Source organism: Toxotes jaculatrix, chromosome 5, assembly GCF_017976425.1.
Source record: "Toxotes jaculatrix isolate fToxJac2 chromosome 5, fToxJac2.pri, whole genome shotgun sequence".
NCBI classification, from domain to species: Eukaryota; Metazoa; Chordata; class Actinopteri; family Toxotidae; genus Toxotes; species Toxotes jaculatrix.
The window spans coordinates 12,010,222-12,079,279 of NC_054398.1; the positions used below are offsets into that span (position 1 = coordinate 12,010,222).

Sequence of the window (69,058 nt, forward strand, 5' to 3'; positions counted from 1 at the left end):
CCAATACGGACCCAGGGGTTAATTCTACCCCGGCATCCCCACCCTTCCCCCTCTTTTCTCATGGAAATGTTCTCTCTAGGTGGCAGGGAAGAGGCCCGGGTGCCTGAAGAAGGTGGCCCAACAGTTCCTGCTGATGTGGTCGTGTTTCGGTACCAGAGTCATCCGGGATATGACCCTCCACAGCGCGCCCAGCTTTGGTGAGCTGCTGATACTTGGTCATCATTCTTTCATGCAACAGATAGGAAGTACACAACCTTGCCTTATTTACAAGGAACAATTTGTACTGAGGATGTTTATCTGACTCTTACTGGAAAAAAAACTGTAACCTGTTTTGAAAAAGCTTTAAAAATTAATAAAATCATACAAAACATTTATTTCACATTCCTAATCCAGGGATGTCCATATGAAAAGGCCCAGGTACTCAGACAACTGTCATATTTATGTCTGGTGTTTGTAGGTTCTCATCCCATATCAACACTGATGACCAAAACTGGTTTAAACTCAGAAATGATCTATGTAAGGGCTCAGTGCAACCAGATAAACATTTCAAGATTCCTCTATGATTCTCAAATAAAAAGAGAGGAGGAACAAGTAAAGTATCTGTTGTTTTAATAGCTTGTTGTGCACGACCAAGGTTTGCAATAAGTGAAGAGCTGTGAAAATGAAAGAAAAGAAAATGACTTCTCTTTCCTGTACTTGTGTCCTTTGACCCTGTCTGTGAATATCAAAGACACAGCTGGTTGCAGTGTTTTGATAAAGCAGGTCTCTGTGCACAAACAGCTAATTAACAAAAGCCACCCCTCCCCTCTCCCGATGTGTTTGCCCGTCTTTTCCCATTTTATGACCAGTCAGTATTACAGCCCCGATCCCCTGAATAGCCACAAGTGTTTATTATGCGCACGGCAGCAGCGGTGATCGACACAATGACACAATTGTGACGCTCCCTCACATGGCTCATCTTCCGTGCGACCCCGGGGTCAGCTGACATATTTCTGGCACTGAGTCGGTACACGGAAACAAGCGCGCTCGCTTCTTTTGAATAACTGCAGCCGTCCTGCCGGTCTGCAGGATGTGATGTCATCAAACAGATGCTTTTAGAGATGCTTCAGTCTTAATGGTCATCATCATTTTTATGTCTTTCCCTGAACAGGCATCTTTTTTTTTTCTTACACAACTGAGCCTCACGTCATCAAGTCATTGTTTAACTCAGTTAAATTCCATATAACTTCATAGGTTTTTGGTGGAAATAACACTCATTTCTCCTGTGTGTTTGTGTGCAGGATCCTTCCACCTGATCCACCTCATGTTTGATGATTATGTGCTTTACCTGCTGGAGTCCCTGCACTGCCAGGAGAGGGCCAACGACCTCATGAGGGCCATGAAGGGCGAGGGCAGCACAGGTGAGGCCACTACCTGTAGGTCTAATCGATAACTAATTACAGTACATCTGCAAAAATGTCTTGTGTAGTAGTTACTACTTCTTTATCAAGAAGTTAACTTGCCTGATTATGTATGAAATTTTCCAGGTGTACTGATTTTTATTTGGATCTTAAAAGTAATTATTTATGTGAAAATCTCAAACATTCTGGTTCCAACTGTGGGACGATAAACTTAAACACTTTGGATGTGGACTGCTGGTCAGACAAAACAAGCAATTTGAGGACATCACCTTGGGCTTAAGGAAATTATGAATTATGAGGGAACTTCAATTATGTATTCTCTATCAGGCAGATAATATTATTCTTCCTTTGTATAAAATTGTCTAATGGTCTGTCATCTCTTCACACCTTCAGCAGAGAGAGAGGAGGAATTCACGCTGACAGAAACCACTCCCACCTCCCCGTCCCCCGGTTCCTACTCTCCTGCCCGGTCAGTCCACTCCGTGGGCGTCTCGTCGGCCAGCTCCCCCACAGCTGCTGTGTCCCCAGAGTACACTGGAGTCACCACCACCACAGGTGAGACAGGCCTCACAGTCACACACTCATGCAAATCTTATATAAGCAGGGTTTAATAGCTTTTAGCACACATAGTTTCTCTGCGCCAACACATTTGTCTCTGTGTCTATATATGTGTCTACCAGGCGCTGTTCAGTCATATACCTGGTCCCTTACATACACAGTGACAACAGCAGGCGGCTCCGGTCCAGAGGCCGGACAGCAGCTGTCTTGTATGAGGAGCAGCGCTCCAGTCCCGCCTCCATCCTCCGCACACCGGATGCCGGTCTACACCCACAGAGAGGAGCATGGGTAATTATGATTTTTACAATTACATACGTTTTCAAGGCATTTTGGAAACATTTAAATTTTGTTCAATCATTTATTTAATTTTCTACTGCGTTGTAGGTATACTGGTAGTTACAACTATGGCAGCTACGCCAACCAGCATCCTCACTCGATCCAGAGCCAGTACCCGAGTCTGGCCCATGAGCCAGCGCTCCCAGCCCCCCTCCACTACTCTGCCTACCACCGCTCATCTGCACAGGTCAGTCTCGCACACCCAAAAGACAGGTTCAGTGGCATTTTAAAGAATAGAAGTATTATGAATATTATGTTGTAAATAAGGGAAACTCAAAAATTTACATTCAGGAAACTAATCTTTGAAAACATACAAGATTTGCTGCTGTATTTGGATAAATAACCTGTGTATATGTAACTCTTTAATAATAAGAAAAGAAATATAAGAATAAAAATAATAATATATAAGAAAATAATCATTATTATTGTTTAACGTTAACATATGAGCTACATTTTGACGTTGCAGCCAGTCCAGGTGGAGCTAATTTTATCTGCTTTACATACTACTGCATGGTTTATCTATAACAGTTTATCATATTTCATTAGATCTTAGTGGAATATTAATCTGCAGAGTAACTGTAGTAGTTAGGTAAGTGTAGGAGATATTCCCTAGAGTACAAATACCTCAAAACTCTACTTAAATACAGTACTTGAGTAAAGGTATGGAGACACTTTCGTCTGGCGAGAGTTTATAGTCAAAGCTGCAGATTATGCTGATGACTGTAGGAAGGGATGAAACACATGATGAGTCACATTATTCAGAAAGCACAAACATGCATTCATATGATGTTTGCAGTAACGTGAATGTTCTAAGCTGTAACTGATGAGTAAACATTAGGCAGCCACAGTACAGAGCTATGCTATGCTATCCTGGGTTATGTCGGCTGTTGAGATTGCAAGAGGAAAACAAATAGCATAAGTGCATAAATATACCCTGAAACACGGCAGTATGTATAAAAATATATAAATTGTAATAAACAATCCGTGGGAAATCTTGAAGTTCTTTTTTGCACACCAGCAGCTCATGTGCTGATGATTTTTGGGTAAGAATATCCTCAGACCAGCGTCACAAACTCTGAACTGCCCTGTAAAGACAGAACATTTATATTTATGAAAGGGGGTTATTCTGATGAGATGGACTTGCTGATGTTACAGCTAATGTAGCGACTGGTGTGAGTTTACTCTTTTAATGGTAATTTCCTGTCAAGGGTCCTCCAACCTCCACTGGCTTTACAGTGGGAGGAGATCAGCTGGGCCTCAGCGCTCACAGTGTTTCCCCGAATCACGCTCCCCACACAGCGGAAGCAGACAGTGAAAGGTGGCTCAGCCAGGGCCAAGAGGGGCCCTGGCCTGTTACTCCTCTTTCCAGCTCTCAATGGTCTCTTCATCTGTTTGAGCCAGTAGCCACAGAGGAGGGCAAGGGGGCGTTTATTAAAATATTGTTATTCAATGGTCTCTTTTCTGCTTGTGAACAAGAGGCAGCTGAGCCGTCTGTTCTGCTCTCTGACCTGCACTGACTGTCTTTTTCCATGCCATGATCCCTCATAATGGAATCAACTGTCGTGTTTATATTTAGTGAGAAAAGGGAAAAGGGTCCTACTTCCACTTTTTTTTTTTTTTTTTACGCCTGTCTGAGCTTAAATCGGGCACAATGCCGGAGCTTTGTATGTGTGAGAGGTCGGAGATGGAGCTGAAGCGAGCAGAAAACTGTGCCGGATCCACATCTGTCCATAATATTTTCATCAACAGGCAGATTTCATCAGTGCTGTTTGGGGTCAGTCACCATAGGCAACAAAAATAACACAGGAAAACCACTTTTTCAGCTAATGTCTAATTTTCTTAAGTGGCTCCATTTTCTATTTTGACCAGTGTGATGCAACTTGTGAAGCAATTTCCCCTGACAGGAAATTACCGTTGGCAGGGTCACTTCGCACCCAATGCTATATGGTTAACACAGCAATAAATATGATATCAGGAGGGCTGAAGCTACATCTGAGGACACTGAGGTCATGTCCTTGAGGGTTTCAGCAAAATGGGGGGGAGTTTATATGCTACAGTTAAAAATTACACATGGTGAGTTTTGTAGTCTGATTCAGACCTGTGCTTTGTGAACAAAATTTTGGACACAGTATGTTGAAATTTGGCTGCTTTAAGACAGATGAAGGAATAAACAATTCAGTATTTTTCCACCAGTTTATTCCTGGTAATCATGGAAACCTTCATTAAAGGAACAATTCAACTGTTAGCTTAGCGTAAAGACTGCAAAGGGCGGGGGTGTTAATGATTTATTGAGACAATAATCAGCAGATTCATTGAAAATAGATGGTAGATACTCTCCTCTCAAGAGATGACTTTACTGCATCACTAAATTCTCTCCTCTTCATGTCCCCTTCAGTACCAGCTCAATGGCCAGATGTCTCGGATGGAGCCTTGCTTGATGGGCAGCACTCCTCGGTTGCACCCTGCACCTGTTGCCCCCCGGTGGCCAGATGTGTCACCGGCTAACAGCTGTTACACCAGCCCACCTATGCATTCATCCCGGTATGCCACCTCCGGGGATATGTACTCTCCCCTGGGCCCACGCAGGAACTCAGAGTACGAACACTCACAGCATTTTCCGGGCTTTGCCTACATCAACGGAGAGGCCACCACAGGCTGGGCGAAATAGCCTTTAAACACGGATTTGGAAAGCCATGTACAAGCTCCAGGCCTGCCAAACTGATGGATGCAAAGTCTCTGAACACTTCCAATCAAGTACATCAAATAAGGAGGAGCAGAGAGAGGAGAGTACCAGTGCAAGGTAGTAAGAATCATTGTATGGACGTACTGACAATTTGAAAAAGACTCATTACATCAATCAGTGCGATGATTGTGGTGTAATTTGTTAAAAAGTTCTTCAACAATTGATGGAAGAAAAAATATTAAATCATGCAGATTGTCGAAACTTGCAGCAAAATCATTTTAAGAGTGCAATGCTGCTGCCAAGCTGTGCCTTTGTTTTTAGGAATGTACACCTCTGCCAGTTTCCCTCGTCAGTCTCACAAGTCAGCGCACACATCATCCCACCAGCCGTCAGGTGGTAATGTGAGTGTCTGATGGATCAGTGTGTTGTAAGCTGTTACTGGCACCAGTACAATCTCAGTGACACCACCGTCTCCTCTTGTTGCTCAGCACTGTGCAGCATTGTGTCGTGAGCTCGCTGCAGCAGATGAAACTTTGTCTGCTGCAGGATGATGATGAACTGTACTGCCTTAACGTTCTCCTGGGACACCAATTACACACAGTGGCACAGAGCCAAAACATCATAAATGACAGATGTGAACACACACACACAAAAAACCTTGATCAGTGTGTTAAGGTTTCTTCATCTTGGATAGTTTTTTTTAATGATTGAATGCTGTGACTCAAAAACAACTGTGCGAGTGTATTCTGTCGCAAGCTTTTCTGCTGTTTTCCTGTGACAATATATATATATAGTATGTATTTTCTGTAACTTTGTAACATGGTGTATCCTTTATTTTCTATGTTACAATTGGTACTTTGTTCTCTGTTTTGTATGGTTAGTAAAGGACGCATTAACCTAGGGTTGTGTGTTTTATAATGCACTCAAAGCTACTGAGGACCTATTACCCTATGGGTATTTATAAAAAGGGAAAATATCAAAGTGTACAGTAACATGAAGTCTAGTCACTTTTCTGTAAATAAAAGCACTGGAAACCGTTTGTGGTGACTGTTAAACTATCACGGTTGAAACTGATGTGTATGTGGGAAAAATGTTGCCACATAAATAATTTCACAATCTAAAACAAATTGTATTTCTTTCTCTACTCTGTCTGTGCTGTTCTGTCTTTCTTTATACTGTCTGTGGAAAAATGCACCAAATGATGCACAAAAATGTCCAAATGTTAAAAAAAAAGGTGAACACATTATTGTGTCTTTTTAATAATCGCAATCAGCGTCGGCACTGGAGCAAAGTCTTGAATTACACTGATCTTTTAAGTGCTGCTCTGTTTTCATTTTCCATGCTTGAATATAAGATGGCTGTGATTGGTAAAATGATTTTAATAGAGTTATTTCAGGTACATTTCACTAATTTGTCAAATATGTTGACTTTATAACTTCTGACATGTGTTGACCTTTGAAAAGTCATCATTTCATTTGAGCCTTCCTTCAGAATCCCAATACACATTATAATGTTGAGAAGGAAAAAACATGTTCTCAAGTCCTCTGGGCTGATTTTTACTTCTGTCCATGCACCCCATTGACAACACAGTGGGGGGTAGGGCCAGTAGCACAGGGGCCACACCGCAGAAAGAATTACATTTCAATAGAGAGAATGTCCCGCTGTGCTGGGGTTATTGTACCTCAGTCCCGTAACCTTTGACCTCTGACCCCCTCAGACCACTCGGCCAAGGTTTGTATTTATTGGAACATAGATCCTCTGGGTTATGTCTCTCTGAAATCCTGCGGGATTCACAACTGAGATTCTGAATACAGAAAACTTGTTCACAGCAAAAAAAAAAGAAAAAAGAAACACAAAACAAAAAAGGCCGCCTTCATTGTGATTTAATCACCTGACCTGGGTGTCAATATCAATATCCGGAGGATTTCAGAAGAAGATTGGTGAGTGTGGGTGTGCACAAGGACAGAGTGCTGCCAGACTAGTGGGTTTCATCTCTGACGTCACCAAAACACTGTTTCTACAGTGGTTTTAACAAATGCCTCTATATTTATTTTTAAACATAGTCTATGCACAGCATATTGATTTAGAATATGTTGTTAAAAAACTTTTCTGTTTTCTTTAAAAGTAAGACATGAATGTGAAAGTGTAAGATTACAACTGCAGAAAAAATCTCATTTTGGATTTCAAACTGGGTTAATATTTTAAACTTACAGTATTTATACATGAATGGTGTGTAATTTCTATCAGTCGTATGCAATAGGTCAATGTCCATTATAAAATATTTCTATTCAGGGCCATGCAGGGAGACTGCAGCCTGTGCCACCATCTATTAGGAGGACAGCAGACACATCCACACTCACACTTAGTCTCCAATTCACTTTGTGTGTCATTGGGCTGATGGAGGAAGATGCACGCTCTGCATGGAAACAACAGAGGTTCAAACCCAGAAGTGTGAGGCAGCTGTAGCCAGCATACAGTATATCCTGATTTCATTTAATGATATGATGCAAAAGTGGCACTGGTAAAAGTATTGTATCTTATGGACCCCCTTGGTTCTTGCTACAAAATTTAAATGTTCATTGTTCGTAAGACTCTGTTCTGCATTTGTCACGTCTGCTGTCAACAAGGAAACTCCCCCGTCTCCATCACCTACAGAGCCGTCCTGCTCTCCACTGGATTTATCCTCTGTGGTACAAATATACAGTACCTGTACACTCACTTATTCCAATCAGCTACTGCACAAAGTACAAGATATCTAATCTGTAACTCTCACACTAACATGCTTATAACTTTTACCGAGTGAGGCCTATGGTCCCTATGTTATTTAAAAAAATCAAATAAAGTAATGAATCCGTGTGCAGGCGTATAAATATGTATTGTATGTATATGTACTGTTCTGCATTTTCCTATACTCCCCTCCTATGCAAGAGGGGAGTGAAAATAAGGATAGAAGGGAAAAAGTACTTCAACATTTCCTTGATTTATTTTATTTTATGGCTAATTGTGAGTTTATGCCTATTTATATTTTTGCTCCCTTGAATGAGTATTTGTATGTTTTGTATGTCTGGAAAGCATATATACAAGATGTAAAGTGCTGATGAGATAATGCTGTCTGGAATTACTTTTTAAAAAAAAAGGGGGAAAAACAAAATATATATTTAAAAACATAAAAATATAAATAATATAAATATATAAAAATTTTAGACACCGAAAGTGATAATGAGAACATAAACCTCTGACAGGACATATTATAACATTCTGTATAAGATTAACTGGCTTCATTTTCTGATTACATAACATGAGCCAGTAAAAATTAATTTCATAGTTCTTATATTCATGTGTTATTTTACATGTGTTCTCCACATTTCCCCACTGTTCCTACTTATTTTTTACTATATTTTACTTATAAAGCTGACCGGTGTACATATTTATACGCCTGCACACGGATTCATTACTTTATTTGATTTTTTTAAATAACATAGGGACCATAGGCCTCACTCGGTAAAAGTTATAAGCATGTTAGTGTGAGAGTTACAGATTAGATATCTTGTACTTTGTGCAGTAGCTGATTGGAATAAGTGAGTGTACAGGTACTGTATATTTGTACCACAGAGGATAAATCCAGTGGAGAGCAGGACGGCTCTGTAGGTGATGGAGACGGGGGAGTTTCCTTGTTGACAGCAGACGTGACACACACACATACACACTAAGCTAGCCTGTCAGCTAGCTCGCTAGCTGCACAACACTCATTGGTAACGTCAAAACCCAGCTGCCTGTTCGCTTCTTTTAGATGTCCGCTATGGATTTGAATAATATCTTATCGCAGCTTGAAACTGTCAATGAAGAGGAAACCGAGAAGCTTCTGCAGCAGTATAATCGACAGGTGAGGCGCGGCTCTGCTTTTTTTTTCTACGTCAACCAAAACAAACGGCAGCGCTAACGTTAGCCAGTTAGCCGATCAGCTATGCTAGCTTTGAGTTAGCTAAACGTTTTGATAGCCGACTAAGCTGATGTTAGCACTGTCGTATGATATCTATTGTGGGATAGTTTAACATACCGTCAGCAAAACTACGAATGAGCCAACTAGGACCTTGAGACTTTGTTTATAACACCCCCGTAGTACTGATGATGCTAATGCTGCCTGCTCTCAAACCAGGCTTCTGCACGTAGTGTTAAACAGCAGTGTTAGCAAACTTGAGCTATTTCTTCTTAAGTATCTTGGAGACATTTATGTGCGTTTACAATAGGTTGGGTATTATGTGGACAAATATGTGTGGGTTGTCCTATGAGAAAATAAAACCACACCAAACAACCACTGTATTAACGCATTTTAATGTGTGTCAACAATGAGCATCATTTCTGTTTCAGAACAGTCACACCTTCGCTTTTGACCAAAATGAAGAAGCCCTGCGGAGTGTAAGTACTATTAATCTGAGCAGGTTGCTATTAAATGATGAACTGTCCTGTTTTGCTGTAACAAATGTTCTTCTCTCTGTGGCATTTCAGAAATTGTGTCAGGGTGTGTTGTCAGTACTTGGGAGGCAGGTGCAGCCGAGCTGTCAGAGGACATGTCTGGAGACACTCCGCATCCTGTCCAGAGACAAGCGTGTCCTCGCACCTGTAGCCACCAAGGAAGGCATGTTGACCCTGGGTGGGAAGGCGAGGCTGCACACTGGAGAGGAAGGAGATGACAACCAGATAAACTCTCAGGAAGACACACAGTCAGATGAGGAGGAGAGGGTGGTGATTGAGGCCTTGAAGTGCCTTTGCAATGTGGTGTACAACAGTCCTGCAGCTCAGCAGGTTAGTGTGGATCTGCAGATGGCTCATGGCCTATGTGCCACCCTGCGTACTGCCCGCACATGGCACCATGAGGTGGGCCTGTTCACATTGCGCCTTCTCTTCCTGCTGTCTGCCCTCCGCCCTGATGTTAGAGGGGTTTTGAGGAGAGAATGGCATGCGGTGAGACTGCTGACAGAGGTCCTGGAGCACACCCTGGATGTGCGTTGGGTAGGCCCTTATGAAGTTGCCCGTCCAGATCCACAGGCCCTGCCCTTGCCTGCAGAGGACAATGAGCGAGCAATGGAAGCACTCAAGGCCTTGTTCAACCTCACACTGTCTGATGCTGGTGGTGAGGTGAGTGTGTTGTGGTTATGTGTCGTAAGGCTACAAGAGTGTGTAATGTTACAGTAAAGGTGTTGTTCTCTGACTTTGTGCTATAAGTATGTATGGAGGGGTTAGGAGTAGATTAGTTGTGCAAATGTAAATGTTTCTGGCTTAGTAATTTGCTCAGTTATTGATTAGGCTGTCTTGGAGCACAAAAATCATACATCTGATCCCCACAACAACCATATGAACCATTTGTCCTGTTTACATCTCTGACCTCTCTCATTCTAATTCACTGTCAGTGACTCTTTGTAAGCCCATCACATCAGCTGAATCCCTGAAATGTAAGTGTCACATAAAATGTGGAGCAGCTGGATTAAAACATTACAATTCAAGATAACATTCAGTTCATACACAAAATGTGTACAGTGTTAAGCTGTGACCAGTGTGGCGCTAAAAGGGCCAGGGCAGCCATGACAATTAGTGGTGAAATTAATCTCAGGTGTGTGGGGCAGATCTTATGAATAGTTTGAGGTGTAAATGGTGCACAGCCGTCTTTAATGTTATTAGTTGCACCCACGCTCTTTCATCCACAGCAACTCAAAATGTCTACAAAGAGAATTTAAGGTGAATTTAAGAAGCACTGATAAGAAGCACCAGCTCCGTACATGACAAACTCACGCTTTCTTTCACAGGTTACAAACACAGACCAACATGTTGGGAATGTAATAAAGTTGTGATTGGTATAATTATTAAGTCAGTATCAAACTTAGCAGTCTTGTCTAAGAAGATATTTCAAACATGCTCGTCATATTTCATGCAATTTGCTTCGAAAAGGGACACACAACCCCAAAGGCAGCCCTCTAACACAGTGTAAGTCTTAATGACTTAGTGTAATTTTGCTTCTTAGGCTCATGTATGACCCTGCTCCCCTCTTTGATGTTTTAGAAATCCAAACTTCCTCCTCCTCCTCCTTTTTTGAATCCCAGGAAAAACCTTTAACCTCAGACTGTCTCTGTGCTCTGCTCTTAATCTTTCTTTAGACTGATTGTGATGCCTCTTTCAGTATTCAAGTTCCTATTTTTGCAGTTAGGGCCTTTGCTTCCAGGCTCCTGTCCTTGTAGTTTTACCTCATTGTTTTGACTTTTCTCTGAACAATGAAAGTTTGCTTGGAATTAATTTTTTTGTACATCTTTGATTTGATAGGATGACCACCAATTCCGGCTAATCGCTGCCATCCTGCGTCATCTGTTGATGCTGAAGACTGAGACAGAGGAGAAAACAGAGGAAGCACACAGGTGGGAAAGCATCACATTGAGCGTTGAATGAAGGCGCTCTGCACTTTGTGACCTGTGCAAGGGCACAAAACAAACTCAGTCCCATAATGTTTTGTAGCTTAGAGTATGTAAATGCATGTCCTCACCTCTTCAGGCATTTGAAACCGATTTGCATAGAAAAACACTCAGATCGACAAAGTACTTCCAGCACTCAGCAAAATAACTAGATCCACGTACGGCTCTGGAAAATCACCTGCTGTGATTTGCATGTAAACACCCACTCTGGACGAGCACTGAGTGTCCACCAAGCAGCTGTGAGTTAGCAGCTCCCTACTAATTAAGACTGATAGCTGACGGTGGCAGACTGCAGTGTCGTGGGAAAATAACACTTCAGACAAAACAAAAATGTTTCTTTGGAGCCTTGTCGGTGTTTCATCTGCTAAATGCGTTTAGCTGCGGTAATACTGCAGCAGTATCTTATTCTCATGGTAATTTAATGCAGGAATTCCAAGAATCTGTGGCCACAGACTGAAATTTAAACAGTGTCATGTAAAAGTGACTGATGTTCCTCTTGACCTGTCAAACTGGTGGCTGAACTGGTCATGGGAGTTTGGCCCACTGACCAACAAAGCATAGTTGTAGTTTGTATAAATGAGAGAATGTGACAGAACCTGTTTAAGTGTAAAAAGGGACTGTGAAGGGAGAAAGCGGTTTTTATTTGGTGACATTAATATCTTGCGTTAATTAGGATTCTTTATTTAGGCTGTTTTGATTTTTTTTTTCCTGGCATCACTCTAGTACACAGTATTATCAGTTGTCTCCTGTTATGACTAATGTGGGCTTTCATAAACAGTAATAAAATATCCCCCAAAAAAGAGAAAAGAAAAATATAAGTTTCAGATTGTCTCAGCGGTCTTGATGAATTTGCCAGCAGTTAGGGAGGTAAACATTTTCTATTATTTTACTACTCTGATTTTCTGTTTTATTCACTGATTTCCCTCTTGTTCAGCGTGTACCAACCATATCAGCTATGGATTGTGTATGTAGCACAAGTGGTCATCAAATCTAATCTAATCTAATCTAATCTAATCTAATCTAATCTAATCTAATCTAATCAATACCAATATAAAACTTTATTTCCCTTTAGTTGCTGTCTGGACAACATAGGGATTGTGTAGATTTAGCAGTGTGGCACAAATGTGTGTTAGAAAAGTTATGTGTGAAAGTCCTTTTTACCCCACACGAGCCAGATCCCACCCTGAGGTCACCTGGCAGCTCCCCATCAGCTGTTCCAAAATGTAGATTAAAAGCAAGAGGTGACTGGTCCTTTGCCATCAGGGGCTCTTGACTTTGGAACAACTCTTCTCAGGCAAACTGCTCCAAAGCTTTCATCTTTTCAAAGGCTGTTGTTCCAAAGCTTTCATCTATTAATCATCCCCTTTACTACTTAAACCTTATTTTTTTAGACTTTGACTTCTTCAACCCCTCCAGACCCTTTGGCAGCTCCATCTCAGAAACCAATGATTTTTATCCTGTGAAGTACTTTAAAAGGTTTACATAATTTAAAAAAACTACTTTTTTTTTCATTCCCAGCCATGCTGTCAACTTGCTTAACAACCTGCCTGGGCCCTGCCTGGATGTATTAATCAACGTGCCTGTCCAGGGAGGACTGGAGAAATATGGTGGGAAAAACATGGATGCAGTCCAGGTGTTACTAGACTTCATGGAGAAAAGGATCGACAAGGTAGAGTTCATCCTCTGCAGCGAATACAGAGAGGAATGAGTAGTTCACACACTGAAAGATTACTGATTACTTGTCCAAGAAGTGTTGATGTGATGTTGGTAGTTTATTGAAAACTCTTAAAAAAAAAAAACTTAACTAGGGCCATCACAGTGACATACAAATGTGTCTTAGACAGCTGGTATGTCAATATACACTTCACAGCAGAGCAGAATCTTACTGCACATCATTCAGTTTCTCATCTACCCATCCTTGTGGTCTGTGTCACTCCAAGCAGGGCTCCAACTACAAAGAGGGGCTCACTCCTGTGCTCAGCCTTTTGACTGAAGTATCCAGACACCACAGAGATATACGCAGATACATCAAAGCTCAGGTACGGTAACTGGCATCACATTTAAACAGAGATAATAATAAACTATGTGGCATTTCTCGTGCCAGGATGTTAATAGTTGACTGAGTTCTATCTTCTAATCTATCTTCAGGTACTTCCCCCACTGAAAGATGTGAAGATCAGGCCAGAGATTGGCACCACCATCAGAAACAAGTTGGTTCGCCTTATGACTCACGTCGACACAGGGGTGAAGCAGATGGCTGAAGAGTTTCTCTTTGTCCTCTGCAAGGAGAGTGGTAAGAGAGAGGGGCAGGCAGTGGTTGGGTCAAGCGAGGAACAAGGGTTATAGCACATCAGATGAGAGAATAAGAGAATGAGAGAACAGGAGTAATGTGTGTAGTTGATTAAATAGTTCATTGCCAGATTTATGACTCGTGTATAAATATAAATATAAATATAACTACAGCTTGGCTGTTTACATTTATATGTAACCTTACACCCTTGTGTATTTGTGGTTTCATCCTTTAGTGAACAACCTGTTGAAGTACACAGGATATGGAAATGCAGCAGGACTCCTGGCGGCTCGAGGACTTCTTGCAGGACAGACAGGACAGAGAGGAGAGACTCAGTACTCCGAAGACGAAGACTCAGACACAGAGGAATACAAGTCTGCCAAACCCTTGTGAGTAATCAGGCCAGGGCTCAGAATAAAGCACTGACAATGTGATGTTATTATTGTATTTGCATTGATAATGTATGAATTTGCTCACAGCTGTGCATTAAGCTTGCTCATCTGTGTGTTTCAGCATCAACCCCATCACTGGTCATGTGGAGGAGCCGATGCCCAACCCTATTGAAGAGATGACAGAAGAGCAGAAGGAGTACGAAGCCCAGAAACTGGTCAATATGTTTGACAAGTTGTCAAGGTAAAAATACCTCTGCTAGTGGCTGCAGAATCTTAATCAACACTTATACAAGCATGAGCTTATTGTATTAGATTATTTATACTTAAGGTACTGAGCATTCTGGCCAAAAACAGCACTATGTGTTTAAAACAAAACTCAAGAGGATGTTTTGGTTAGGGCACAAAGCTCAGAAATGTTTTCCAGGTGCAGATTTTTCTGGGGCTCATGGGCAGATGCTACACAAATTTTCACAGAAGGTTGTTGACAGGTTTTTGAGATTTTTGGTACTGTATGTAACAGGAGACCAAAGTATGAGAAAAATGGCAGGAAGCAGAGGTTGCCATGTCTGCTGTTGATGATTTGTTGATATGTGGTGGTAGAAAGCATCTGTGTGTAATGGAATAGAACAATTGATTTGAAAAAGGTTTTTTCAGGAATCCTGCCAAGAAACAAACGGGAGAAACACAGAAGTCTTTGACAAATAATCAATTATGTTTCCTTTGCAAAGCCTCGACTAACATGATTAACTTCTTCTCTTTGAACAACTGTTGCTTCCCCTGCTCAAATTATTCATCTTATTTATTGTTTCCTCTGCAAAGGGCCCTTCTGTATTTATGTTGACCTTTCTTTAGCGAGCTGAGGCTAACGTTAGTCAAGCGCGATGCCTGTACAAAAGTAACAGTGAAGTCGCTCCCTGCCAACCGATTCATCAAAGGAAGAATCTCTTGCCGTTGGCTGCGGCTTCAATTAGGCCTGGACTTCCAGCACGCCGCAGCATTCAGCTGGAGTAAATGGAAGCTGACGGCAAGCCACTGCAGCATCATTACCACCGCTCCGTTAATTATCACCTAATTGGGACACAGAGTCGTCTTGTCGGTCCTGGTTCCTTTATGTGCCGCATTCAGGTTTTTAATAACACGTGTGTCCTGACTTTATTCTTCTCATTCTGAGGAGCCGATCATTGGCCATACAGGGAGTGGACCGAGACAGAGGTACAACGAGACAAAGCAATTTGGGTGGAACGTGGACGAAGAGGAAGGGACTCGGGTGAACAAATGTGCAGACATAAGAAAGCTGACCTTGTCATTGTTGAGCCAAAGAGGGGGTTGAGCTGTAATGAGGCACGTGCAGCCATAAGAGGAAGATTCCTTTCTGAGGCTGCATCCTCTTTCTTCTCTTCCTCAGTGAAGGAGATGTGGTGGTGACCAAAAGGTGCTTCCTCACTACACTCGCTGCTCTAAGGAGATCGGTCAGAGCCCTGCAAGAATGTGCTCCCCTAACTGCTTAACTGATCCTCCAATTAGCACATATTCTGCACCACCACCCACCACCAGCCCCCCTTACATCTGCCCCCCAAGTCCTCTGTCACTGATGAGGAGGAAAGGACAGGGTTTTTTTTTTCTTGCTCTAATTGGCAGAGATGATGCTACATGTTTTTGTTTGTTTTGTCTTGTTAGTACCTGCTGACATCGAGCATTGATAGGAGGCTGTGGGCAGGTGGTGCCCCTCTGCAGGTTTCATCAGTGTCAAACCGGTGCTACAATATTCTCAAGATTCAACTAGTGCTGCACGATTAATCTAATCGCAATCGCGATGTCACGCTGTGCGATTACGTAACCGCATAAAAGACTGCGATTTGCGATTTAATGTAAACCAATGTGGAGTAATTGACGCCACATCCACACGCCGTGGGCAGCCGCAGGTATGGTCACGTGACTACCTTGCTTTCAGCAAAGAGCAGTGACCGACACGGACGCTGAGGAGGAGCACGAGGGACAAGCAGAGTTGGTGGCGAAAATAAAAATGCTACTTCTGTTGTATGGCGATACTTTGGATTCAGATATGACGACCCTGAACAGCGAGACGTGCTGTGTAAAACCTGCAAAGCTAAAGTCTCTACGTCCCGAGGTAATACACCAATCTCTATCTACATTTGAGACAACACAGAGAAAAGTTCGACGAGTGCCTGCAAATAAAAGCCCAACTAAGTAACGTGAAAGATAAAACTGAAAACCGCCTAAAAGAACCATAACGTACAATTACGAATACATTTTGAAAATATCTATATTTTCAAACTTTTATTTATTTTTATTTATTTTTTATTTATTTATTTTATATTACGTTATTTGGAACAAACTGTAATCTTCAGGTTTTGTGTTTTTTTGTGTGTCATGTGTATGTTTTGAGTTGAGAAATACACAAACTATCATTATTCTGTGTTGTCCTTGATATTCAAGCAAGTGGACTCATGACACCATTTGTAATATCGCAATCGCAAATCGCAATATTGTCCACAATAATCGCAATCGCACGTTTTCATCAAATCGTGCAGCACTAGATTCAACCACTGCACCGTTGTCCTCCACCTCCTTTAAAAAAAAAACTTAACCTGTAGTTTTTCCAGGATAAGATAAATTTAATTGCAGGAATCAGTAGGAATTACACGGCCATTTGTATTTGAATCTTTCAAATGAATGAAAATGAGTCCTCTTTTAAATCTTTGATGATAAATCATCAGAGAGGGAGTAGTGATACACAGTGCACGTATAATTGGATTAGGATGAAGGGGCAGCCGTGGCTTTGAGGAGATTAGTCTGAGCGCTGATCCTGTAATTAAACTACCACAGGAGAGGAAGGGAGGAGGGCCGAGAGGGAGAGAGAGGATGGCCAGGCAGGGGCCGGTGTCCATTAAGTGGGGGGGGGGGGGGGGTTGTTGAGTGAGGGTCCTCGAGTTCTGGATGTAAGGGAGTAAAGATGTACCGGTGAAAGCCCTCTTTAAGACTGTCCAGACACAAAGGGTCCTGAACAGAGTTGGGTTTTGTCTACAGATTTTGTTTACTTTAAAAATAAACAAGAAGACAGTCATGACCAGTTATGTTTGAGGCATATAAATGAGTCAGTCTTCTTCTAATGACTCTCTGTCCAGCAGGTGGGTAAATGATGTCATTGTCTTTGTGTCTGCAGGCAGAACGTGATTCGGCCCATGGGTGTCAGGCCGGACGGGACGTTAGCACCTCTTGAAGAAACTCTCTGTGATCCACCTAAGGACAACTCGGAATCAGACTCTGACTAGTGCTCTGCACTTCGAGGCCACGTTTTCCAGACTTAAGCCCACCAGGCCCCAACACATCTAAAGCTGTGTCCCATTTCAGTGGTATGTATGGTGCCCATGAAGGTGGGTCCTTCAGAGGGGATAAAACCTGGGGACCTGAAATCTAAATGAGAATGCACAAAAGTCTACAGCCACTGAAACAGCGTGTTTACAGGTGCTGGATCAGAAAAATTTGTAATTGAAAGTGGCAGTCAGGCAAAATATCCTGGACTGAGAGTTCCCAATAGATTAGTCCAGTTTAATTGATTGGCAGCCACAGAAACCTGAACTAATGGTGGAGTAAGGCTCCCTTTTTCAACTAATAAAGTCCAGTTTTTCACCAGGAAGGTCCCCTAAATTTGCTGACCACAGTTAACACAACAAGTTCTAATGTTAATGGTAGATATATACTTATAACTTTGGCTTGCCTGTACATCTGTTATTTACGTCTTGCCATTTAAATGATTTGGGTGCTGTGTTCTAGTTCAGCTGACATTTACCAATGACTGTTGACCACTCAAATGCAAATAGGCTATCAGGTAAACGTGATGTGGTCAAAAAGCAATCAAAGTAATTTGCAGTGGATTGTGGGTTACTGAGGGCTGCAAAGAATACACTCCAGACAAGAAAATCTTCCTTTTGCGTCCTCATTCAGTGTCCTTTGAAATGGTACGGGTGTTGTTGGCCCATTACGATGTATTTGGTCTTGAAATAGGACTTTTGATGATCGAGCCCTGAAGTGGGACACAGCTCAACACCTCACAGGAGACTTTAGGGGCCATGTTGCTGCCGTAGGCCATTCTCCAAAGTGGAAGTGGACTTGATGTGTGATGCACCACAATGCATGGCAAGCCTCCCTTGGTTACTGTTGCACCTTCATCGTTTTACTGCTTCCTAAGTTGAGAGGATAGAGGTGATAATTTTTTTTTTTTTGCTCGATCATGTGTTTCTCATCGGAAACACTGTTGTCATGGTTTGTTAAAAGTGTAATTGAATCTAAATTATCATTCCTTCACCTGTGCTTTTGTTTTTCACTTTTTTTAAAAGTATTTTTTCTGCTACACATTTTGTCAACTATTTTTTATTTCTAAATAATTTGAGTGCACATTATACTGACACGTTTAAATATGAAATCACAGTAAAAACTGTGGGGGCCTGTCCAGACTGGACCACAGGATCGGTGTATAGTATAGTATGGTATGGTTTGAACTTGCAGCTCACAGTGAGTCTGTATTTGGTTGTGTAATTATCATGAATGTTGCACATCAGTCGCCAAGGTAAACTTTCTGAATTCAGGGCTTGTTGGCGTACTGTCATGTCACTGAAAGGTGTTCTGGACAAGAAAACTTTCTCTTTGCATTTAAAATGGAGAGATACTGTGGTGGACGATAGTCAACAGATTGTTTTGTGATTGCTGTAGACGCTTGACAAAGAAATGTGTAAACTGAAATGATTGTTTTCTAATCTACATCACTCTTGCTAAATCTGCATTTTGTTAAATCAGTTTACAGTAATGTAATTTGTTTTTCTAGATTGAAAGTTTTGCTGATTTTTGATTAAATTAAAAGCTGCATGATAGGATATGAGTTCGCAACAGATTTGGCCTCCTAACTGAAATCCTTCTTTGGATTACTGGTACATTTACTGTAAATGAACAAAGAAAAAAGTTCTTTAATTGCTGATTACAATCCAGACAAACTGAATATTGCTCTAGCCAGAGAACATGTATCATTATTACAGGATATGGTAACAGCTCTGTTTTTTTAATAGTGAATAATCATGAGTATACTTTTCACCTGGCCTGTGAATCACCACTACTGCCTCGTCACACAAAGAATAAATGCAGATAATTTGGGCGACAAATTAAAGTGTCTTAGTAAGGTGCTGGGTCACCACGAGATACCAGGGCAGCTTCAATGCACCTTCTCGCAGATCAGCAGTCTGGGGCTGCGAAGGTTTTAGTGTCACAAAATTTCCATACTTACCAAACCATCCAGTGGCCATTTGTTTTGTGTTTCCACTCATTTCCTTTTAATTTGGCATGAATCTGTGGATCACAGTTTTTTCTCTCACACCCACATGTAAATGCCTTCTTTTTCCTCCACAATCATGGTGAGATAAATTAAAATTGCATGTTGATCACCTTCTCTCCATCTGGAAAGACTATGTTATGGGAATCACTTTTTTTTTTTTTTTTTGCACATTATTTACACACTGTAAATAGCACTACTTTTATTTTATGTAGTGAGGTGTCCACTGAAAAGTTAATAAACTGGAGAATAAGAATATTTTGTCTTTTTTGGACCCATACCACATCAAACATAGAAAGGAAAGATGCAAATTACACAATACCTTTATTAAATACTGTTTAAAATACAGTGTTGTGCTGACATAAAAACATTAACATGTTGTTGCTATTGTATACTTGCAGAAACATTAAAATTTTTGTTACAAGGTTCAGACATGTACTAGTGTTCTGGATGGACCCACTCCATAATAAGTGCTTTAAATATGGTTGTTGAAGTTGATAAACCTTTTGATTTGTACATATGAACATAGCATGAACTTCAAACTTAAACAGACTTACAGACTTAAACTCAGATTCCCAGATGAGGTAAGATTATTTAACTAAACTGGCTAGAAATCAAATGTGTGTACAGGAGAACAGTCTTTGTATGAACTAAGGAGAGAGGAACCTGTCTCAAACCTTTCCAGTGTCGTCTTGTTTTTTTAAACTTGGCGTCAGTTGCTCAGGTTGGACGATGCAGAGCTCTTGCTGTCCGTCTCTGAGTCTGTCTCCTCACTGCCACTGCTGGTTGCTCTTTGACCTCCTGGTCTGGATCTGGATGTTTCCACCCTACCCGGTGGCTCTGACGTACCTCTGCCTTGGCCAAGTGTCTGTCCACTCATTGATGGAGCGCGGTTTATCAGAGCAGTGATGCTCTGCAGGGAGGGAAATTATTTCTACAGTCAACACAAGTGTTTTAAAAACAAAGGCCAGAGATTGCACCATTTATTAAAGAACCCAAACAGAGACTTACATAATCTGCAAAATATAAATCTATTTTTTTTAAAAGATGGAACTCACTGCTGTTTCCTGACTCCTCATCAGCTCTTCGATCTCGTCGTTCCAGCCGAGCATTTCAGCAAACTTTCGGACTGTGTCCTCCAGATCGCCCAGCTCCATGTGGTCTCCTCTCCGCGGTGGGACCTTCTCAAAGGGACCCACAGCGTGTCGGTTCAGGAGGAGACGTGGCACAGTGGAGCGCACAGTGTTCACCAGGCTGGCAAATGGCTCAATCTGAAACAACAAATTTTTGTTCGTATATAACCGAGCTCAGCATGTACCTACTCAAAAAAATATTCTGGAAAGCTATTTTGAGTAATGAGGACAGATATTAAAGATGTTGATGTTTACCTGTAAAGACGTGCCCATAATGATTAGCAGGTCTGCTTTGGGGAAGTCTTTCGTGTGGAGGAAATACTTCTGAGGAAGGTCCTCTCCAAAAAACACAACATCAGGTTTTACTGTAGCAGCGCAGAACGTGCATATGGGAACGCTGTCATTCATTATAGCACGCTGTGAAATAAGCACATCCAGGAGGTATTACTCTGGCATCAAATGAAGTGAATCACTGCGTTATGTCTTGACAGGTTTTGGACCACAGAGCCAGACATACCTTAGCCTCCTCAGCAGGGTACGAGGTGTAGCACAAGTGACAGGAAGCTGTGGCAAACGTACCGTGAGCCTCCACAAGTTTGTCATCCGGGATGCCACATACTGCAACAAAGATCATCCATGTTATTGTGTAAGTTTCCCCAAAAGATCTACTGTATTTCTGGCTGTTTTTTTTTTTCTCACTCACGCTTCTCCAGTCCGTCAATGTTCTGTGTGTACATTCTGAGCAGCAGGCCTTTGTGATGTAGCATGCGAATGAAGTAGTGTATGTAGTTGGGTCGGTGGCTGCCAGGATACAGAGCTTTGGCCAGGGAGAAGAAAGGCTGCGGGTCATTGGAGAAGTAGTCAGTGTTGAAAATGGCTTCTGGATAAGGGATGTTGTACTTCTCCAAGTTGGCGTAAAGACCTGTGCCTGGAGTTCTGGGGAAAAAATTATTGTGGAGGTACAAAAATTTTTATATGTTCATTTTGGGAATTTATGTGATGGTTTCATTCAAGAGCAGCTAAGATAAACTGTTCCAAAGGCTTAATAACTCTTTTGAAATACTGACGCAGTTTCTATAACCACTAAACTGGTTTACACACATTTAAAGTAAATAAAGCGCAAAGAAAAGAAAAGCAGAGAAAACAAACCCAAAGACACCAACCTGAAGTCTGGGATGCCGCTGGCTGTGCTGATTCCTGCTCCGGCCACCACCACCACATTCTTACAGCGGCCGAGCTTCAGCAGCCGAGCCACAGAGGCAAGACCACCCCGGGATGATGGCTTGGCAGCGGAGACAGATGGGCTGCCCTGAGCAGATCCGGACCCAGAGGACTGACCATCCTTCACGTGGTCGCTGTTACATTTGGACGTCTTTCCTTTACTGGAGAGCAGGACAAAAATATAAACACATCTCCCAGATATTTTACTGCTTTTCTTCTTTCCATTGAATAACTCAATCCCATATGTAACTATCACCACCATGATAACAAAAATTATTTAATTTCATATTAAATTGTCAACGTGTAGCTAATCTAAATATCCCCATGGCAAAAGAGATGTGGGAGGGTGCCTACATTACTTCAGCTTCTGTATATCTGTAACAGAACCAGGGCCATGCGACACAAGATACTACACAGGACTGATGTCATCATCATGTATCCTACATGTAAAATAGCGACTGGTAGCCTCACTCACTACTTATGGCCTCGTTAAAAATATGTAAAAATATATTTAACGAGAGTCACTGTTACGTGTCCTCACCTAGTGGGCAAAACTTCCTGTCCGCTCACACTCATGTGGCTGAGGTCCACAGCCAGAGCCGAGTCCGCCTGCTTCTTTCGTTGTTTTCCATAGGGGCCTGGCCCAGAGTCCTGAGACCCTGTGGGATCGGTGTGCCTGGCCTGCGAACTAGAGCTGCGGGTTATTCTGGTGACTGGAGGTTGTGGGGCTTTTTTATCCCAGCTGGACCTGGACCTGTTCATTCCAACACCTGTTGACAGCATTAAAAAAAAAAAAAAGAAAGAAAGAAAACAAAATGAAATCATTGAGCCTAAATGAAACATCAATCATTGTTTATGAGCTGTAATGTTTCTTTCCCTCTGTGCCATCAGCTTGAAGCGCAATGTGTCCAAATGACATTTGAATGTCAGACATGAAAACAATATTGTATTGTTTTGATTGTAGAAAAAGGGGAAATATGAACTTGACTGCTTGTTTATTTTCCTTTCATTTCACTTTCTTTTTGTTTTGATTTTTAAACTAATCATACACTAATTAGATATTGACTTGTTTCCACTGATTTACTTTTTCATTTGCTCTCCCTCCATCTTCTGTGTCCTATATTTAAAAGGCTGTTACACTGAAATCATTTGCGGATCCTTTTTCTGCTCACTCCCCATACACAGAGAGAAGCTGAAATGTTTTAAAACTGTCAAGTGTTGAACAAAAGCTAACGGCTGCAATATATTTAGAACCCCCCACCCCCCCAACTTTGCTTCTCAGCAGCTATGCTAATACAGTCCACAGCTGTGGCAGCTTTACTGTTCAGGGAAAGCGGAGGGTCAAGCTGTGGGGTGTGGGGGGGTGAGAGTTAAAAAAGAGGGGTGGCAGAGGTGAAAGAGAACCGTAGATTGACTGTGTGTCAACAAACCCAGCTGGGAGAGAAAAGAGGATGCCCCCTAACGGCCCCCTCACACTGAGGAAAAAGGGGAGACGGGGGTGCAGAGATAAATGATATGGAGGCGGGATTCAATAAAGAGTGAACAGAGGAGTAGAAGAGGAAGAGGAGAGAGACAGAGAGGAGGAGGGGGGCTTCTTTTCCAAAGCTATTCTAGGCCTTCAAACAACTTCCATGAGGAATGAGTGTGAGTGATCAGGGAGAGGCAGCGAACAAGGAAACAAAAGAGCTACAACCCATAAAACACGACTGCCTCAGAGGGCAGCAGGGAGATAAGACGAGCTCTTCTCCAGCAGCATCTTATCGCCCTCCGGAGGGGGACAGGAGAGGAGGAGAGGGGTCACTGGAGGTTTACAGAGCAGCAGCAGCATGGCCAGAAAACAACAGCCTCTGGCATATGAAATTATGTCTTCTCAAAGCTTTTCCCTCACTGCTATATTAATGTTTGAGGAAAATTAGTCACTAACAAGCTTAAAACTGATGTAAATGTTGACTCTAAAAACCTTAATTTGCAGTAGACCCTTTGAACCACCTTAAAAAAAAATCTCAATCCCCAAACTACTTTCATTTTAGGCACTCAATCTTGTTTCACTTTGCCTCCTTAGAAAGGCTGAAGCCCCCACATTACTACTGGTTTTTTTTTTTCTCCTGCACATCCTAAAGAACTATTAAAAACAGCAGGAGAGTGAGGGTCTCTGCTTTTGTCTGGGCTCCTCTCAAAAAGACACTGCTGAGTACAGGCAATAAATCACCAGCCCAGTTATTAAGGTCTCACACAGATGGTGCGGTGCAGTAGCAGACCCAATACGTCAACATCATCAGACCTCAGTGCAATCTGGAAACGCAGCTCCTTCTTGGATATTATGAAATTACTAAATTAAACCTGAACATCATGGCAGCTCATCTATAGAAAACCCAAAGTCAGCGTGGCTGGAAAAAAATTACGATGTGCATGCACAGGTGCACAAAAGTTATTTTTTATTAGATCAAACCACCATTCTGTGTTTTAAAAGCTCACTTTTTATCTGATAAAGGCCTAATTGTACCACAAATGCTGTTATTATTCTTTAATGACAAATAAATCCCTGTATAAATGACAAAAGGCTTAAAAAGGATTTGAGAACCACTACCCCTGCCCCCCCCCCCCCCGTTTGGACTTTCACACTACTTGTTCTCGCAACTCTCCCCAGTCGAAAAGTTGAGCCCAGTGTGTCCCAGTACAGGACCACCAGGAGTGAAGCTGCTCATATGAGGGTTACAGTTAAATAATTAGGGCAGTCCTACAACACTGGGCACACCTCGGTGCTCACCAATACACCCCCACCCCTCCACACACAAAAAAGTAATCCTTTTACAACTTCAGAGGCTGGGACCAAAAGTCACACACCAGCACAAAGAGCAGCGGGTGAAGAAGTTTGTGTTGAATCAACAAAAATAAGCTTGACAGAGAAAAAGCTACATCTCCTCAACATTGACAAAGAAAACTATCTGTCTATTTTATCAGCGGTTACTACGACCTCTGGCTTTACACGGTGAAGCACTGTCTTTAAGCTAAAGTGACATTTAAATCGGCCTTTTCTAGGTTTCTGGGTTTTTTTGTTTTTTTGTTTTTTTTTGCCATTCGGTGAATAATAAGGCGAGACAAGAGAGCACTCCAACATTAAATACTCCTGGAAGGAAACAACAACTGTTTTCTCCATATTTGATCAGTTAAAGACCCTGCACACTCACACAGGAGTTACACCAAACTCGCGAAAGTGAACTTCAACGATATCTTTAACAAATCTAAAAACAGATCCTCGTCCATTGTCAACAACAGCATTTACCTGGTGTGTGTGGACTAACATGCTAACATGTCAGCTGTGTCTTAAAGGAGATTTGGTTAAGTTTAATGAGGGGCTTTTCCCCTGCAACCCCACCATTTAACCCTCCACTTACAACAGCACTGACGACAGCCAGCTTTGATCTCTGCTGCCCCCTTCAAAAAAAAAAAAAAAAAAAGCAGGGACGGCACCAGGCAGCCCGGTCACCATGGAAACCTGTTCATTACTTACTTGGAGATGCAACAGCTCTATGTTCTCTTTCCCCACCTGCTCACTAATGACATATCACTCTGTGTAGCATCTTTGTTGGACTCTCAATTGACACAAAGCAGCGAGTCCTAATTTGTGTTAGTATATTGTTTGCTCACACAGAGGGGAAGGTGGGTGGTGGAGAGCTAATTTTGCCCAGTGGGTCGATGACTAACTAATGACTCTTGTCCTGTTACTCCTCAGAGGAAGTGCCAGCCCTAAATTAAACACCAATCAACCATTAATGGGATGTGATGTTATTTGTACATGCATGCAGGATCTGAAAAGAAACACTGTATTTTTGCATTACCCCAACTGAAAACACAGGTCCACTCTCACACTGCACCACCAGAGAAGGAAAATAAAGGCTGTCCAGTTAATTAAAGTCCATTAATGGAGAAAGCATTTTGTCTCTGAAATGTCAGAAAACAGTGAAAATGCCCATATTGATGTGAAATTTCAGTTTTGAACCGATTAATACTTGATCTTATATATTTTAAATGATATGAAAACAGGTAAAAACTGCAAATCTTCACGTCTGAGAAGCTGAAACGAGAATACCTGGAATTTTATGCTTTGATAAATGAACAACTAATTATTAAAATAGATTTTTTGTAGTTAGGGTTTTTTTTTTTTAACAACGAAATGTTTCAGCAGTCAAAGGGTCAGTCTTGGTTACACATTAACTTTGGAAAACACAATTGTTTTAATCTTTTACATAAAAGAAAAAGGACAGTAACCTGGCCTGTAATCAAAGAATGTTGTTGAGGACACTTTGCATCAAACAGTGTGTGTAACTATGTGCACCCAAATCCTTCATCCACTTTTGGATGTGCACAACTTTCCCTCTGTTGTACAACTGATGAGTGAATGCAGACACTCAGGGAAAGTAGGTTCACAAATTCTTTGCATGCACCCTCAGGTTTTGCACAAAAGCTAGTAGCAGTGAGGCTACACTGTCACCTGCTGGAGCCTACATCTCACTGCATATGAAAACCAGTTCATTTTGCAAGTCAGTCAGTGTCACATATGTTGTGGTAACTGTGAACAACTTCCATAGGAGGGTTAACTGGTTCGAAAAGAGCTACAGAGTTTGCGTTTCACCAAACTGGATCCGCTTTTAAGACCAGTTTCTAAGTGAAAGCAGGTAACAAACTATTAACCCTGTTTAATCAGCAAAAACTGTCAATATGCAGCCATTAGTCTTGGTGACATCAGGACAGAGATAACATATGGCACAAAATGGGGATGGTTAGAGTCATATGTTGGTAGGCAGATTAAGCCTACTGTTGCTGGAAGTGATTTTATTTTTTCTTTAAATAAAAGATTAAGCACCAAGGACCATCTGCATCTGGGACTATAATTACTGGATCCAGTTATATGAAACATCCCATCCAGACATGCTTTAAGACACACAAAAAATACTCTTCTAAGAATGATAATAATAAGAATTTGTTGGTGTCTGATGTAATTTTTCAACAAAAATAGTTTGATTACCTTGTTAAGAATTCTTAAAATTAGATGTACTACATTTCCCCTCATTTAAACATCCAGATTCTATGAATACACAAGATGTCTCCTACTACTTGATTAAAAAGTCCACTCTCTCAGTGTGTGCACTGGATTTTTCCACACCACGCTGGACATTGGACCACAAACTAATAGTGGTGTCATCTTAAGCCCGCATCCCCAAACCTTTAATAATAACAACAGAGCACTTCAATCATTAACATCATTGTTAGCAGCTACCTGTCTTTGCAAACTCGCTGAGCTTCTTTAACGCTGAACTCGCTGAAGCTCCTGGTCCACCGGCCGCTGCGGTCAGGTTAACAACAGCTGGTTCATCCGCAGCAAATGCGTTTCCTTCTTCTGGAAAAAAAAATCCAGGCTCTTTATCTGCGTGCAGCCCGAAGTGTGATTTTTAGAGGACAGACCTGTCACTCTGCTGCTGTTTCCGGGTCCTAAATAATTCATTACGAATACGGGCGGGAAAGAGAGCTGGGAAGTCACGTGATAAAGTGTTTCCGCTTTCCAAGCTCAGTGTTGTTCAAATTAAAACAGGAGTGTGGGACACACTGATACTGTTTTAGAGACATAGCGCTGTTGAACTGTACTGAATTATATACAGAGGTGTAAAACTGAAACTGCAGGCTCCAAAATGATCATGAAGTAGAGTCAATGCTTCTCTAAAACAGGTTCAACACAAATTAAACTTTATAGTAAATAAATGATTTATTGCATACTGGACAACAACCAGCTAATATAAGATTCACAGACAAGGGCTAAGCTGTTTTCTATTATCTATATTACGGTGTGGGGAAATTGGCCATTTGGCGCCGCCCCCATCTCCCACCATGCACCACCAGCATATGCATGTAGAAACGGCACCCTGACTCACGGCGGTGGTTAGGTTGGAAGAGTGTGGGAGTGTTTTGAGAGTTAGTAGTGTTGATAGTGTATTTTTGGAGAATCAGTGTATATAGAGCAATAGATATATAATAATTTCACAAAAGCATCTATATGTCTTATCTATATCTACCGTTATTTAGGACTATATACCTATCTATATAACTCTCTAGATATCTATCAATCTAATTTATATATAATATATCTATTGGACATTACTGTACAGAGCGGCCCCGTGGCCCAGGGACATGGTGGGCCCATTGGACATTACTGTACAGAGCGGCCCCGTGGCCCAGGGACATGGTGGGGCCTGGTAGCTTCGGGCTGACCATCGGGAGGTTTACCGAACGGCCGGTCCGTTCCCGGCCGATGGTCGGAACGTTTTTTTACCCCATAAAATGCAGCATCAGTGTACCGCAGCAGCCTGTCCTCGCAGCCGCAGGTGGCACAGAGTGGAACGTAACGTTAGACTGGGATGATTCCGCACCTCTGGACTGGGTCAAACTAATATTTTGCATATTAAGGGGGATACGAGCGGCCCCTCCTAATTTGAGCTGATCCCTGTTTCTACTGAAATGTGATTGGCTCAGCCGCTCAGTCAGTCATCAAACTGTCAAAAGAAAACAAGAAAGACGAGCGGGGTAAATTAAGAAAGAAGCCACAGACACACACTTAATTGCTTTTATTTGACCAAAACCACATGCAAGGAACCCACAGAGCATCTTCTTTTCCATGTTTTCATGCTACCAAATAAAGCAGAAATTGAACAGAGTTTTGCCAGTCTTTTTGCCTCTGTTCTACACACACACACACACAGATAATATACATATACATATACATATACACACATATATATGTGTGTGTGTGTGTGTGTGTGTGCATATATAATGTATTATTTATTTTGGGTTTTTTAAGGCCACCAGCAGCTGGAGCTCCAGTCTGTGGACAGTGTGTACTTCTGTGTGCTTTTTCTGGGTGGAGACTGAGGTCCTCCTCCTCCTCCTCCTCCAAAAAAAAAAAAAAAAGTCAGAGATAGAGAACACAAGTCAGCTTCCCCAGCAGCAGTTGTTTTATCGCAGGCCTTGGAACGTGAAAATTTACTCAATTAGTTTTAAGCGCCTCACACACCTTGCAGTAGTCTGGATCAGTTTGCCAACGTTACAGATCAAGGTGAGTGCTGAACGAGCTGGTTGTTGTTGTGCAGTTTGTGTAATGAGAGTCAGCCATGAGAACTTCTGCAGAGCCACCAGCGTCACTTAAGAAAAACTGAACCATATTATCTGCCAAAAACCAGCTTCTAAAGCAAACTCCCCCCGACCTCGACCGGGTAGCAGACACGCGGATGGATTTTACGCTGAAAAAAAAAAAAATACGATGAACGTAATGTTTGTGTGTTTCGAGAGTGACGTGTCTGTTTGGAGGTCTCAGCCAGAGGAGTCTCCAAAAATCATCCCCTCATGGCGCTGAGGCTGACAACAAAACCACCACACAGTTGGCTGGGCGCGATAATCACAAGTCCGAGCATTTCTGGCTTTAAAAAGTGAAACGGCAACAGTTTTGGCAAGTTAAATGTGTCCAGGAACTCGACGACTTTTAAGCAAACAATCGGACTGTCGGGCTTTTAACTGCCTGTAAGTTAACGTTAGCTTAAGTTAACGTGAAGTTGACGTAAGCGCAGTTAACTGAACAAATGCTTGGCTATCTAGAACAGAGGGTAGGCCTTTAGCTTACTAAATAGTTACCAACTAACTACTTAAGTAATATGTTTTTAGGATTATTTTCGGGTTTTTTGTCTGTATAGTTTAGTGGCAGACAGGAAACGGGAGAAGGGGTGTGACATGCAAACAAACGTCCCCGTTCAGAGTTGAATTTTGGCTGTTGTGGATCAGTAACATGCGCTGTAACCGCAGCCTTCCTCTGTCACTGTGTATAACGTGAAAACAGGTATTCACATGGTGACATTGTCGTTTACCCACCACTTAACTGTCACTGCAGCTGCCAAAAGCTTCGTATGAAGTAATAATAGTCTTCCTGTGTTTATCTGACGCTTTCGTCTGGGCAGATTTTAGAAATTCTTAACGATGAAGACAGCAAACAGCATGCAACCTTTAAAACTAAAACAGTGGTCCCATCAAATTAAAAACTGCCAGGAAAGCTTAGTCATTTGGGTGACAGCTTTGTAGGAATAAAACATTGGACTTAACATTTGTTAATGCTATTTCAGTATTAAACTAGATGTTTTTCAGCACTAGATGTTTTAAGTTTACAAAATCTGTCCCCACTTTGTGTTTTTTTTTTTTTTTAACCTGTTGTACAGCTATGTGACAGACTGTGAACAGGTCTGCCTTGTTTTGGGATCAGCAGCAACACCCAAAGCAAGCACCTTTATTTTCTTACCACACTGTGTGCCTGTTACAGCCCCATAACTAATACTTACACTCAGTTAAGGCTCTCTGTCACGTACAACACATTTTGTCTATTTGGATTAAAAGTCACAGTCACACTTCATTTGGAAGTTAAAGCTGCTCACACATGTACCAGGTAGAACGAGGCAAGGCTCTTTAATTGAGGTGTGGAATACTTCAATATAAGACTATAAGTAACTGTTGCCCACTTAACACACAAGACAGGAATAAATACAGAAAAATATGCAAGCACAAGCACAGGCACAGGCCTTTTGGCAGGGTTTATGTCATAACACATTTTGTAAGGAGGCCAGGGAGAAAACTATTTTGGGAAGCAGCATCACTGTTAGATGTAATATTCCCCACAGATCCCTGCACTTAACAGTATTTGTGTTTATTACATGTCACGGTCTCTCTTGGTAATTGTGTCATTTATTTTCCTCTGAAGGATGAGTCAGGCGGAGCAGGTCCCTGAGGACATGCCTGCATACCTCAAAGATGAGCCAGTAGCTACAGGTAAGTTTGGTTACAAAGGTCTTTTGATGAGGAGTCCATGTGCTCAAAAGTTTCAGCTCAAGTGTAAATATTGCTGTATGTTCCAAAGGCTGACCTCTTTGACCGTTTTTCATCTTAGTTGGTTATAAAACTCGACAAAAATGCTTCCCAAAGCTGTGCAAAAAGTAAATAGCTGATTGCATGTTTTTGAAAGACCTATTTTTTTTTTTTACATTCATGCTTACCTACTGTAGATATAGTGTGTTGTAATACTTGTGCAAGCATCAAAACTACATTAAGACGAAAAAGAAGAAACTGTGTCATGTAGTGCTGAAACGAGCAGCTCGTCCACAGCAGTTTTGATGATGGTGTAATCATTTAAGTAAGTTTTAAAACTAGATATCCTGTAATTTTATTGTCAGCAAACCCCATGAAAATAGACACAACAAAACCCTTAGGCCACCAGGAGGCACCATTAAGTTGTTTTTAGAGTGAAAATAAGTCCTTTTGTTGTTTCAAATCAGATAACAACAAGGACCACCCACAGACACAGCCGGGCATGTTTGGCAGGTTGGCGGGGGGCTTGTATGGCGCCACTAAGGGAGCTATAGGAGCCACGGTGGGCGGTGTAGCCTGGATAGGAGGAAAGAGTTTTGACCTCACCAAGACCGCAGTCAGCTCTGTAGCCGCTGTGCCTGCCGCGGGAGTGGGGCTGATTAAAGGGGGAGTGTGCACCGTAGCTGGAGGAGTGACTTCTGTCGGCTCTGCAGTGGTCAGCAAAGTTCCCATAGGAGGAGGCAAAAAGAAGGACAAGTCTGACTGAAGGGGAGAGGAGGAAGAGAGTGAATGCACACAGCTGAGCTGTATGAGCTCACACTGTGTTTGCCTGTTTTGGGATTCATGAGCAGGAAAAGACCAAAAGAGGACTAAAAAGTTCACTGTACATGTTTTGGTGAGGGGTCTGTGCTTTGTTCATTTCTTTAGTTTTTTTTTTTTTTTTAATGTGTTTGTTGGTGAACCCACATTTACACAGTTATGTGGCAAGGACCTGCAAAGCAAGAAGCTACAGAGACTCCGACTCTGTTGTTAATGGAAAACACTCCAAACTGTTATCACGTGCCTGAAACTGTTCAAATAAAATGCCCGTGCTTCATTTTTGATAATAAGCCACAACACTGTTATCTCTGCACACTGTTGTACGTCTCACATTGGTTGACTTTAGTAGAGGAGAGGAACAGAGCGTAAATGCACTTATATTTCACTTGCAAGACAATCACTGAAGATCTGTAACTGCTATGACGTGTTTCTTGGGGATTGGAAATGTCTCACTGTTAAACACTTGAGTTAATCGCCTTTTTTCACAAATGAACGAATAAGTCTGATCAAAGAGTCCGATTTCATATCTAAATCACTGTGGATATTTCACTTGTGAACTTTCAGGTTTTCCCCTGAATTCACGTTGCCCTCTGGTGGTTATATTGTCAGCTCAGAGGAACGCAACTTGTACTTTGGATGCAGAATCAGATTTATTGCAATGAAAATTGTGTCACAACATTAAAGAAAAGTCAGAAGATTTTGATTGCAATTAACTTTATTTCCTGTCATAATGCTAACAGAGTCACCATGACTGTACTAGTTGTGTCTAAGTTTGTTGAATCACATTTTACATATTACACTTGTTATGACTAACTATATGTTTTGATAGTTACTGTGACATGTTCACTCTCAGATCAAAGTAACTCAACATGTCTCCAAAACTAGATAATGGCATGAATCTTTGCTACTGTGCCAAAGAAGTTTAGTTCTCAATCTTAACATTTCTCTAATGCTCCTCCATATTGCTTAGAGTCGCTGTGTTTACTGTTGTCGTGTATCTGATGGCTGGATTTCTTGACAATACAATTTCAAGTGTCAAGTAAATTTTAAACTGACAAACTTGTAAAAGTACTATTAAAGAAAAAAAATGTAAAGTTACGTTTAAGTGTAAAAGCTTTGATGGATGATGCAGAACAAATGTTTTATCAGTGTTGCAGAATGTTTGGAAGTTTGCAAAACAATGAGGATTTATTAAAAAATGGCAATGTTATATTCAGAACTTTTCTAAATAAAATATATGCTGAAGGTTGTATACACATTGCATTGTGTTCCCCATCAGTTACAAACTGAGTCTTAGAAAAACTCTATGAATTTACTGAAAACTAGAATATTTTTAAAACTCTTTTCTTGAGTGACCCTAACATTGAACATTTTAGTTCATCAGGAAATATTCCAATACTTCTACAGGCATTTTACTTCAGAACTTGGTCTGTATCTTTAAAGCTCAATTTGTAGATTTGTAAAAGTATTTTTATTTTGTAGAATCATTTCTATTGTTTTAAGCAGCTTTAGCTTTTATTAAATTGTCTTTTTTTGTGGCTTAAGAGAGTTGAAGAAAAAAGCTTTAAAGACCTTTGGATGATATCAGTGAGGCCTGCACAGTTGATGACATATTTTATTTAATCTGTTTTAATGAGGTACTACTGCTATTTGTCATGTTTAACATACTAAATTCAGTTAAAATGCAAGAACTGTAAAATATGCATTTAACTTTGAAAATGAGGAAACAGTCCTTTTATATTCCCTGTGCAGATTAAGCTTTAAGTTGGATTTTGTTAATACACAATAAGCCCGGTCAGTATTGGGCAAGTCTGCCGACCAAGGTGACACAGATACAGTCCTAGTAAGATTACGAGAATTTAATGTTTTATCAGTTTTACTTTAATAATGAGTTAATTCTGAGATCATATCAAGACAGTTAGGTCAAATGGAATTTCTACTATTTGTTATTTACAGTAAACATTTATAGAAAATGTGTTGTATTTTTATTTTAGGAAAGTAATTTTAACACCATTAGCTGGTTTCACGAAGATAGACTCTGACTACAATTTACCTCTACTTCAAATAGATGTCTAGATTCATTGCACAAAGATGTCCAGTTACTGAGATTGTGCCAATTTTCTCTCATTTCTGGGTAAATTAAGGTCTTTTGGAAACCATCAAAAACTTGACTGGGATGTTTGCCAGTTACAAGGACATCAATCTGTGTTATCGTGCACTAACATCTAATATAAGTCTTTCTGTGAAACTTGCATTATAGTGATCTAAGGCAAAATTTAAGACTGTTTAAATATATTGAAATATCAGTCTAAAATATCTTTGTGCGACCTTCCCAACAGGTTAAATATCAGTGCCAGTGGTTAGATTGTCACTGGCAATAGATAAGAGAAAGTGTATAAATTTGATCTGTTTCATTCACACTTTTGGCTCTTTAGTTGACATTTGTTTGACTGCTCATCATAAATAACTGAACAATGTTGACATTACAGATGTTTTACTAAATGTTTTCTGCCAAACACTAGAGCCCGACACTCTCTGGTTGCTTCTCAGGGGCGGCCATGATCACAGGTCCAACAGAAACCACAACCTTTGGCTCAGCCGTCCTCTGGTCTGCAGCCTCGACATGTCTCTCTACGCACAGACATACAAACACAGTCAGATTTATGTGTAAATTGCTCCTGAATTCTGGAGATTAAAAATTCATCTCTTACTTTTTCTGAAGCATGATGGCTCACAGGAGCGGCCTGGTGCAGCAGTGCATACAGCTGTACTACAGTGAATGTACACCTGAACAAAGACAACAGTGATGGTAGAGCTATACAAAAATATTTTGTTGCAGCAGCTTCTCATCAGTTGATATATTCATTACCTGCTCTTTCAGGGGCACTAGTGAACTGGGGTCCACAAAGGTAAACATTTTGAAAATGAAACGCCTGTAGTGACTCGGAAAGTCCAGACCAGAGGAGGGACCAACTGGAACCAGTGCGGACAAGTAGCGATCATCCCTGTATGGACACCTGGATAGAGAGCAAATTATATCAAGGCAATGAAAATAAAATGCAACTGAATGAAGAACTCAGTGTTAAGCATTCATTTCCCTGTTCATTATTCCTTGTGAGCAGACCTGACAGAGGTGTAAACTCTTACAAAAATCTCACATGTTGTCATGAACAGGACAGTGTAAGTTGGTGTTTTAGTTACCCGTCTACCAGAATGTCCCACTGAGGTAGAGTGTGAGGGTTGGAGCTTGTGGTTGTCCAACAGCGACCAAGAGTCAGGACAAGGTTTGGATCTGTTTTTTCAATGAGCTGAACCTCTACGTACACAGGCTCCCTCAGTACCTTGGTCACGGGGTAGTCTGCCTCTGTATAGAAAGAGCTATAGGCCACATCCACTGTAGGAGCAGAGTTACCAGTTAATAGGACAGCTAACATTATAAAATGCAGCAACACTGCCAGGCTGACATACACTTACATTCGTTACAACCCTTTGTATGACACTGTCCATTAGCCAGCCTCAGCTGTACTCTGATGGGTCCCAGAGCAGCAACTGGTAGAGGAGGATCTTGTATTGGTAATACTTCTGCAACCAAAGTTTCAACAGAAGTGCCAATGTACCTGCACTGGAAGAACAATCTGAAAGAGGAAACTAACATTATATTACTTTTTCTAAGACTTTTATTTTAATGCTGTAATGGTCTTACTACTACCTACTCATAGTAGCTGTCCCTGGTAATGGCTCCATTGGGTCCAACTCCTACCTCATATGAGGATGACATCCTGTTCTCATAGATTATAACACCAGGCTCCTCCTACAAAAGGCAGAAAAAGTAGCTTAAAGTATGCACATTCAACAATGTTTTCTTTTGCTGAAAATAAATAGAGAATAGATACAGAAAATCAAGGTCTTACCATAACAACGGAGCCACAAGCAGTAACAGGAAAGTGGTAGATGGCAAAGCCTGAATTAGAGTCGACATGTGTACAGCGTTGACCTCCCTCCAACAGTGAGATTGACTCGAGGTCAATGTTGGGCAGAGTGGCATCTCTGGCTACTACCACAATGAAGTGAGCGTCCTTGGTACACTGGACGGTCACTGGTGGCATAGAAACAAGCATCGAAAGATTGAGCAGTTAGATATTATTGAAACAAACAAAGGCGTAGAAAATTGTAGAAACCAGATTAATTTTTTGAGTACCATCACGCTTTTAAGTTTTTACACATTGTGTTGTGGTTTGTAGTACATTTCTTTAATTAATGAGTATAAGGCAACCAGGAAAAAAAGTCAATTTTCTTGTCTTTGAAGACAATTACAGCCTTTTCAAAAACTCACCTGCCTTTCCAAAGTAGCACTGTTGGCTATCAAAGCAGCAGTTTATGGCTTCACATCCGGCAGCGGAGATATCAGGACCTCCACATGGGACTCGTATGTTTTGTGCCACCTCGCAGCTATGGACAGGAGGTTGCTTTGGCACAACAGGGCGCTGTGGTTGCTGTGGCTGAGGGACCTCTGGCTCCTGGGGAGACTGATCATGGAATGCTTGAGGGTATTGAGGAAACTTTGGCAGCTGCGCTGGTTTCACCTTTGGCACTTGAGGAAATTTTGGCGCTGGTGCTGGCTGGATCTTTGGCACTTGAGGATACTGAGGAGTCTTTCGGGGTGGAAGAACCTGTGGCAGTTCTGGACGTGTGGGAACCTTTGGTACCTGTGGAGGTTGAACACCCTTTGACGTTGGTGGTGCAGGCTTTCCCCAAAATGAGTCCTGAGCCTCTACATTTGTCACAACTAAGTAGCCTAGCAATACTAGTGCCACTAAAGAGGTGGCAGTCCATTGCTTTGCCATGGTTTCACAGCAGTTTGACCTGGACAGTCCCCAAGTGCACTGCTCATGTGTGCCACATTTATAGGTGGTTAGATAGGATGTAAAAAAAAAACACCTCCAAGGCCAAATAACCACCAATCAAGGCCTCCCATCTCTCAGTAGACTCCTAAAAGCTTCAGGGTGTATTATGTAAGCCTTTTGGCAGCTCCACATGAGCAGTTGTGTGGGGGGGGGGGGGGGGCAATTGGATTAAACATGTGTGTCCTATCAGATCAGGTCACTGGAGTGGATGACAGTTTGACATTTAAGTATTTATTTGCAAGTCCAACTTTTGGGTCACAAGAACCTTTTTAAAGGTTGTTGCGGCCTCAAGCTTTATTTGTCATCAAATGTTTATTGTACTTGTGGACAATGAGGAATTTACACTATTGATTTCTTTCTCCAAATCTGTAACAAACTGTTCCATAATATGCACTTAAGCCCAAATTAGGTCACAGTATATTTCTACCTGTTAGAACTGTATTTAATCACAATGATATAGCAGTTTAAATAATAAATAGTGAGTTTTAGACCAAGAGCTTGAACCCCACTTCAAGACAAATGTTCTGCAAATATTCATCAATACATCTCTAAGTTTTGGAAGACAAAGATGAATTTCAAAGGAAGTTGTTGTACATTGAAAACCCAGACTGTGAACATATGAATCAAGTGAACTGTGCTTGAAGGTCTGTGCCATTGTTCACAGTAACATTGCATCCATGGATAACAAGTTGAGTTGAGTGCACTGGGCTCCAACTAGGTAATCACCTTATCCCAGCTATTGCTAACAGCCAATCATGATGCATGCTTTTAAGATAAGGCGTAGCAAATTCTGTCCAGTAAAATAAGGCTTTTAGAGTTTACCATGGTTTCAGGCATGATCCAGTTTGACTAGATCATTCAGCAGACAAATCGAGTCTGCCAACTAACCATAGCTCAGCATTGTTGTGCTAATGTTACTGCATATCACTCAGAAGTTGGTTCACTATTAACAAATATAGGTTTTTTTTGGTAAGATAATAATGTACAAGCTTACAAGTGACATGTTAGACATATAGGTCCTTTCTTTGATACTCTATGCTATGCTCTTTATTATAGAGTATAAACTTGGAGTTTAATTGGTTCTTTTTTAAATACTCTATAATAATCTGACTGAAGTACGATGCTTTTAACGTGCAATTGATGTACACATGTACACATGTAAAAACAAATTTTAATTTCTGTGCAGAGGCTTTAAATTGCTGATTAAAACAATGAGTGTGATAGTATTTAATGAATGAAATCATAGTGTTACAGTATTTAAACATTTTTTCTGCGATTTTGGAAACAGATTTCATGGTTTGTAAAATGTGCCTTTATATCATGATAGCTAATTAGATCCATGATATTAAAGAGAAAATACACTCTAAAATAAAATTCACTTTTGTTCTTTTGAACAGCTCTGTTTCATCTTGTGACTTTTCTTAGAACTCACAGAACAGTCACCAAATCAATCCTGGAGTTGGAGTGGTTTCTCTAAAGAAACCAAATAACAAGAAATAATAACATCCTTCCTTCACATAGCTACATACTATCAGAAGCGGGAAGAAACAAAATTTTTCTCATGTACTGTATTTATACTTTAGCTGAGTATTTCTACCTCTACCCAACAACTTTTCAGACAGAAATATTGCACTGTTTATTCCATTATATGTACTGGAGAGCTACAGTCAGTGAATGAATAAATAAATGATAAATGATTTTATTTACATCTTTTATTATTTTGGACAAGACCTTATAAACAAAGTTCAGAATAAATACCAGCAATCTTACGTTTATTGGAATGTCACTGATTCCACACAATTAATCAAAACATCATTTACAACAGTTTCAGTCCATCTGTTGTATCTCCTGTGGTTTTAAACGACTGCTTGTTAACCTTTTTCAAGCAAAGTTTTCAAACACATTTTCCCGCATCTTGGAAATAACCTGGGTTTAATAATAATTAGGTAATCTTGTCAAATCTAATGCATTCCAATTCAATACTATACATACTTCGTGAAGTTTAAAATGCCTTTCAAATGACTTTTTTATTGAAACTGTCAGACAGGATTTGAATTAACTATATTGTTATTTTCAGTGCTGTGGTTAGTGTGATATTGTGCTGAATTGAATTTTATTGAGAAATGTTTATAATGTTGTTTTTGGCTTCTAGAGCGCGACACTCTCTGGTTGCTGCTCAGGGGCGGCCATGATCACAGGTCCAACAGAAACCACAACCTTTGGCTCAGCTGTCCTCTGGTCTGCAGCCTCGACATGTCTCTCTACGCACAGACATACAAACACGGTCAGATTTAAGTGTAAATTTCTCCTGAATTCTGGAGATTAAAAATTCATCTCTTACTTTTTCTGAAGCATGATGGCTCACAGGAGCGGCCTGGTGCAGCAGTGCATACAGCTGTACTACAGTGAATGTACACCTGAACAAAGACAGCAGTGATGGTAGAGCTATACAAAAATATTTTGTTGCAGCAGCTTCTCATCAGTTGATATATTCATTACCTGCTCTTTCAGGGGCACTAGTGAACTGGGGTCCACAAAGGTAAACATTTTGAAAATGAAACGCCTGTAGTGACTCGGAAAGTCCAGACCAGAGGAGGGACCAACTGGAACCAGTGTGGACAAGTAGCGATCATCCCTGTATGGACACCTGGATAGAGAGCAAATTATATCAAGGCAATGAAAATAAAATGCAACTGAATGAAGAACTCAGTGTTAAGCATTCATTTCCCTGTTCATTATTCCTTGTGAGCAGACCTGACAGAGGTGTAAACTCTTACAAAAATCTCACATGTTGTCATGAACAGGACAATATAAGTTGGTGTTTTAGTTACCCGTCTACTAGAATGTCCCACTGAGGTAGAGTGTGAGGGTTGGAGCTTGTGGTTGTCCAACAGCGACCAAGAGTCAGGACAAGGTTTGGATCTGTTTTTTCAATGAGCTGAACCTCTACGTACACAGGCTCCCTCAGTACCTTGGTCACGGGGTAGTCTGCCTCTGTATAGAAAGAGCTATAGGCCACATCCACTGTAGGAGCAGAGTTACCAGTTAATAGGACAGCTAACATTATAAAACGCAGCAACACTGCCAGGCTGACATACACTTACATTCGTTACAACCCTTTGTATGACACTGTCCATTAGCCAGCCTCAGCTGTACTCTGATGGGTCCCAGAGCAGCAACTGGTAGAGGAGGATCTTGTATTGGTAATACTTCTGCAATCAAAGTTTCAACAGAAGTGCCAATGTACCTGCACTGGAAGAACAATCTGAAAGAGGAAACTAACATTATATTACTTTTTCTAAGACTTTTATTTTAATGCTGTAATGGTCTTACTACTACCTACTCATAGTAGCTGTCCCTGGTAATGGCTCCATTGGGGCCAACTCCTACCTCATATGAGGATGACATCCTGTTCTCATAGATTATAACACCAGGCTCCTCCTACAAAAGATAGGAAAAAAATGGCATTGTAGGGTAAAAAATTCAAATGTGTTTTGTGTCAAGTGTCTTTTTTTTGCTGAAAATAAATAGAGAATAGATATAGAAATCCAAGGTCTTACCATAACAACGGAGCCACAAGCAGTAACAGGAAAGTGGTAGATGGCAAATTCTGAATTAGAGTCGACATGTGTACAGCCTTGACCTCCCCACAATAGTGAGATTGACTCGAGGTCAATGTTGGGCAGAGTGGCATCTCTGGCTACTACCACAATGAAGTGAGCGTCCTTGGTACACTGGACGGTCACTGGTTGCATAGAAACAGGAATTGTTAGATATTACTGAACAAAGAAAATGTAACAAGATGTAACAAATTAACAAGTCCCAAGCTATGCAAACAACTATTTGAGGCTTTACTTAGGGTACAGCTAAGTGTTAAAGTCAGTTTGTTGTGCTGACATTGTATCTGTCAGGATAATTTTACCCCTTGAGAAAGATTCAATATAACTAGAAAGCTAACTCTTTTGCTCTTTGGAGAACAGTAACAACCAAAACTTCACCTGCTTTTCCAAAGTAGCACTGCCGGCCATCAAAGCAGCAGCTAATGGCTTCACATTCAGCAGCAGAGACATCGGGACCTCCACAAGGGACTTTCTGACTTTCTGCCACCTCACAGATCTGGAAAGAAGGCTGCTTTGGAGCACTGGGCTGGTAAATAGAAGGTTCCTGTGGTTCATGAGGTTTCTGCGGTTGATACGGTTGCTGTGGTTGAGGGGCCTCTGGCTCTTGGGGAGATTGATAATTGGAAAATGCTCGCGGATATACAGGATACTTTGGATATTGAGGAAACCTTGGTGGAGAAGGAGGTGGAAGAACCTGTGGTGGAGGATGCTGAACCTGTAGCATTTGAGGATACTGAGGATTCTTTGGAGGTGGAGGAGGTGGAACCTTTGGTGCTTGAGGATATTGAGGAACCTTTGGAGGTGGAGGTCGTTGGATCTGTGGCACTTGAGGATATTGAGGAACGTTTGGAGGTGGAGGAGGTTGGACCTGTGGCTGCTGAGGATATTGAGGAACCTTTGGTGGTGGAGGGTGGTGAGAAAATTGTGGAGGTGGTGGAAGAACCAGTGGTGCTTGAGGGTGTGAAACAACCTTTGGTGGTGGAGGCGGCTGAAATACCTGTGGTCCTTGATCATACTCAGGAATCTTCAGTGGCAGAGGAGGTTGGACCTGTGGCACTTTAGGGTATTCAGGATATTGAGGATATTGTGGAGTCTTCTGCGGTGGAGGAGGTTGCACCTGTGGCACTTGAGGATATTGAGGATATTGCAGAGTCTTCAGCGGTGGAGGAGGTTGCACCTGTGGCACTTGAAGGTTTTGAGGATATTGAGGGTATTGTGGAGTCTTCGGTGGTGGAGGAGGCAGAATAATCTGTGGTGCTTGTGGAGGTCGAGCACCCTTTGAGATTGGTGGTTCAGGCTTCCCCCAAACTGAATCCTGAGCCTCTACATTTGTCCCAACTAAGTAGCCTAGCAGTGCTAGTGCCACTAAAGAAGCGGCACTCCAACGCTTTGCCATGGTTTCACAGCACTTTGACCTGGACAATCCCCAGGTGCACCACTTGTGTGAGTTGCCACATTTATATGTGGTCAGACTTGTTGTTTAAAAAAACCCACTTCCAAGGCCAAATAACCACCAATCAAGGCTTTCCATCTTTAAAAAGATACCTAAAAGTATGAGGGCTGCATTATGTAATGTCTGATAAACCTTTTAGCAACTTCACCAAATCAGTTGTATGGAAGGGACATGAACATGTGTGTCCTATCAGTCACTAATGTGGACTAATGTGGTTTGACATCAAGCATTTATTTGCAAATCCAACTTTTGGGTCACAAAAACCTTTTCAAAGGTCTTTGCGGCCTCAAGCTTTATTTGTCACCACATGTTTATTTTGCTACTGCACAATCTACTGGACCTGATTTGGTTTAGGTAGCAGTTTGTCTTACACCTATGACTTTAGATGACAACAAAACGGACAACTAGCCACAAGACAGGGGACATGTATATCCTTTTTAACATGTCACCTGTTGAGGAACGGCTTATTCAATTCTTGTTTTACTTTTGTGATAATACGAGTTAAATAATTGTCAGTGACATACTAACCATAGAAGGATCAAAGTCAGCAGACTGACTCAATAATGTCTGTTACACTAAGGCTGTTAAAAGCTGGCTTTGATGTAACAGCAAAGCCTGAGTGTATTGAATTGAGTAAGGCTGGATTCTATTGCTTAAGAATTAAAGTTTCATTTGTGAGAAGAAGATTATGTTATTTCTTCTTTCAAAACTTTACATGGAAGAACATCCTGATTGAATAACAGGCCCTGGCAAAAACAGAAGCATATGATATATCATAAAAATCTACTTCAGCGAATATAAAATTACTGATTGGAAAATATACTCAAAGAAGTTCAGATGCTTCAAAAATACTCAATTGCCATGATCAAAGTGCTTGTTCCTTTGGACCTTGGACAATAGCTATTTGTGCTTACAAAACAAACTACCAATACTTTGCAGAGCAGATTTGAAAAAAATAAAATGAAATAAAAATAAAATAAAATAAAATAAAATAAAATAAAATAAAATAAAATAAAATAACAATCCATGCAATACTTGAGTTTGACCATGTTGTGGAGGTATTTTCTTTGTCTCTTTAAGGAGCCCAACCCCTGTGGCCTACATTTCCCACAATTCCAAGCGGCTGAGTCCACCGTGAATCAGTGCGTCCCTTGCGTCCGTTCACTGAGGAGAGAAGCGGGTCAGGCTAAACTGATACGAGACTTACGGGCGAGGTGTTTTGTTTTATTTCATTTTACTCTTTACCGGCGGACATGTCTCTGTCACCCACACAGAGCTCCGACACGAGCAGCCGGAGGAGGAGGCCGGCTGAGCACACACAAGGTGAGCGGCCGAGGCTCGTATTTAGCGCGAGATGATGAAAAAAACTTTATTTGTAATAAGCTTACTGTGTTCTTTGACAGCGATGTGAAATGCATTCTCCATTTTAAATCTGCCATGTTAATATATACGGTAGGTGTTATTTGCCTTGATAGCATCATGTGAATGAGAAGAGTAAAGACAGTCAGCTCGGTCTGTGTTGACGGAGCTGTCATATGGTGAAGTCACGTCGCATTGATTACAAGGTGGTTCCCACTGATTGTGTGTGTGTGCGCGCGTGCCAGGACTGTCTCTGTCTGTCTCTGTGCCAGAATGTCAACGTGACAGACAAACACAAAAGTGTTATGTGGCATTGAAAATCTGTCTGCCTTTCTTTCTTTTTATTTCTTTCTTTCTTTCTTTCTTTCTTTCTTTCTTTCTTTCTTTCTTTCTTTTAAGTTGCCTATTTGTAGTGTGTGCGGTTAGCCAGACGGCCTGTAGCTGTCCAAACTATAGAGCTGCAACCAATTAATGCATAAAATGAGAAATGAAAATAGTGAAATATTGACCATCACAGTTTCACTGAGTACAAGGTGACTTCTTCAATGTTCAATGTTAACAATAGTATAAAACAGAGAAAAATAGCAGATTGGAGAAGCTGGAACCAGGGGAGATTTTTGCTTGACAGTTGGCATAAACCATTAATCAATTATCAGAATAGCTTGTTTATTAACTTATTGAGAAATGTTATCATTGTTTCAGTCCTTGTCCAGACCTTCTCATTCACTTTGTGTCGGCAACATATCTGGTTTTAATGTTTCACAGATGCATTTTCATGAATTCTGACTTGAATAAATAAACTGACTTGAATTTAATCCCATAATGATAGACAAAAGAACTGTCTGTCATGATCAATGCTACTGATGAAACCAATTATCTTCTGGTTACACAGCTTCATTTGAGAGGAAGTGATTAACTGTGAGAAACAGTATTGTTCTTGGATTTTCTGTCCTGTGATGTTGTAAGATTTAATATTAACTGTTAACCTTAAGATGTTCCTCTTCTGCACTCAAGAATGAAGCTATGAGTAGTGAATCAATATAATGCTGCCAAAGCCCCTCTGTCAGTGCACAATCACTAACACAATCAGTATCACAGCCACTATCACAAACAGAATCACTGATATAACCAGTAACACTCAGTTGCGTTTTATTTATACTTGTGTGCATGTCAGTAATCAAATACTGAGACAGAAAGAGGAAACCAAACAGGACTACCTAACAGTTCGAGGACTGCCTTGAACTGGGGGAGGGGAGGGGAAGTCATGAATATTGTCCTCACTTGTCTCATGATGCTAGTAGTTTGTTAGCATTTCTTCATTCATCAGGGCTGTATCTTGGAAGAGACAAACCCTGGAAATGAATGAATGAATGACTGACTCGAGACGATTTTTACCCTTTTCTTAATTACAGTCATGCCTCTGGTTTCCCTGTACAACAAACGCAGCTGTTGTCAGGCTGTCAGAGTCAGTAATCAGTTCGACGATAGACAGAAGGGCGTTTTGTATTAGTATTAATACAGTTACAGTTAGTTTTTACAGTTATTTTGTTTTACAATGCACTGTACAGGCCTCAAGACATGAATACTTATATACATCTAGAGAAAGAAACATAGAAATACACTGATTCTTGACATACGTCTGTGGAGGTTGTCATGACTAGCCCTTAAGGGGGCTGTTTTCGGAACCCTTTTGTTATGTTTTGAACTCTTTTGTGGACTTTTGAACTCTTGTTTAGTTTGTTAAATTTTGTTTATAGTTCCTGTTTTATTTTGAAGTCATTGCCCTTGTGTATCTTGTCTTGTCTTTTCTACTTCCTGTCTTTGTCTTGTTTCCCGCCTTTGTGATTGTCTGCCCCACCCTAATTGGTTTCACCTGTTGCCCATTGCCTTGTGTACTTAAGTCTCGTCGTTTCGCTGTGTTCTTGTCAGTTTGTTTTTGTCTCTTGCCATAGCCACATGTCCTTTGCCTTGTCTCGTTTCTTGTTTTGCCTCTTGTCATTGTATCCCCAGTCAGGTTGTGTATTTATTTGTTACTTTGTTTTTTTTTCTTTGGTTTTAGCTCCTTGTTCTGTCTTTCTCCTTGCTAAGAGTGATTTTGCGTTTGCATTTTGTATTTTTGTTTTTGTGCCTTTTTCCCCTTTATGGGTGATCCTAGTTTGAACCTTTGAATAAAAACTATTATTTTTTTGATTTTGTCTGTGGGTTTGTGCATTTGGGTCCAAGTCCTTGCCCTAGCCTTGACAGAGGTAAATACTGTACAAGCAGTCACTGGGATAATGCATTTAGGCTTCTATAGCAGACGGGACAATACTTTTGCAAAAACATGCATTTTTTTCCACTTAATGTGAAGAATTGATTGAAGGGATGCCATCGTCATGTGCTGTTGTGAGTGCTATGCGTGTCTTGTTTCTGTGGTTTTGCTCTCAGAGGTTTGGGGGCTGGTGTGGGTAATGATTTTTGAATCAGTGCATGTGTTATATGGGGATTTTTTTTCCAGAGACATCTGAATCTTTGTATCAGCTGTGTCACAGTTGATAGAGGGGGGATTCTGGGCTGTAGAGTGCTGCTGATTTGGCTCAGCCCATCTGACTCTGCACTGTAAGGAATGGACTGCAATGCAGATATAGTGTGTAACTGACACGGACCAGCAACAAGTGAGAGCACGAGGACGATGTTCTTAAGACAAAGACTTCTTTGATAGCAGCAAGGCATTTGCAACTTTTTTTTCTAATTTATTAGCTCCCCTTTAATCTTCCCTGTAAATGTTTAAAGGAAAACTGTTTAATTTCTGGAAATACAACTTTTATCATGTAGACAAATCTGTTGAGTAACATAACGGGTTTAGGCACCTTATTAATCTGTTAATAACATCTGTAAGTTTAATGTACTGTCACTGCTAAACCAAAACATCAAATTAAATTAAATTATAACCTGATAAGTCTGCACAATATCATGGTATGCTTCTTAATTTACCACAAATGATGACATGTGACTGTCTGGTCCACTGACAAATGGTAAAATAACCCTATCTGTATTATCAGCAAATCTTATCTATCTAATATCTTATTGTCTATGTATTTTTTTTATTTGAGGATTTCTCATAATTCAATCATTACTTAGACCAATATTTCCGCTACTTTCTTTGTGACCATATGACACATCTTTCAGTTTTCTAAGAGTAATTAGTTTCTTGCTTGCTGCTACAGATCCTTCGTTGGAGCATGATCCTCAGACAGGTTACAATCATGAAAAGATCCATGACCCAGGTCAACAGTGTAACTCAGCAGACACGTGCACTCCAGCTACACATCCCTCCGTATGTCCTGCTCTGTGCACAAAAAAATGCATGTCTGCACACACATGTGAGTACTGGGTACCAGCTTATTTAAATCTATCTTTTAATAGCAACGCTTGTAGGTTTACAGACCTTTATTTGTCGTCTTGCTGCTTGTTGTTTTAGGTTCGAGTCATAATGTTTGTGAAGAGAGCTGGGAGGAGATTCAAAGCAAGAGAACCATCACAGCAGAGAACGAGGTGGAAGCCAACAAACTGGTCAACAACTACAGGGTGAGAAGTCTGAAGGTTTTTCACCGCAAATGGAAGTGTTTTGAGCTCAGCTGAGCCAGTAAACTTAATATTTGATTTGTGTGTCAGTTTGGTTTTAGAAAATGGAAGAGCCACGTGACAGAGCGTCCGTTTAAAGACAGATCAGAGGTTGTGAAAGAGCTCTATTCTGAACTGAACATCATTAAGCCACATTCAAGTCCAGGTATGGCTTGTTATCTTTATGTGATGTGTTTGTGCTGATTCTTTTTCCCCAACCAAATTGGGGAAAATAACAAATTACCCTCCTCACTGTATATAATTTCCATGAAAAAACATTTGAATATGCTGTGCTGGAGAACCTGTCAGCCTTTCACTAGTGGTTCTGTCTGTTTGTCTTCCTGGTGTCAGGTCATCTCATCACATTTGGAAACGTAGCGTATGTGTTTCTCTTTGGTTGGTGGGTCTCCCTGACATATTTCCTGGTCGGCATGCTTATGTTCATCACTATCGCTGGTGCACCGTATGGTAGGGGAGCTAATCAACAAAGAATAATGAAAATGTTCATTATTGATCACCAGCCATTCCTCTTATTCTCTTCTTTTTCTCTCTGTCTTCAGCCAAGCTGTGCTGGAAGTTGTCCTGCTACTTCCTGTGGCCGTTCGGCAAGTCAATCCATGAGGTACTGTTTGGATCTGAGTTCAGTTAATGCTGGGGGGCTTCCTGCTCTTGTCTCTTTTCCTTTTTCTGCTAACTGAAATTAGATAGATGCACAGTAAACCCTGTAGTTTCCTCATTGTGTCTCCCTAACCTGTGGTCATGAAAGCAGAAGTGTTATTTTTCTGAACACCACCACAAGTCTGCAACACTACCAGTCATTTGCAGCAACTTGTTATTGCAATACATTTGTTAAGATGCAGCTGACACTTTGAACACAGTTGAACAAATTCCCATCGAAATTCCTCTGCTTAGTGGATTTATTAAGTTAGGGACTGAAGAAGAGGGAGATTTGGAATAATAATGTACTTACAGTGTTTTTAAACTTTAAAATTACATCTGAGTTGGTTTGATATTTATACCAGTGACTCTGTTGTTACTTCACAAGCTGCAGAAGAAACCACAGAAACGCAACTTACATTTTCAGTTGGTCAGTGATGGAGGACAGAGTCATTACAATAGTGCGTTGCACCCATGTACAGCCTCTTTAGTGGACTGCTCAGTTGTTTCTTTTCTAAGAACGGGGCTATATTAATAATGAGTAAACTGTAGACTAGGGGTGAAACCAATGGTTATTTTCCCTACTAATCTGTCAATTAATCAGTCAATCATTTTTTTGTTTACTCTCAGATAGTGAAATGAAAAGCAGCAGGTCCTGACAGCTGCAAGAAGCTGCAGCCAGCAAACATTTTACATATTTGTTTTAAAGGTGACTTAAATGATTCATCACCTGTCAGAATAACTGCAGATTAATGTTCTATATATTGACTAATTGCTGCATTTCTACTACATGCTTCAAGCTGTGTCAGGAGTCCTGTTACTCTGTGGCAGCTGATGGATTTCTTGTAGAGGTCAGCTGGTGTCATACATAAATTGGTTATACCACTTCCTCTCCTGCAGATCTTTTTAGTCTGCGTACGCTTTCATTTGGCAACATAAATTTATGTCATTTTACATAGATACACACAACTGTACTGCCTGTGAAACCAAATTACTCTGATATCCTTATATTGCTTATATTCTGACCTGATGGTATTATGTGTTACATGTTGTGTGATGTCAACCGGGTGTTCTTTTCGGTTGTCGCAAATTTGTTGGATCAATCCAGGAATCCAGTCCAGAGATCATTTAATGTAAAAGTTTGTGTCTAAATCCTGCTGTTGTCTCTGACCGTGATTAAACATAATAGTTTGTGCTTTAAGTGATCAGTAATCACACTTTCCTCTGGTTGTGTTTCTCCAGCTTGGAAATACATTGAGGAGATGTTGTGAGCAAGCACCAGACTGTGAGTGCAACATAGACTGGGTGGAGGATAACTCACCAGTTCTTCTGCCTTCACCTACGGAGGTGCCAGTCCCGGAGATGCAAGGACGACCTCTGCGCACTCCCTTCTGGGTAACTTTCCACACTTTCTGTATAAGAAATATAAAATATACATATAGAAAATAATTGTGTAGGATTGGCAGATTTCTGCTCCATGGAAATCAAGTATAGGATATCATTATCCTGTTGTGCCCCTCTTGTTGTGTAGCGTCGTTTCTCCACCTACGTGTGGCTGGGGCTGGGATACCCTCCTCTGGCGGTCATCCATTCAGTGGCCTGCTTCTTCTCCTGGATCCTCATCTTCACCATCCCCGTTTCCAAGATGAATGCACGGACTCTGGCTGTCATTCTCCTCTTGCCTCCTGAGGATGTTTCTGTGTCCTCCTGCTCACAGAGGAAGGCAAGGCTGAGAATCAATAATTATCATCCACAGCACATAAACCCTGGAGAGATTCATTAGCTTTGGTTTGATGCTCATGCACCAGTTTGTTTATTCTTTTACCTGACCTGTAGCATCAAGCTTATGAGACCAGGGCGCTGCTGTGCTGCTACCACGCTGTCAACTGGTACTACTACAAGTACACAGTTGATGGGATCAATGTGTTTGCTGTCAGTATCCTTTACCATTGGATGTGAGGCCTGTGTGCGCGTGTTTGTGTCAGCGTGCGTCACTTGAAGACCTGTTGTCATCTTTGACCCCCATCTCAGACCTCCTCCCTCTAGTAATAGTTGCCATAGTAATTGGATATATTGACAGGGAGAACCAGTACGCCAGCTCCGATGTCAAGTTCGCCATAGCAATAGGCTCCATCATACCTCTGTCTTACTACATTGGTATGGGCATCGCCAGGTGAGCTGTTTTCATAACCTTAAAACACACCATTGAAAAAAGTCAATTCTCATGTTACCCTGTGGATCTAGTGTAACAAACATGCTAACAGAGTTACCAGTAGTTTCATACAAAGTACATCAGATGTTAACTGTTAACTTTTTTTTTTTTGTTTGCTTTTGCAGTATCTCAGCCCAGAGTAACTTTGCTGTGGGTGCAGTGGTGAACGCCACCTTCGGCTCCATCACAGAGCTGACCTTCTACATCACAGCCCTGCTCAGAGGTCACCAGGCAGCCAATCCGTGTCTGCAGGAGGTTGTTAAAGCAGCGCTGACTGGCACCCTGCTCGGATGCATCCTCTTTATTCCTGTGAGCCAACCTGCATTTACCCTATGTTTTACTTTCCTAAAATCCTTGACTTGTAATAAAAAAAAAAATTCAATTCTAAATACAAATTATTGCCTCACACACTGTCAGTGATTGTTTTTTTTATTTGCATGTCAGTCCACTTACTGAAAAGCATCCTTTTAACTTGTAGATTGAATAAGGAATTCATTAAATCAACGTCATTGGCACAAAAATCATGTTCAGATACACAACACTAACTCGGCGTGTATGAATGAGGCCCTTTGCTTTGTCCTCTCAGGGCATCTGCATGATAATCGGAGGGCTGAGACACAGTGAGCAAAGATTCAACAGTCGCTCTACAGGAGTGAGCTCGGCCTTGCTTTTCATCTCTGTGGGGGGTAAGTCTCCAGAAGTTTTTAGATCATGTTGTGAAACTGGCTCCCAACTAACTCACAAGCTCACTCTCTCACAACTCAGACATCTTCCACGCTGCCTGCATCACCTGCAGGAAAGGAAACAAGCAGCTGCACTAGCAGTTTAGATCTCCACATGCAAACATGTTTTTGCCTCCTAAGGACAAAAAAATTGTAGTTTCTAACATTTTTAACACTTGCACCACCTACAGGAAATTCATGTTACAGCTACAGTGGTAGTCTTTTTTGTAGCAGCTGTTCACAATATGTTTGTTTACACTGAACACTTGTGCCAACTTTTAGCTAAAACCTTTGGCTAAAACTTTTAGCTAAAAGAAATTCTAAAAGAATGTAATAATGGAGTCACACTGATGGCCATTGGACACCAGTGGACATTGAATAATCAAATAAAAAATAGTTCGATTAATGGTCATAAAACACGAAACGCTGCTGTCGAAGTATTAGTATAGTAATTTCATTTAGGTGAGCTTAATGTGAATCTTTTTTTTTTTTTTGAGACTTGTCCATCAGACAGGCCTCTTTGTGTCTGCCAAGACTAAAATCAGCATTCATCAGCATCAGCATTACCGAAATCTCTTAAATTGAATCATAAATTAAATTTAATCATCCTCCATAACTGTCAATGGCAGGTGTATTTGCCCCCACGCTGTTCTCCAAGGCCTACGGTAATCTGGTGTGTGACGCCTGCACGAACTCCACTGGAGGAAACAGCACAAGCAACAGCAGTGGACCGTTTGTCTGCCACAACTGCCACTATGATCTGGTGAGTATCAGTAGAAAGGAAGAGCTCACAAACATAACATGCACTGATTTACAGGCACTGTACTATGTATAACATCTTTTGTTGTTTTTTGTTCTACAGAACAACGGTACACTGTTCCACAGTCATGTAGAGTAAGAAACTATACATTTTTTTTATACTCCAACTGTCATGTAAAGGAACTAAATGACCATAATGGTGGTTTTGCATGTTTTAGCCCTTGAAGTACAAATTGTAGCTTCCAGGGAGATATTTCAGTGAAGTATGAAAATCACTCGCAGAAATGTGAGACATGCTTGAGAGGATTCAATCTATTGATGGAAACAAACAACGCTGTTGTCTGTATTTCTTCAAAGTTGTGCTATTGTCACAATACTGTGAACAGAGGCTCTTAGAACAGTTAAAACCTGTTAAATTATCATATGGTCCTTTTGAGTTTCTAAAATTATTCAGTAAGCTGTAATACCCTCTTTGCATGTCTTCACTCTCATTTATTGTGTTTTTTTGTCACAAGGCCATTGGTGTACACAGTGTCTGCCCTCTTGCCAGTCGCCTACATCATTGGTCTGATATTCACACTGAAGACACACTCCCACATTTACAACATCCATGTTGGAGAGGGACAGGGTATGAATCAGTTCTCATGGTCACAGTTAAAAGCCAACGCAGAACTGCACCTTGCATAATTACTCTCCAACACAATGAGGCTTAATGTTTACTTACCATTACCTCTTTATGTATGTCTGTACAGCGACGTGCCACCATGGAGCAGTGGTCCACTGGTCACGGTGGAGGTCTCTGGTCATTCTCATCATGGCCACTGTGCTGACGTCTGCCTGTGCTGACCTTTCCACTGAGCACATCCAGCCCATACTAAACCAACCCAACGTGTCTCAGGTCGGGACATGGCACCTGAGCGTTATCAGGCAGTTTTTATTTTGGTGGTTTTTGGTGGATGTTGTGCTATGATTTTTCTTTTTTTCTCTAGTATTTCATTGGGGTGACAGTTCTCGCTATGGTTCCTGAGATCCCAGAGATTGTTAATGGGATTCAGTTTGCACTTCAAAACAACATCAGTCTAAGGTAAATCATCCCTCATTAAAGGAAAGAACCTACACAGGTTAAAAAGTGATATCTGTATCCAAATGATGTTTCTGGGGTTTTTTTTCCAGCTTGGAGGTGGGAAGCTGTATTGCTGTGCAGGTCTGCATGCTACAGATTCCAATACTGGTCTTATTTAATGCTTTCTATGTAAGACACCCTTCTCTTCATTTTCATCATTGATTTATTCACATAAATATCAAAGATTTTATAGTTTTCTGTGATCAAACACCATGTCTGTGCTTTGCATAGGATGTGGGATTTGTTCTGTTGTTCAGTGACCTGCACCTGTGGGCCAGCATCTTCAGTGTGATTGTAGTCAACTACATCTTCATGGACGGCAAGTCTGATTATTTTCAGGGTGAGTTTCAAGTGTAAAACCAGCAATTGCCACATTCATGTAAATGAGGGAGGACATTCACCAAGTTTTTTAGATTGATTCTCTGACATTGCTTTTCATTCCATTTATGTTTTGAAAACCATGTCAGTTTTATTAATTTACCCGGATAACTCAGGAGACCTGCCTCTGAATTTCATTATTATTACAAAATATTAACGCTGACTAAAATTTGTTGATTTGCAGACAATAGCGGCATGAAAAGCAACAAACCTATCTAAATATGTCCCAGTAATGTTGAAGAATTGAAACACACTAATCCAGTTTTCTGTCTTGTTTTCTCTCAGGTACGGCTCTGGTGGTTGTCTACCTAATCCTGCTAGCTCTGTATTACTTCGCTCCATCTCCAGCAGGATGTTGAGTGTGGATCTTTTTTTTTTTAAGCCTGGAAGAAACTGACTGTGCAAATTCAATACCACTCCCTGTTGGTGATATTTTATCCTGACATGGCTAATTTATCATGCTGGGCTTTTAAATATAAATTTTGTGTTTTTTTTAATGCTGTATCCTGAATTACACAAATGACAAAACTGAAATTTTTAATCTCAGGTAGGTACTTTTTTTTGACTGCACAAACGTATTACTCCTACTACTGAAAAAAAAAAAGTACAGTTTGTAAGTTAACATACTTAACTATGTGTGTCCTGCCATTATGGTCTCTGTAAACTGTGAAGGAAAGAAAAGCAGTATTTTTACAAGTGAATATTATGACGTAAAGAATCTGCACTAATGGTATTTTGTTTAAGGTACTGTTGTGATAAATGTGTATACTTTTTAACTCCAAAATGTACATGTGGTACATTAGAGATAATGAAATATGTTTTTTTTCCCCCCCAATAATATAGTTGAACATATGGCATGGCTGGCTGTGCATAGAAAGAACAATAACAATATTTGACAATACAACATTCTGAAAAACCGGCTGTGCTTTTATTGTTTGTACAGACAGTAACTACAAAACATAATGTACATTACAGCCATAATTACCTTTTGAGGAGATATTTATCTTTTCTCCCAGGAGTTTATGTAAAGTGACATGCACACCATACTGACATGCAAAAGAGATCACTTAACTTCCATTGACATCGAAAATGATGCAAATATAAACATCCCAATCTTAAGCACTGTGGTACATTTAGCACGTGTGAGCATGTAGTGAAACTGACTGTTGCTTCATAATAAGATATAAATAAGGCCATAACATGTCAAACTCAGGGGAAAAAAAGGGACTGAGGTGGGATTTTGAATGTGAAAATGGGCATTATGATACAACAACGTTTAGCTTATATATTGTACCAACGTTAAAGAGAATTTATAAAATAAAATGTTGTCGAGTTAAGATGAGATAAACCAAAGAGATGAAAGAAAGGCGTGTGACTCGATACAAACAGCTGGTAGTACTACATCACGGTAACGGCAAAAGATCCGTTTTCCGCCTGCTGACATTTTAACCATGGTGAATGTTTGCGGAGCTCTACAGACTTGAGTCTGATCACAGTATTGTACATCCTGAGGACGCCTCACATACTCCTCATACCTTGTTGCTATTTTTTTTTTTAAAAAGTCCCAAGTCCCACTTATTTTTTTAAGTACCACAGCACTATAGCTCAACGTTCTCTAGAGAAACCAAACCAAAACTTAAACTTAAAAAAAAACAATAATAATAATAGAGCCTATGTATGAAAAGGTTAAAATGGGGTTTAGGCATAAAGTGAGAACTGAAATGATAGTGAAATCAGGTGGGGGAAAAAATGTAGATACATAATCTGCTACAATTCAAAGTTTTGTAAAAAAAAAACAAAAACAAAAAAACACAAAAAAAAACACAAAAAAAACAAAAAAAAAACTAAACAAAAACAAAAAACAAACAAAAAACAAACAAAAAAACAGAAAAAAACACAGCAGCATAGTGATTTACATGAGTAAAATGTCTCTATGGGTTTAAGTTGATGAAAAATCCTTAGCTGCTGTGGTATCTCCTGATTAATCATGAGCAGAATAGTTCAGCAACAAAAGGCTCATGTGGAAAGCACCAGGTAAATCACATGGAGGAAAAAAGCCTACATGTAACACAGCTGAGAGAGAGTAAGGATGAAATCTTAAAAATTCAGAAGGCACCAGATGAAGAAATAAAAAGGCTTGAGAAACGCTGTGGAGCTACAGGTGTGCAAGTTCATTTCTAACTTCTAACTGAGCTTCATTTTTCCCAAAAAAAAAAGAATCAGAGGCACAAGAAGATTCACAGTGATGCAATGTCACAGATGCTTTAAAGAGGCTTTTGGGTTTTTGTCTGATCACAAGGCCTAATGTGACCAGTGAGGAGAACATTTTTCAATTTGAACGTCGTTATAATCACAGCTCAATGTTAGCATGCAATCCTTGAGGCTCAAACACAATGCCTTAAATAATTGACCTAGTTAGATTGTTAGGAGGTATCACAGTTATAACATGCATTATCAGCAATGTGCTGCTTTTTCAGAAAATCTACATGACCCCTAACTAACCGAATGGAAGTGTCTCTCAGGATGCAAACTGCTCACAAATTTCTCCTGCTGGAAACTACAGTCATTTCTAAACCTTCCCTATGTCACAGTGGGCGTAAAAGCAGCTGACTCACAGCAACACAACTCCACTTCAGCAACAACAAAACAGTTGTATCTCATCCTCTGAACGGAAACTAAAATGACTCGAGCAGAAGCAACATTCGTTTTGCCTTTCAAGTGGTGAAAGTGGTCTTTGGAACATTTAACTATTCCTGCTCATGCTCCATAACTTTCTGTGACAATGATGCGAGTTTAAAAAAAATAAATAAAAAAAGAAAACGCTGAGGAGTGCAAAACATAAGACACAGCACAAGATACCTCTGAGCGACAGGGAAGTGGAAATCATCAGCATACAGCGATTCCACACTGATGCATGGCTTCTGATGGATACGTGCACAAATATCTGACACGTTCACATACAGAGAAACTTAAAAACATTGCACTTAGCATTTTTTTAAAAAAGCACACGTTTACATAGGACTAATGTTAAAAGGCATTCAAAGTATTTTCATTACCATCTGACATCAGATTTTCTTTTAAGAATGTTTTTGCCTAGTTTTCAGTGATTTTAGAGTCAGTGCTGTGCCATCACATACCGCTTCCTTCAGTCTCTGGGCTCCCTCTATTTGAGCCGCTGAATTAGTGTGTGTGTCAGTCCCAGGCTGAGCAGCTGAAGGGTGGACAGCTGGGCTAGGTGAGGGAAAGTTTTCAGCAGTTTTTCCCAGGTTAGTTCCAGCAGGCTGGGCACCACCAACCACACTTTGTACAAAGAACCAGTCCTTCGGTTCCCAGACATGTTGACGACACCACCGTGGACATACATGCAGCCAGCCTGAACAAGAGGAACAGAACAACAGGAGATTAGAGTTGCAACAATTAGTCCATTAATCGATTAGTCAATCAACATAAAATTAATCAGCGGCTATTTTGACAATTGATTCATGGTTTAAGTAAATTTTAAGCAAATATTCTCTGGTCTCAGTTTTACCAGTTTCAGGATTTGCTGCTTTTATCAGTTTGAAATCAATGTTAATTGAATATATTTGATTTTTGCGTAGTTGGTCAGACAAAACAAGACATATGAAGATGTCAGCCTGGGCACTGACAAATGGATATGGTCATTTTTCAATGTTATATGACTAAACAATCAGTTCATTGAAAAAAATAATCAGCAGATTCATTGATAAAAATGATCATAATCACTAGGTGCAGTCCTACAGCAAATAAAGCTGGCATCCACTCCAGATTTCTTTTCTCACTCAGTGTAGAAATGAAATCTGACTGAGATGTGACGTGAAAGATATTTAACTAACTGGAGTGACTGCAGCACAGTGAAAGTAGGCTGGTTCTGGCATGATGGCAGGCAGCTTGATCCACTGAAAAGTCTGCAGGTTGATCTTCCACAGGTCCGACAGGATCACCTCACCATTATAACCCCCACATATAAACACCTCTGGAAGAAAAAAAAGCATAGGGAAACATGGTAAACCAAAAAAAGAAACAAACATTTCAGACGTGTCCAGATAATCCTGTGTGAAATACTTCTTACCATCTTTGACCTGCACACAGCTGTGACAGCGGCGGGCAGCGGGATATCCTGCCATGATAATGACGAATGAAACAGTCAATTAATTGCATCATCTTAAAATCCCTCATTTGGCAAGAAAATAGCTAAATATAGATCACAAACCTATTTTTTCATGGGGTTTGGTGATTATTTCCTCCCAGTTATTTGTCTCTAGGTTATATGCGTGAATCTGATTAAGAGAAATAGTATTAATAGATAAAATGCCAAAGTAACACTTTGTTTTTATGTAAAATTCTGTCTATGCTGGCTTCTCTCACCTTGTCCAGGGAATATGATGTCCAGGAAGTTCCACCTCCTAAAATATATATTCTCTGTCCATCATGAGCTAGCTCATGTCTGTACCTGTAAAAACCAGATGTTAATTTTCAGCACATTATTACAAATATTATGAGAACAACTCACTACAAGTCAAACATTCTGTAGTTGTTAAAATTATCTCTGCTGACTGACCTCTCCTCAGGTAGATCTGAGGGTGCGTTGTTGGGTTTGAGGTGGGCCCATTCTCTGGTGGTCAGGTCCAGCCTGTGCAGGTCAGTGCTGTAAAGGTAGCCCGTCGTCCCTCCAAACACATAGAGGTAGCCATTGATGATGACCATTGCCTGGGAAATGGAGAACACTCAGAGGTGTTTGTAGGTGGAATACACAGCTACATACAGAAAGCGTTATGAATGAATGATGACAAAGAACAAACAACTTTAAAACACTGTTACCTGCCCGTATATCTTGTTGGGCTTCTTCCCTCTGCAGTTGAGCAGGTTCCATCGTTTGTACTGAACATTGCAAACGTGGACATCGTTGCCATTGTTTTCACCAAATGGAATCCCAGTGCCACCAAACACAAGTAGGTTGTTGCCATGTAAAACAGCTGAAAGCGACAGACACCAACACAATCAGTCTCTGCTACAATTTTAGTATCTTGCTGAGTAGCCCTGGTAACCTTGGCTCAGATCCACGTACTGGTCGATTTCACTACCTGAGGCTTTGAGCTACTATTTCAGAATCAAAGTACATGAAATGGGAGAAATCCACATGACTGGTTTCCAGTGAAATTTTAACCCTTCAGAGATGATATGGAGCATTATTTTGATGAGCGGGTCCCCCATGTTGTTTGCAGCTCACATTACAAATAGGCGCCACCAGCATGAGGGTGATGTGATGTGTTACACATTCCTGCCATCTCTAGAGGTTGGTAATGCATATTGACAGCTAGTGGCAATAACACAGACTGTACAAGGTAGAAATGAGCCAATAAAAGTGGGGAGACGAAGACTACAAGTTTATGAAGACAAAACAGCATTCAAAACATTTAAAAAAAAAAGTTTGCATATTTTCCTCAAGCAATTGCTTTTCTTCTTATCATAGCTAAAGTCTCGCTCATCAGAGCAAACTAAGACAATCTATTTTTGGCTCTGGTTTTTACAGAGACCTGACTGTAATCTGGTTAGTAATATTCATGTAAATGCACTGATTGTTTGAAGTGTGTCAGTGTACACAGAAGGCCTTAAAAGCGTACTGAGGAGTTTTCTTGCAAACAAAGTTTGTTTACATTCAGTATTACTCCCCTAAACTCAATCTGTGCATCCTTGAGGCCTAAGAAACATTTACATCTTCATAAAACATTTGCAAAACCAGTTTTCCTTACAGGTTTGACTGCTACATTGTTTATTTTAGTGTTCACTTGATAGCAGACGACCTCACAGTGTTTGCTAACACACTGCTGCATTTCACCGTGCATTACATCCACCAGTAGCATTGTCACCCATGTGCATACACTCTTACCTGACATAGAGGCCAGCTCTGTGGGCATGTAACCCTCTGTGCGGACTTGTTGCCATGTGGCTGTGGCAAAATGAAACCGCCAAAGCTCCCTGAAAAGAGGGTAGTCTTCATTCTCTGACCCGCCTGCTTCCTCAAAATCTGGGTTGTAGCCTCCAAACACATACAGGTTGGCGCTGTCTGCAACACAGCGGTGTCCACTCCGGGCGGGGGGTACACAGTGTCCTGTGTGAGGAACAAGGTAAAGGTAATGAGTGGAAAAGGAAATGGAGAGAGTAAACAAAAAACACCTTTGTGCATAAATATTAGATAATTAGGCAACAATCAGGTGTCAATCATCTTGTCCTCACCAAATGTAGGCTTATTTTCTTTACCCATAAACACTAAGTGTAGAAAACAGCAGTTGGTGAGTTTTACAACATTACAGATACAGTGTACACTTTATACAGGAGCAGGATCGCTCAGTTTATATCGACATCTGTCTCCTTAAGCGAGGGGATAAAAGGGGGGGGTGGGGAGGTCATGTGGTTTCAGCACCTTCTCTCAGAAACCTGTTGGGGATCCGCAGGTTTGGGCAGGAAGGGGAGAAGATGCGTCGAGCCTGAAGCCACCGTGCCCGCTTCTTAGAGCCTGTAAGTCAGTCACCAAACAACAAGAAATGAGTCACACAGAAGCAGACTTAATATTGTATGTTTCTGTCCCCAGTGCCAAGCTTTTCGTTTAGCGTATTGTTACTGCTTAATGCTTTCTGTTTTGGCGAGCACATTGTGCAGTTGCAGGCCGCTTAGCACATAAAACACGCGGAATTTAAGTTTTGTAAACCTACTATTGAACGCAAGTAATGCCTGTTGTCTAAACTGTGTTGGTGAGGTAACAGTGGGTAAAGCTAATGTCGTGTGTGTGCTCTGTTGTCTGCAGTGTCCCCTCCGGTTAGCTAACCTCCGCCCCGCACTATCTTTCTATCGGTTTCTCATATGTAAATCCCAGTTTGAATACAATAACAGCAGCTCTGCAGATGATTGCTGGGGGTTCATTCACTCACTGAATTTCTGCTGTCTTCCGTAGCAGCGTTAGCTAACACTGGCCTGTGTGCTGTGGCGCTGATGCACGTAGTTAGCCTCGCTAACCCGTAGATAAATTAGCATCCTGGTGTACACAAAGACGAAAGCAGCGCTAACTTACGTTCGATACCAGGCTAACCTTTAGCTAGCTGCTTGCTTAGCCGACAGTGTGAGGCGGCAGAGCGGTCGTTGCTGTTTACAAACCTGAGTCTCGGACGGAGGGCCTCCACGACAGTTTCTCAAACTTATTGAGCTGACTGAAGGTCCCGTCATGTTGGGCCGACGACATCTTAACACGAGCGCACAAACACACACAAGGGTTACACCCAGACCTGCACAAGAACCCGCTTCACTTTAACCAAACGCCGTGGCATGAGACTGCAGGTTCGCACAACCACGCCAAAGTAAAGTGAAGATGTGGAAGAGAAAAAAAAAACCCATAACACGACAGATCGTCCGTCCACACCTGCTGCTGCCTGCAGCGTCATAGACAGCTGGTCTTTCCTGACCAATCAGAGAAGCAGGGACCATGCATGTTGCGTTCAAGAGTCACATGAAGATGTTTATAGTTTTTTTTAATGTTGGCATGCAGTGTGTATAGGCTGAATAAGAACTGAAACATAGCATTACATAAAATGGTTTATATCCCCCTTGTGGTAAAACAAGGAGAATTTAATTCCCTTGCCTGAGACAAACACCCCAGTGGTGTAGCACCAAAATGTGGGCCCTGCACTAATGCAGCCTCTGAGGGCCCCTTTTCTTTTTCGTTTTCACTGTCACACCTGTTCATATAACCGAATCAGCAAGTGTATAAAACACATTTCCTTTTTTTCCCAACATAGTAAATGACAGTTTAACAATTAGACTTAATAAAAAATTATTTATGTCATGGTTTTTAGGACATTATATCCTGAGCAAATCATAGAGGTGGAAAGCATCTACCTAAAGTGTTTTATTTTGCCTCAGTGCTGCATAACTGCTTCTACAAGGAATATAGGAATCAAAATTCAGTGGCAGTGCGAACCTGTTGTTGAATGAAGTCTTGGTTATTATTGTTAGTTATTATTTCACCACTGAGTTTAATGTCGCTTTACATTTCTAACTGTAAATGGTCTGCATTCCACAGTAAGTCAAGATTTACATTCTCCACAAAAGTGTTTCAAAATCTATGGTGACTTACAACCTGATACATAAATAAACTTATTTATTAAACAGTTTGTGAGATTTAAATTAGATTTATTGTACAGCTTAAATGAGTAGACAAGGGACAACTGTTCAGTTACTTGGAGAGAAACCAGTGGTTGGAGTGATTCCTTTTGATCAACTGAGCCAAGAGTCAACCTTTCCCCCAGATCTTCGGGGGCTGCTTTGCTGCCATGTGGTAATCGGGATTTGAAGCTCGCTGGGATAGGCTGACGGAGCAAAACAGAACAGAAAGATCAATCCCATGAAAAGCTAACATGCCTTGTTCACACATGCAGTGTGAAAATAAACATAATATAGTTAAGAATTGTAATTAAGAGTTGTCTCAGTGACAGTAATAATGATCAAACACACTCTCCTGTTTGTCTCATCAGTGTTGTTTCCCTGCAGTTCACACTCTTACGTTACAATAAAAACACTTCACACTACATGTGTTTCACTATGCAATCGTGTTAATGTTTAACATTTAAGGCCCTTGCTGCCTCTCCAGGCTCTATAGTTGTTACAGTGAAACAACTCTTTGTGGCAAAAAGCAAACTTTTTGTCGCACTCCTAACCTGTTTATGTTGAGATGAAGCAGAGCAGCAGTCACTCAACTTGAAGTCACTTTTGTTTGACCGGGCAGACTATGTTCCTTTGTAAATCTCCTTCTGCGTTACAACTTCACTTCACCAGGTGGCTGAAATGTTAACCAGAGGTTCACGTAGGTCATTTGATAGCATAAAGAATCTCATTCTCAGTTGCTCAGTTAAAGTAATATTGCCTCTTCAGATAATGCCTCAATAGACTGACATTGAGTAGGAAATGAAGCCAGTGCTTTAAATGTCACAGACAGTAAGAAATACCTGAACAATGAGCTGCAGCCGTGTTAATGAGATTAGACAGGAGATGAACTTTTTGTTCCATCCAGTGATCTACTCATAGATTTCTGGAGGCCAGCACTTGATACAATCTCATCTGAATGACCTCCACAGTGATTAGCATGATTGGGAGATGCAATGTACTACTTTCATACTTTTTGTTTGTTCATGCATGAAGGGATTACCATAGGTTACCCTATGATTCTACTGTAAATGCTGTTGCCAGAACTTGTTTTAATCTGCCATGTAAGACAGTCTAAACAAAGTGCTGTTTTATGGCTCTGCGTCAACCTGGAAATGTGAAACATCTTTGTGCAAAAGCAAATATGAGTAATAATTAATCTGTAAGTGAAGATTTGAAAGCATGTGTGGATTTGTAAAAGCAGAACAAGCTCTAAGCATGAGTGATGACACACTTGAGTGATCTTCTTCCTGTATTATTGGCTGTGACTCAGTGCGCCCAGGTTGATGTTGTTTTTGTTATGGTTTTCTTGAAAATCTGGAACATTTCTGGTGTCACCTCTTTTATTGCAACTTTGAAACTCTACCTTTGACCATGGAAGGATGGATCTCTAATCTGAGTCAGTGCACTGGCCTTTGCACTGTATTTGACACGGAGACAGAGAGGTTTACACACTGAGGGGTAGATACAGCATGAGTGTCATGATGGCCTGACAACTCAAAAAAAGCAGCTGATGTGTGACCCATGATCAAGTAATTGCAGGCAACGTACCGTTTAATAACATCAGCCCAAGGTTCACCTTTTCCAAGTACATGTGTAGCCAGACATATTTTAGTCACATCCATAGCTCTCCTCTTGGCTGGAGTACCAGAGTTTTCAGATAAAATGTGCATCTGAGCATGTACATCAGCATAACAAAGGGTTTTTGGTATGTTACTTGTGGTTGTCATCTTATGATGAGCAGGAGGTCATGCTATGACCAGCTAGGAACCATCTCAGGTCATGTGAGTCACTTTGCTCAGTGTAGCTGCTACTACACATCTCAGTTTGGATTTTGAGGTACTTTAGCTCAAAGACTACCTTAGTTTTGGATTGTGCTGTGTGATAAGAATTAAAAAATGATGGGTATGAACGACCTGTTGTTAAATGCTGATAAAACAGAGATATTAGTTGTTAGACCAGACAAATAAGGGCATTTATTTGAGAATTGGAGTGTTAACACTGACAGCTGTATTATTCCTGAAAGCTTGTCCATCAAAAACCTTAGAGTGATATTTGATTCTCGTCTGACATTCTAGTCCCTTAACAAGAAAATCACCAAGACGGCATTTCTTCATCTTATTTTTTCATCTTGCTAAAATCCAACCTATTCTATCATTGTGTGATGCTGAAACCGTAATCTATGCATTTGTATCTTTCAGACTTGATTATTGTAATGCCCTTTTCTCTGGTCTTCCTAGCTGTGCTACTAGAAGTCTTCAGCTTGCTCAGAGTGCTGCAGCTACAATCTTGATGAAAACTAAAAAATTTGATCATATGAAAAAAATTCTGGCCTCTCACCACTGGTTACCAGTGTAAACTAGATATGATTTTAAGTTTATTCTTTTAATTTACGAGGCCTTGCATGGACTTGAATGACACTGTGTTGAGTTTCTCTTTTTTTGTTTGTTTTTTTTTTTTTTGTTTCTTTTTTTGTTTTTTTTGCAGCACGAACTACAGCATCCAAAAAGATCATTCAGTCAAACTGACACATTGAAATCTACCCTTGATGAAAGCAGAATTTATTATTATTTTTACATTAGAAGTGTTGTGTTAGACTGCATTAGTTTTAGCTAGGTGTACTTAATAAATACCCTTGTACTTTGCTTTGTGGACTTGTTCATTCTTCAGCACCACATTTACCAAAATGCTGTGAGGGATGAGAGGCTAATATCACTCAGTAACTATTCATATTTGTGATTCATATCATCCGTGGACACAAAGTGCCTGTAAAGAAACACAACTTTGGCCTAATGTGCTTGTGACAGCCTTTCAAAATGAGCTGATTTCACCATAGATCTGCGCATGCTAGATAAGCACGCACTTTATCTTTGAGCACTGTTTGAGCAGCCTGTGGAAAAACCAGCAAGAAGTAAAATTTCTGGTTAAATATAAACTTACATGTTTGCAGAAACGACCGCAGCATTTGTGTGCACGATCATAAACAGGGATCTAACAGTGCGGTTGTGTTCTGTGGAGCACATTTCTGTACCTGGGCCCCTCCTTTCGTCAGCCTGGTCGCTGGAGGTTGATGTCACTGGCAGAGTCCTCAGGACAGGACACAAGTAGATAGAGCTGGTCTCAGACAAACCCCGGAGAGCCACAGAGAGGAAGAAAAGTGGGCGATGTTGCAGCTAGGATCTTGTTTATGGACATTGTGGGAAGGCTGCTGATACAGTCCATCCAAACTGAGAGGTCGAGATAGCCTCATCGCCGCAGTATTTTTAGATCACTTCTTGAAAGGAATACAAAAATGTCGTCTCCAAGTCCGGGCAAGAGGCGAATGGATACCGACGTGGTGAAACTGTATCCTTCCCAGAACATAAACAAGAAGAAATAGCCAAAGCAAATAGGCACGTCTTGTTTTATAGCCATTGTCATCTTTCTGGTGTTGATTAAACGCATCATTTGTTCCTGATGGCTGTTGTAACGATGAATATTATCTGGCCGCTAGCTATGTGAGATGAATATATTTTCTGAAAAGTGAGTTAGGCTTAACACCGTGATGTTAACGGGCAGCTCTGTGCCTTGGGTTAGCTCAGTGTTAAGTTAGCAGAATAGCCAGGGAGCTAGTCGCTCACTGTTTTTTGTGAGGAGCCACTTGCCTGTTAGCCAGTATTAGCAAGCCAGTGTCTTGCTAATACGTTAGTAATGTTTGTGTCCATGGAGAATTTGCAGCGGAATCTGTCGCAACGTAATGCTGGCTAGTTAAACTCTGTGTTAGCTGTGAACGTTGTTAGCCTTAGCTAGGGAGCGATAAGTTAGCCTGCTAGGCAATAATATGTGGTCCCACCGGACTGACAACACAATGTGAAGGATTAGGCAGGACTTCTTTCGTGTTTCGGAAATACTTCTTTGGAAGGACACGCATTTTTTTTCGTGATTTAGTAACGTTAACGCTGAGGAAGCTAGCGGTGTAGCATGCTATCGAACAAATAAGGTCGATGTAGCGTAACAGAGACGGTCTTTGAAAAATGACACATTGAAAGTCGACATCTAACTATCTTTAATAACGTTAGACCACGGGGAAATCAAACTTTGACATTTTGTGCTTTTTTTAAAATTGTTGCCTGCATACAAAAATCTTGCAATTTGAAGATAAACAGGACATAAATTGTGATTGTAGTAAACAAGCCACGTTTGGCGTGTTTTCCACATATTATACATTTAAGACAATGTAGACGAAATATAATTTTATCTGAGTTTAACGGTGCTAAAAAGAGGGGGGGTTGAAAAAAGCGAATGAATATATTGCCTTTTTAGCATAAATGTCTTTTCAATAACATTACTCTCCTTGAGGTTGAAAATCAAAGGTTATATTTTAAATTCGTTGACAGCTAACTGGTGTAGTATTCTTGTGTGTATATTGGTGTGTGAACGCTCGTTATTTGCAGTTTTCAGCTGAAGTTTGCATGAAAGGTTTCCTGACAGCATGAGCTGCATTGTTTTGTTTTTGTCCTGCAGCTAGATGCCGCTCTCTGATTGGTCAGCCTGTTACCATCCGGAACATGGCAGGGGGCGGGGCTTCACACACAGCTGATCGAAGAACAACAAGCGTGCTGTCCGGGACACATGCAGGGATGGGGGCTGGGCACATCCAGTCCACTGTGCCGGAGCTGAGTGGGTGAACTTGTTGTTTTCACCTTCGCAGAACTCTGGTCACACCGCTAGTGCTGAAACAGTTAGAAAATAATTTGACTAGACAAAGTAGTCTATGAAAATGATAATGATTTGATAATCCTTTAAGTCATAGCAAAAATGGTGGTTTCAGTTTCCGAAATGTGAGGATTTCATGTTTTTCTCTGTTTTTATGTTTTTGTATAAACTAAATATTTTTGGGTGGGGGACTATTGGTCAGATTAATAATAATAATTAAAAACGAGATTTAAAAAGCTTATTTAAACATTAGCTGCAGTTCTACTGACAGCACACATGGTGAGTATAGCTTTGGTCCTTGGAGTAAGTAAAGTTTTTCCCAAGTCTTTTACCACAAATGCTATTAGTGAATGAGATTAAGATAATATTTAAGGACTTAAATTTAAAGCCATTTTTAGACTTAAATACGAGTTTTAAAGCAGAAATATTGACCTAATACATAATGTTGATTCCAGGATTCATGTCTATCAATTTGATGATTTAACATTTCACATCATTCCTTAAATTTACATATTTTATTTGATCTTCTGTAACATATGTAAAGGTAGTACGGCAAGGTGAAAGTAACTTAGAAAATTTTAACGAGGGGTGTGATCATGGATGTACAGTCACATCTGTAAAAAGATGCCAGCAAAGGAGAAATTCAAACTTAGGTAACTTTTTGTTTTTCGTTGACGTGATTGTGAAGTATGGGTGAGAAATCTAGTAGATAGTAGGAGACACTAAGGAAAAGCACATTTGCATCCCTCAGTTCTTGCAGCTGTGGATCTTGTTCCAACAGTTTCCAAACATGAGTGTAGCCGGGCTGCCACAGCTATTTCACTGTATGTCCAACACATAGTCAGGTGAGGAGCTTCCATATATTAAAGGTGTAGTTTAACTGCGCAAATGAATCTCAGTGTCCTGAGAACTAGTGCTGTACCGTGCTGATAAAGTAGTGCACTTAGCTTTTGTCAAAATAAAGGTTTTCCCTTGTGTAGTTACTTTACTCTTGAGTGAGCATATGCTTGGGTTTCTATGGACAGCCATGGACAACCCTAAGGGAAAGGCAGAGGAGAGAGATGCACATTTTTACTGCAAACGTCTGCATCTATAACAAGTTTTATTTATAGGACCCATTGCTTCACATCACATTTAGAGCTACCCAGTATTCTTGGTCAGTGGTTTGCAAACCTTTTACTACTGAATGACTGAGCTTTTTAAACCTTCTTCTCTGGTAGATTTTTGCAGTTATTCTGCTGCCTGACAGTTATGTAATCTATTTGTGGGGCTCAATTGGCATCCTGACGTTACCTTGGTTAGATTGTTGGGATCGAGGTGACAGAAGGATTTATGACAGGATGATGAAACAGGGTGTAACAGTTCCTTGTGAGGTTTTTTTGTGTTTGTGTGTGTTTTTTTCCCCATCTGTCATTGTGTCAGTCTCACAGTCGTTGACTGAATACACTCGACCTTTCTGTGTTGCGGTCAGACAGTTAACTCAGTTTCATGTCTCTTGCTGTCACCACACACTGCAATTATGACACATCCTCCCCACCCAAGTCACCTTCCATCTTCTCCAGCCGTAGTTACCTTCAAAACAGATGAAAGTTCCCATCAGTCTTCTTTACAGCTCAGATAGCTGAAGACAGCAGGTTTACACTCTGCACTGATCATTTTAATGCTTGATAGTTTCTGAACCCTCCTCTGATCTCTGTGCCTTCAGCATTTTGTTCTATTTTTAATATGTTTGTTGAGAATAATGATCTGTTGCCATTAACAAATCACTCACTGCACTTTCCTGATTTTTTTCTGAAAAGAACAGTTGGTGTTTTGGGCTTTATGTATTTTGAGAAACGTGGTATTGATGTGTGATCATTAATATACACTGTCCTGACTCATTGTGAAGTTGTTTTGTTGTCAAGGAGAACTATTGTCAGCTGTTGGCCTGACAGTGTCTGACAGTGGCCACTGCATTATTGATCTTACTGCCTCATTTTATTGATCCTGTGTTTGACCTCTGGCCAGATAAGTTCACAGAGAGTGAGAGTCTAAAATTTAGACACAGCTTAATTTGTTGAAAGTATGTTAGATTTTTCTGCGTCTTGCATTGGTTGTGCCTTTTCCTTAACCAAGCATCAGCATTGAGAGCAAGCACGAGGTCACCATCCTCAGTGGACTCAACGAGTTTGTGGTCAAGTTCCATGGACCACCTGGAAGTAAGAGCCTCCTTAAAAAAATTACAGATTTTTCGCATTGATTGTGTTTTTTTATCTTTTCATCAGCGTAATAAAAATTCATGAAAGCGGTTATCGATCCTCTCATCTAACTCTCGTCAAGAAGGAGAATAACCCAAATAATTCCTTTAACAAGCTGGACAGTACTGCTTTATCTGACACAACTTTAGAAAAGGAGTGTGTTGTTTTGAAAATATATTGATTGATCTTACTTTTTCCAGCTCCGTACGAAGGGGGTGTGTGGAAGGTTCGGGTGGACCTTCCAGATAAATACCCTTTCAAATCGCCATCAATAGGTATGAAATAATCCTGCATGTGTTGTGTTGAATCTTTGTGAACAATATAACCATAAGCCTTGAAAATCCCTTTGTCCATCGCTGTCATTCTACCATTGAACAGTGGACACCAGAGTGATTAAAACGTGCTTCTTTTTTCCTTTCTTTCCTTTTTTTAAATTTTTTTAACAGGATTCATGAATAAAATCTTTCATCCCAACATCGATGAAGCGTGAGTAGGACAGTTTTAGATATCAGTATACAGTGATTGCATCTTTTTCATGGCAACAACCTGACACATACATAAAATATTTCCATAATTGTAAATGTTGTTCCCTGAGGCGTATCTTCATGTTCAGTATATAGAAAATTATTCTTTCTGTGAATGAAATGCTGTTGTTTTCTCTTGTTCGAGTCTGCCAGAACTCACTCTGCACTCTCCTTTTGCTTTGGCAACCTCTGCTTGGGCTCTTGTTTCATATGAGTCACAGTCTTTGGTCTTTTTTCAGGTCAGGCACTGTGTGTTTAGATGTCATTAACCAGACCTGGACAGCGCTCTATGGTAGGTCACAGCCACAGCTCTCACTGTGACATAGTTTCACCAGTTGCTCGGTTAAACTGACAGACCGTAATAGCCAATAAAATAACAACAAAGCGAGCCGCTTACACCTCCACAGTGCAGCTTCAGGCAGAGCATCTCAGTTTAATCGGCTTACCCATCAGTGATAACTGCCGCTTGTATTGAGGTCATGCATTGATCACTGATAGATAAGAAGGTCCTGAGGTTGAGAACAGGATGTAGTGAAGACAAAACCATTTGAAACTTCTATCAGTTGTGCCCAGATTTTGATTTGCACTTGAGTGTTTGTGCTTTAATGTGCAACAGATGCGTTAACGCATAGTTCATTTGATCACGCTGTGAGTAATTGTGGTAGCTATCTCAGCAGTACAGCGCTGTTTCTAAAAGGTGTTGTGCACCTTTTGAACTTTTGGTGCGCGTGTTTCTGAGGTGTACCTGCGTTTGAAATGGTTTTTTAATGATCTCTAGCGGATGATGATCTAGCAGCACACATGCTGGAATGACTCAGTGCTGGAGTAATGAAAGCAAGTCCAGCTTGTTGACATTTCATATGACCTGTTCTGTGTACTGACTAATCTTTCTCCCCACATCCACCAGACCTCACCAACATCTTTGAGTCGTTCCTCCCTCAGCTGCTCGCCTACCCCAACCCCATCGATCCTCTGAACGGGGACGCAGCTGCCATGTACCTGCACCGACCAGAGGATTATAAACACAAGATCAAAGGTATCACACCAGTGTCTTACACCGAAAATCCGAAATAGCGGA

General features: G+C 40.8%; 8 protein-coding genes and 1 pseudogene across 10 annotated transcripts in view; 5 read left to right on the forward strand and 4 right to left on the reverse strand.

The window, feature by feature from the left end:
- The window catches only part of rfx4 (regulatory factor X, 4), a 17,377-nt gene extending 11,404 nt beyond the window's left edge, over positions 1–5,973 (forward strand). The window contains exons 13-18 of one of the 2 annotated variants that reach the window (XM_041038387.1): positions 80–197; positions 1,281–1,400; positions 1,794–1,955; positions 2,081–2,246; positions 2,343–2,481; positions 4,690–5,973. In XM_041038387.1, coding sequence (XP_040894321.1) covers positions 80–197; positions 1,281–1,400; positions 1,794–1,955; positions 2,081–2,246; positions 2,343–2,481; positions 4,690–4,962 — 978 coding nt within the window. In that variant the 3' untranslated portion in view covers positions 4,963–5,973. The remainder of the gene's footprint in view (positions 1–79; positions 198–1,280; positions 1,401–1,793; positions 1,956–2,080; positions 2,247–2,342; positions 2,482–4,689) is intronic. The other variant, XM_041038388.1, reaches the window with a different exon arrangement.
- Positions 5,974–8,668: 2,695 nt separating this feature from the next.
- Positions 8,669–19,714, forward strand: ric8b (RIC8 guanine nucleotide exchange factor B). 2 transcript variants are annotated; one of them, XM_041038370.1, is made up of 10 exons: positions 8,669–8,860; positions 9,346–9,393; positions 9,484–10,113; positions 11,290–11,381; positions 12,954–13,104; positions 13,376–13,474; positions 13,584–13,728; positions 13,961–14,114; positions 14,239–14,358; positions 17,302–19,714. In XM_041038370.1, the coding sequence occupies exons 1-10, from the start codon at positions 8,768–8,770 to the stop codon at positions 17,408–17,410; spliced, it is 1,641 nt and encodes a 546-aa protein (XP_040894304.1). In that variant the 5' UTR covers positions 8,669–8,767; the 3' UTR covers positions 17,411–19,714. The 2 variants fall into 2 exon arrangements, with proteins under 2 accessions (XP_040894304.1, XP_040894305.1); XM_041038371.1 differs by having other exon boundaries at positions 13,379–13,474.
- Positions 19,715–19,765: 51 nt separating this feature from the next.
- si:dkey-103i16.6 (uncharacterized protein LOC557125 homolog) lies at positions 19,766–27,282 on the reverse strand. The gene is made up of 8 exons (XM_041038372.1): positions 27,091–27,282; positions 22,354–22,582; positions 21,755–21,973; positions 21,295–21,527; positions 21,109–21,209; positions 20,847–21,008; positions 20,517–20,729; positions 19,766–20,371 (listed from the first exon to the last, which is right to left on the reverse strand). Exons 2-8 carry the CDS (start codon positions 22,572–22,574, stop codon positions 20,171–20,173), a joined length of 1,350 nt encoding a protein of 449 aa, XP_040894306.1. The 5' UTR covers positions 22,575–22,582; positions 27,091–27,282; the 3' UTR covers positions 19,766–20,170.
- A 1,489-nt stretch (positions 27,283–28,771) lies between these two features.
- On the forward strand, positions 28,772–32,773 carry tmem263 (transmembrane protein 263). The gene is made up of 3 exons (XM_041037669.1): positions 28,772–28,917; positions 30,601–30,668; positions 31,172–32,773. Exons 2-3 carry the CDS (start codon positions 30,602–30,604, stop codon positions 31,468–31,470), a joined length of 366 nt encoding a protein of 121 aa, XP_040893603.1. The 5' UTR covers positions 28,772–28,917; position 30,601; the 3' UTR covers positions 31,471–32,773.
- A 1,268-nt stretch (positions 32,774–34,041) lies between these two features.
- Positions 34,042–36,367, reverse strand: LOC121181954 (zona pellucida sperm-binding protein 1-like). The gene is made up of 8 exons (XM_041038194.1): positions 35,857–36,367; positions 35,435–35,619; positions 35,237–35,334; positions 34,998–35,140; positions 34,725–34,917; positions 34,393–34,540; positions 34,235–34,310; positions 34,042–34,154 (listed from the first exon to the last, which is right to left on the reverse strand). The coding sequence occupies exons 1-8, from the start codon at positions 36,365–36,367 to the stop codon at positions 34,042–34,044; spliced, it is 1,467 nt and encodes a 488-aa protein (XP_040894128.1).
- Positions 36,368–38,575: 2,208 nt separating this feature from the next.
- On the reverse strand, positions 38,576–41,061 carry LOC121181955 (annotated as a pseudogene).
- Positions 41,062–42,556: 1,495 nt separating this feature from the next.
- cax2 (cation/H+ exchanger protein 2) lies at positions 42,557–53,864 on the forward strand. Its single transcript, XM_041038484.1, has 20 exons — positions 42,557–42,823; positions 46,066–46,221; positions 46,320–46,426; positions 46,514–46,628; positions 46,814–46,930; positions 47,023–47,084; positions 48,362–48,514; positions 48,651–48,842; positions 48,956–49,055; positions 49,151–49,292; positions 49,457–49,640; positions 49,918–50,017; positions 50,683–50,816; positions 50,916–50,947; positions 51,328–51,440; positions 51,565–51,710; positions 51,802–51,896; positions 51,986–52,064; positions 52,167–52,275; positions 52,599–53,864. Exons 1-20 carry the CDS (start codon positions 42,754–42,756, stop codon positions 52,670–52,672), a joined length of 2,280 nt encoding a protein of 759 aa, XP_040894418.1. The 5' UTR covers positions 42,557–42,753; the 3' UTR covers positions 52,673–53,864.
- On the reverse strand, positions 53,817–59,731 carry LOC121182134 (kelch domain-containing protein 10-like). Its single transcript, XM_041038485.1, has 10 exons — positions 59,484–59,731; positions 58,756–58,848; positions 58,222–58,443; positions 57,153–57,307; positions 56,893–57,041; positions 56,700–56,784; positions 56,545–56,611; positions 56,404–56,451; positions 56,168–56,307; positions 53,817–55,686 (listed from the first exon to the last, which is right to left on the reverse strand). The coding sequence occupies exons 1-10, from the start codon at positions 59,566–59,568 to the stop codon at positions 55,477–55,479; spliced, it is 1,254 nt and encodes a 417-aa protein (XP_040894419.1). The 5' UTR covers positions 59,569–59,731; the 3' UTR covers positions 53,817–55,476.
- A 3,886-nt stretch (positions 59,732–63,617) lies between these two features.
- LOC121182091 (ubiquitin-conjugating enzyme E2 H-like) overlaps positions 63,618–69,058 on the forward strand; it is an 8,284-nt gene continuing 2,843 nt past the window's right edge. Inside the window, exons 1-6 of the mRNA XM_041038416.1 lie at positions 63,618–63,869; positions 67,341–67,417; positions 67,657–67,731; positions 67,903–67,942; positions 68,220–68,272; positions 68,888–69,016. Coding sequence (XP_040894350.1) covers positions 63,817–63,869; positions 67,341–67,417; positions 67,657–67,731; positions 67,903–67,942; positions 68,220–68,272; positions 68,888–69,016 — 427 coding nt within the window. The 5' untranslated portion in view covers positions 63,618–63,816. The remainder of the gene's footprint in view (positions 63,870–67,340; positions 67,418–67,656; positions 67,732–67,902; positions 67,943–68,219; positions 68,273–68,887; positions 69,017–69,058) is intronic.

Bases quoted from the DNA above. Each gene is read 5' to 3' on its own strand.
- ric8b (XM_041038370.1), top strand. From the start codon at position 8,768: ATGTCCGCTATGGATTTGAATAATATCTTATCGCAGCTTGAAACTGTC. The intron at 13,105-13,375 runs GTAGAGTTCATC...TGTCACTCCAAG, and splicing joins TGGAGAAAAGGATCGACAAG to CAGGGCTCCAACTACAAAGA. The intron at 13,475-13,583 runs GTACGGTAACTG...ATCTATCTTCAG, and splicing joins GCAGATACATCAAAGCTCAG to GTACTTCCCCCACTGAAAGA.
- si:dkey-103i16.6 (XM_041038372.1), bottom strand. From the start codon at position 22,574: ATGAACAGGTCCAGGTCCAGCTGGGATAAAAAAGCCCCACAACCTCCA. The intron at 21,974-22,353 runs GTGAGGACACGT...CCTGCTCTCCAG, and splicing joins CAGGAAGTTTTGCCCACTAG to TAAAGGAAAGACGTCCAAAT. The intron at 21,528-21,754 runs GTTGGTGTCTTT...TTTTTTCCCCAG, and splicing joins AGCGGCATCCCAGACTTCAG to AACTCCAGGCACAGGTCTTT.
- tmem263 (XM_041037669.1), top strand. From the start codon at position 30,602: ATGAGTCAGGCGGAGCAGGTCCCTGAGGACATGCCTGCATACCTCAAA. The intron at 30,669-31,171 runs GTAAGTTTGGTT...GTTTCAAATCAG, and splicing joins AGATGAGCCAGTAGCTACAG to ATAACAACAAGGACCACCCA.
- LOC121181954 (XM_041038194.1), bottom strand. From the start codon at position 36,367: ATGGCAAAGCAATGGACTGCCACCTCTTTAGTGGCACTAGTATTGCTA. The intron at 35,141-35,236 runs GTAGGTAGTAGT...CTTCCAGTGCAG, and splicing joins ACCAGGGACAGCTACTATGA to GTACATTGGCACTTCTGTTG. The intron at 34,541-34,724 runs GTAACTAAAACA...CTCTCTATCCAG, and splicing joins TGGGACATTCTGGTAGACGG to GTGTCCATACAGGGATGATC.
- cax2 (XM_041038484.1), top strand. From the start codon at position 42,754: ATGTCTCTGTCACCCACACAGAGCTCCGACACGAGCAGCCGGAGGAGG. The intron at 42,824-46,065 runs GTGAGCGGCCGA...TTGCTGCTACAG, and splicing joins GCCGGCTGAGCACACACAAG to ATCCTTCGTTGGAGCATGAT. The intron at 46,222-46,319 runs GTGAGTACTGGG...TTGTTGTTTTAG, and splicing joins ATGCATGTCTGCACACACAT to GTTCGAGTCATAATGTTTGT.
- LOC121182134 (XM_041038485.1), bottom strand. From the start codon at position 59,568: ATGTCGTCGGCCCAACATGACGGGACCTTCAGTCAGCTCAATAAGTTT. The intron at 58,849-59,483 runs GTTTGTAAACAG...ACTGACTTACAG, and splicing joins GCCCTCCGTCCGAGACTCAG to GCTCTAAGAAGCGGGCACGG. The intron at 56,612-56,699 runs GTGAGAGAAGCC...TCTCTTAATCAG, and splicing joins CATCATATTCCCTGGACAAG to ATTCACGCATATAACCTAGA.